Raw genomic sequence first — 72,089 nt, 5'->3', positions numbered from 1 at the left:
TAAGCATGCTAGTCTCTGCTACCTTCAGTATCTTCCATTTTACAAACTATTCCTACACCTCCTACGAATATGCTAAAAGTCTCTAATATTCCAGAATCCTGTCACTGCCACAAAATATAGTATTGACTTATCTTTCTACCTTTTTATTGTTCATTTGTTCTCCTTCCTATTTTCTCAACCCATCATTATCATACTATCAATATTTCAAATGTGTTCTGACAAACGGAAACATTGTAGTTCCTTTTTGTAGAAAAAAAAGCATGTAAATTCCACAGAAAGGAAAATAGAAAATATTCAAAGTGGAAGTTCTCTCCTCCCTTCAGAGAAAGGTACTGCCTTCTTTGATGGCCCGTTCTTCCACTTTGAATATGGCCTTGCCTAAATAAGATCGGAGTTGGTGAACTCAAGAGGCTTCCATAGCCTTGGCAGCTCATGACAAGAGCCTTGGGTGATTACTGATGTCATAAATAAGAGTGTCAATTGTTAAATCAACAACGGGAGCCACTGTGCACCTGCTCCCCATGTAGGACCTCTGTCCTTAATGTGTTGTACTCTGCAAATTAATGGTAAAACTACTACTCAAACAACTCTATACTTTGTATGTCTTTGTGGGTGCAGTCTGTTAAAATCTTTACTTAGTATATACTAAGTTGATCTTTTGTGTATAAAGATAATTAAAAATGAATCTTGATGAAGAATGGGATGGGAGAAGGAGTGGGAAATGGGATGGTTGTGGGCAGAAGAGAGGTTATGGGGGGGAAAAGCTGCTATAATTCAAAAGATGTGCTTTGGAAATTTATATTTATTAAATAAAAGTTAAAAAGAAAAAAAAGAAAAAATTTCTCACACAGTTTAGATCAAGTACTGTGTATTTGTCCATAATCTTTCTATAGCTGAATATTTTCTAAGTCATTTAAAAGGACTAATTTTTCCCAAAAGACTTAATATCTTTCCTACAAAATGGGATATATATGCCTCAAATTTTCTGAATTGTAAATAAAAAAAATTGAAAATTGCTTTAAAACGTAGATTTCACAGACACATTCATTCTATTATAATACCTTGAGCTCTGAAAGAGAATACAAACTACCAAGGATCCTACTTTGGTCCTTGGGGATTATATTTATGCCTGGAAAGCATAATTTTCCCATTAGTTTAAAATGTGGGTATTTGCACTTAGAGAACAATGTATGACAAGATCTAAAAATGACTCATTAATACAGGCACCTATTCACATCATCATCACTAGTATTGTTACTCAGGATCAACATCATTCAACTGTACTCTTTTTTTTTTTTTTCAGATTCGACATTTGGTGAAAACATATATCAGTCACATAAACCTGTCTCCTGGAAATCTGTTATCCTTGAATGGATTAAACAGAAAGCTAATTTCCTTTATGGTGTTGGAGCCATTTCACCAGATGCCCCAATTCAAAATTATACTCAGGTATGAAGGAAGAAGTTTAATATTTCATTAACTATTCATGACTTCTACGTTCTTAATTAGATCATCTTTGTATCCCTTTTCTAATAACACACAAACACACACACAATTTTACACACTGGAAAATATCACTCCAATGGTACATTTATTATCTTTGCAATTAAAAGACCTTTAGCCAACAACAGGCTTCCCTAATCAGCATGACTTCTTTTATTCAAATGAAGTTCATAACTTTTGAGAATATGATAGTTGTAGATACTGAAAACGTATACAATAGTTCCAGACACCAGGAAATAGTTTGTATTTGTATTATGTTTATAAATTCTTGAACACCTTCTTTGTCTTATTGGATCCTCTCCATCTTTACCCTCATGGCATTAATAAGTCAATTTTTTGGTAAGCACACATTCTTGAGACTGTATGTGCTAGGTACTGTGTAATTTAAATTATACTAAATTTAATAATTTCATTAATTCTATCTATGTTACTATTCTTTCCTTATAGATAAGGATACCCCCAAACTTTGTAGAATGTTTAAATTACCATGTAAGTGTACAGAAATTTTTGAAATCATGAATAGTGTCTTCATAACACACAGCTTTCGTGAACTTTTTGAGTACCACTCATACAGGCTAAACAATTTCTTCAGGGTCACAGAATATGCAGCAGAGGCATTGAATATAGCATGATTTTTTTTTTGTTTTTTAGATTTATTTATTTTACTTGAAAGTCACAGTTACACACAGAGAGAAGGAGAGGCAGAGATAGAGAGAGAGAGAGAGAGAGAGAGAGGTCTTCCATCCGCTGGTTCAATCTTCAATTGACCACAACAGCGGGAGCTATGCTGATCTGAAGCCAAGAGCCAGGAGCTTCTTCTGGGTCTCCCACGTGGTTGCAGGGACCGAAGGACTTGGGCCATCTTCTACTGCTTTCCTAGGCCATAGCAGAGAGCCGGATAGGAAGTGGAGCAGCCAGGACTCAAACCAGCGCCTATTATGGGATACTGGCACTGCAGAGACCGGCTTTACCTGCTACACCACAGCGCCAGCCTCAGCATTATTCTTTTTTCACAATTGCTTCTTTTGCTGAGAGCATTCCACAATCAGCATCTCACTCTCCTGGGTAGTTCCCTACTATAGTTCATCACTATTCAACTTTTTGCCTGCTGGAAATCACAATTTTTTTTTACTTCTTGCTAACACTATAACTCTATTTTTGAAGGTGAGTGTAAAAGACTGTGTAGTTAGATCCATGAAATAATTATATTCAAATTACTAGTAAACAGCAATTTTAGATGATGTTTATATTTTAAGGAAAGTTTTTTAAAGTTGTAAATAAGAGAATACAATATGTAAGTGTATAAATATCCAACATGTATAAAAATTGTAGAGAGGAGAAAGAATATATTTTTACTGACATTTCACAAATGCCTTTCTGTTGTGCCTGGTCAACAGTAATGGTATAATACGTCATTTATAAGCAACTGCACAAAGGGAGAGAAGTTCATTAATATTGTCAAGCAATGAATATGGCCTTTTTCTTACCTCATAGGTGGGGCTATATGTAAAGATCAAGGCATAAAATATCAAATAACTTCAAGAAGTTATGTGTCTCTAAGAAACCCCCTCCATTTCATTTTTGATGGCATGTTATCTTGAATTGTCCAGAAGAAATGATACAGCAAATACAAATGTGGCCTATTGCCTCACAAGTTAAAAGCATAAAAGAAAAAAACCTTTAATAATTCCATACTGAAAGAAATAAGGAAAGAAAATGTTGTAGAGAGAAAGTGATGGGAAGGAACATAAACCATTAGCCTTTTTAGAAGCTGAGAGAACATTCAGAAGACTATAAAGAAAGCAAAATGAAGAATTTGTGATGCCTTAACCTTTTAATTTTGTATTTGAGATTTTAGCAGGGCCAGGATAAATGAGGACTTCAGATGATATGGCTAATATGTATAATTTAATGCATTTGTCTTTAGGTGATTTGGCATAACACTTTTGAGATTGGATGTGGTGTTACTCACTGCCAAAGTTGTGAATTCTTTTATGTCTGCCATTATTACCCATCGTACGTATGATTTATTCATGTCAATTCTTCATAACTCCTTAAGGCTTAATAATTCCTCACTGGTGTATGTTTTACTATTGGATGTAATGAGTGCTATTATTTGATGATAGAAAGAAAAAGTTAAAAACAGAAAAGAAAGGCATTTGAATAAAAAGTAGGGGCTCTATGTAAAGCAAAATTAATTTTGAGAATTATAGAATTCAAAGTTCCAAAGCTTAAGATATATTATTTAAATGTAATAATTTTTTAAAGATTTATTTATATATTTGTTTGTTTGAAACACTAAGTTACAGAGAGGGAGAGAAAGACAGGAGAGATCTTCCATCCACTGGTTCACTCCCCAAATGAGCACAACAACTGGGGATGGGCCAAAGCCAAGAGCTTCTTCTGTATATCCTTTTTAGGTGCAGGGGCCCAAGCAGTTGGGCCATCCTCTGCGCTTTCCCAGGTACATTAGCAGGAGGCCGGCTTGGAAGTGAAGCAGCCAGGTATTGAACTGGCATCTATACGAGACGCCAACATCACAGATGGTGGCTTTACCTGGTATTCCACAATGCCGGCACCCTGAATATAATAATTTCAAGTTACATCTATAAAATAACTCTTATCCTGAGAATATATGTCAACATATTCTAGAAAGTGAAGAACTTTTAGATTCTTCAAATTCCTTATCAAGGATATATTCCTCACATATTCTGCAACATGAGATCACCTGTAGAACACCCAGTAGTTTCTGAGACTATCTGTAGCCTGTTAAGGTTTTTGCTATTACCAGTTTCAGCAAAAGATCAAATCACAAAACCTAGAATAAACAGTCCCCTGGTTTTATAATACCCTTCCAAAGACTGGTTTAATTCAGTATTCATGACAGTATCAACAGCCCTAGCCTTAGAGAAATCCCCATAAACTTAAATGGACATATATGAAATAGCTCACACCTACAGAAAGAGAAACCCCATGAAATCACAGAGGCCATTCTGAAAATTTTTACCTGCTCTGAGGTTTAAAGTAGACTAAAGGAATTTCTTGCCTTATGACCAACATAATGTTGACTAAAGCATAAACAAAAGACTTTAAATCAAAGGGTGAGAAAAGACTAGGGATTGGATATAGGAGTGATGAAATATGTAGTCTGGGAAATTATTTGGCCATGGAGCTATAGTGCATATAAAAGTTTATTGCTCAGCACTATATGTTTAGAACTATAATGTTAGTCAAGAAAGAATAAAACTTTTAGGTAGCAGAAAGATTCTGGGAATATGAAACCTGTAAAAGACAAAGGCAATTACCAGACAGTATAAGAGAATGCTGATCTTATGCAATAATTTTATATTAATTGCCATTCCATAATATAATATTAGCATTTTAGAGGATGTTGTCAAAGCAGTATTCATGTTAGGCAGAACAAGAAATTGGAAGACCTCAAAAAGCTACAGTAGTTAAGTATTATTCAGCTCAATCATTTTAATGTGCATTTCAATTTTTTTCAATTATTTACATCAAATAAAACCATAATATTTGCTACCTTTATATACAACTTATAATGTTGTTTGGTCAATATATTTGTTTCTAAAATTCTATATTATCATTATAGATGGAAAAGCAGAATACTAAATAGAGGATTGACATAAAATAGTAAAAAAATTAAAATCCAATAAAATAACATGATATTACTTAATTCTAGATAGAGGTCATTTGTTCATTATTAAAAAACAGAATAACCAATGGTAAAAGGTGTAAAAAATGAACTAGTTACTGTGTAAGACTCTATCCTTGAAATAATCATAAAGGCTGAAAAATAAATAAAAACACAATAAGACATGGTTACTAAGACCATGTAAAGACATACTCATCATTGAATAAAAGGTTTCTAAACCATGTGCCACTAAAAACCATCTCCACTGCCACTAATATTACACACACCGATCTTTGTAAATCTGTGACCTAAAGTTTTTCTAGACCTCAAATTTCTCTCCCTCTCATTTATTCTTTCAACACCGCAGGCATAGAAAGAAAAAAAAAATGGATTCAAGAAATGGAGCTTGAATAAAATTAGAACAAATTGCCTTCTTTTGCAAAACAGAGATATGTAAGAAGGAAGAAATAAGAATTAGGGTCCTTTGAACTAGATGTTTTCTCATTTCATCTATAATTTGGAATAATTTGGGGATATTTTTCTTCTTCCTCTGAATATGTAAGGACATATGGTAAGCTTAAACATTTTTTCTGGTGTCATGTACTTCCTTTCTTGCTGTAACTGTTCAGATCTTATTTCCTGCAAGAAAAAAAAAAATTGAAGTCAAGGAGCAGAGCTGTCTTATAGAAGGCTAAGCTAACTATATGGGTGCTGGTTCGAGTTCCGGCATCTCCACTTTTGATCCAACTGCCTTCTAATGTGCCTGAGAAAACAGTGAAAGATGGCCCAAATGCTTGGGCCTTTTACCAACATGGGAGACCCAGAAGAAGCTCCTGGCTCCTTGCTTCAGTCTGGCCCAGCCGAGGCTGTTGTGGCTATTTGGGGAGTGAACCAGCTAGATTGAAGGTTTCTCTCCTCCTCTCACTGTATCTCTGCTTATCAGATAAATAAATAAACCTTTAAAAAAAAGGAAAAAGGAAAATTTAAGTCAAGTTTCAATATAGGATGCTTGAATTTTCATGTAACAATTCATTCTATATGGTACTTTTGTGCTATGATACCAGTTAACATCTATATGAAAATCATGATTTTAATTTTTTGCTCTATTACTATGCAGGGGAAATGATCCAGATTCAATGTTTGCACCCTATGAAGAAGGTCCTACATGTAGTCGTTGCAAAATGGATTGCAGCGAGGGTTTATGTGGTAAGTTTGAAACCAGGTCATTTTTTCTTTACTTGTATTTTATCATATATCTAAAACAATATTTGAAGAGAATGATGAAATATAGGCAAGGATGAGATAAGGAAGCAATTATAAAGCTAGAGATATGTTTATATTAATAAGAATGAAAGTATGTTGTAATTTAGATGTGTATGTGAGTAAACACTTCAACAGAGAATGAAGACATGCATGCATTGAAAATAAATATTTAAATATTGCCAATGCAACATACATGGTAAAGATATTTTTGGTGAATTGTGCTTGTTCACACCACCTAATTATTTTCGCTTTGCTTTATTGTTGCTTGTGGTTTCTTTGTTTGTTTTACCTTGCTCTGAGGTGCTATCATCACAGAGATGGACAACTATCCCTTAGCATATTGTTAAGGTTAAAAATATCTTCACTGCCTTCCATTAGTCACCATTAGTCTCTGTATAAGTAGCTTTTTTCTACCTATTGGCACCTACTTCCCAAGATCACAAATCTATAAATCTGTATATAGGTTTCTCCATACTCCTGACTTTTTCATCATGATTTTATCCAGCCTTCCCTCAACCCATAGGCTTATGCTTATTTTTAAAACAACGGAATTAGGTAAACTAATTCTTGCTAGCTTCTTCCTAAAAACACTATTAAATCTTCAGTAAGTATTAGTTATTTCTGAGTATAATGCCATAGTTAATTCCAAAGAGACTTTGTTAGATGACCTAAAAGAAATGGCACTGATTTCACTATAAACTTCACCTATTAAGAGGATTGATCACATCTGATTAGCCTTTGCACTTGTGTTCATGATTGCAAAATTTCTTAATGAGGCTCCTCCATTCTGAATCTCTTGAAATGAATATATCTCCGTTAGTCTGATTATGTAAAAGGAATTAGGTGAAGATGACAGCATATTCCCACTCATGCTTCTATAGCATCATCATTGTATTGTATACTTGCATATTCTTTATAATGGACAAGGCACTTTTAAATGCATTGTCTGACATCAGTTTAATCTATTATGAGATGACTGCTATCATTCGCATACTATACAACATAAAATAGGAAGTAGGAAAGACTTTCATGCCATTCACCCTCTTCTTATCCTCCTTTAAAATGTACACTTGGACTCATTCCTAATTCTGTGAGTGCTTAGTATATGCCATAGTCCCCAAACTTGCCCTAGGTATATGATACACTGTTTGAGAGTTTACGAGAAGTTCATGTCCATTGTTATTGTTCTGATTTTTCAAATAATAGAAATAATTCTTTCCAGAAGTATCACCATCAGAGGCACAAATCATTTCAAAATAATTTTAACAAGGATATTGACAAAGAAACATCTCCTACTACAGTCTTATACATGGCATAGGGAAAGTGTAGATAAAAGATGGCATCATCTATATTATTGTACCTAGCAAAGACAATATGTGTAGTTGAAAGAAGACAAGAAAGGATGATAATATTATAAACATAAGTTTACTATGTAAAACGCACCGTTCAGATGGTATGCATATTGAATATGATATACAAGTATGGTTATATTAAGAATTTATATATACTATGGTGTATACATATGATATAAGTGGCCTCTATATTGGGTTCCAAAAAGTATAATTAACTTCACAGTATAATAAAGAATTATAAATACTTAACATCAACAAAATCAGTTTCTACATTTTACAGATAAAAGAATGAAGACATATTAGGATGAAATGGAGGCTCAATGCCTCATGGCTTATTAATAGTCCACACAGATGTAGAACTCAGGTCTCTCATTTTCTCAAGAAAGGGAATTTTCTTTTTTCCAGATTAGAAACACCATGTGGTAATAGGGAAGAAATCATACAGTGTTGTTATTTTTATTTCTCTAGCACCACTAAGTAACATTATGGTTAGTCAAATACTCTGTATGTCATAAGTCAGACATAGATTTTTCACTTTTCAAAGAATTAAAATTTCATAAAAGACTATCACTAATGCAAACTAAATGACACAACTCCATTTTATAAAGAATATAAAGGTTTTTTATGATTCTTGTCAATAAAGCATGAAAGAATCATTAAGAAAATATTCTAATACGTGATAGACACCATGAGTGCTCTGGTGTCTCAGTCATGAAAACCACTTGGTTTGGGTCCTGATCCCATTTCTATCTGGCTGTGTAATCTTAGGTTCCTAATTCACCTGTCCTGTACCATGAATTCCTCATGTGTATAGTGGGGATCATAATAGTCAACTACACAAAGGTACTCAACAAAGGAATGTTGGGATGATTATTGTAGTTTATGCATATTAAGTATTTAGTGTACTGCCTGGAATATAATAAAAATGTGATAAATATTGTTTATAATTTTTACTAAGATCAAGTTTAGATGTAGAAGTTGTAACTGTTTAATATTATTTAAAAGACACTTGAGGAAAGGTTTGAAATATTACTATTACTTATAAGAGAAACATGTTTATATGTTATCCTTCCTCATTAAAATTATACAATTATCCAAAATATCATAGACCACATATGCTACTTGAATGTTAGATAACTGAGTGAAACATTTATTGTATGTATATCAAGATACATGTATATATAATATAAATATATACACACATACACGTCTAGTGTGCATTTTAGATTGTTACCACTTGCTGCCTCTACTTGAATTGTCACTAAAACAATAATAATGTATTTGTTACTAATGGAAAATAATTTGCATTTTACTTTGTTTCAGCTTACCAGTATATATGACAAAAGAAGTGACAACTGCAATGCTTTGCAAGATCATTGTAGTGATGGAGAAGTTCAAACCACTTGTAAGGCCACATGCCAGTGTAATAACAATGAAATAATATAAATCTGGTTCTTAACATTTGCTTGCTTGTGAAGTAATCATCTTTAAGGCAGGATGCTAATTATAAAATATAGCTTTCCAAGTTTTTCTGGAATTATATTTAAATGTAGGTACAATTAAAGTAAAAACTTGCCTTTTGGGCAGTGATGTTTTAAGATTTTAACCAAGATCTATAATATCTAACAGTAGTTATTTTAGGCATATGCTATAAAATTTAATTTATTTCATCATTTATAATTTTATAAATGCTTTCATAGATTTTTCAAGAGATTAAAAACCTGAAATTACTTTCTAATACCCACTTTTTTAATGTTCAATTAAACCTTGGTTATTTTGTGTAGTTTTTTCACCAATAAGTATAATCAACCAACGGCTAGCTAATCCTACATCCTTTGTCCTAAATGCCTAGTTTTCTGAGGCCTGGATAGAATCAGCTTCTCATATCTGTAACAAGTGTCTAAGATAAGCTATTTACAAAGGCAAGAGATTTATTTTAGTTTAGGGAAGTCCATAGCCCAAGATCAGACAGGCCCTTTGGTTTGGCCACCTGGTGAGATGAAGGATGGCAGTGGTAGAGCATATGTGGAGGTAAGATCACATTCTGAGCTGGAAAGTTGGCTGGGCCCAACTCAGCTTTCATAATCAGCCACCTTGGGAGAGCTGTCTTCCCAGGGCACACCCTTCAGTGAGCTAAGGGTGTATCACTGAAGTCACCTCCTAAACACAATTGGACCAAGCTTCCACCCACCTAGAACCACCAACCCATGATTTTGGGATTTATGTGTCTCCTTGATTTGGGAAACCAAATACTGTTCAAGCTCTAATGTTCTGCCCTTGATTCCCAGAAACCAATGTCCTTCTCACCATTATCATATAATCATTCCACGCCAGAAGTCCCAGAATGTTGGTGTTCTAGCAGTCTAAGTGCAAGGCAAAATCTTCCAGCTGTAAGCTTCTGTAAAGTTAAAAAAAAAAAAGTTATATTCTTTCAAGATACAACAGTAAAACAGGCACAAGGTAAACATTTCCAATCCAAAAAGAAGGAACAGGGACATAGTAAAAAGGAATCAAGCCAAAGCAAAACTGAAACCCAACAGGGCAGACATTGCAATCTTATGGTTTCTTCCCCAGATTCTTTGCACACTGGGGTGGGCAGGCCTCCAAGGACTTTATTGGTCACAGTGCATTACTTCTCACAGATTGGAGTCTCATCTCCACAGCTTCACTAGACATTACCGCTCTGGGAATTCCCTGCAGCAACTGTGTTCTCACATTTACACTGCATTGTCCTAGTAAGGGATCTCTGAGTGGCTGCACTGCTGTAACAGGTCTCTGACTGTCCCCCAGGTTGCCCAAAATGCCCTTGGAAATCTAGGTGGAGGCCTCTATGACTCCATATCTTTGTGGTCTCTGCCCCGTTGGCCATCCTCTGAGGCGGCATGCTAATATCTGTTGCTTTCCAATGCTCACTTGTTGTACTGCTTGCAGCTTTTCTCAATGAGTGTCTCACATTGCCAATAACTGTCTTTCTGGGATCTTCATTGCAGCCTCAGTTCCACAGCTTCATTAGGCATTGTCCCATCAGGGATTCACACAGGGCTCCAATCCTGGCTACACACAACCAACAAGAAAAAATGAATACAAAAAATGTGAAATACTTTTTAAAATCTCAAAAGAATATGACTTATTCCAAGGCACTTATAGTATAATAAGGGGAAAAAGACTACTTTTCAAAAATAAGTTAAGTCCTACTCAAGTAGAAAAACTATAGAGACAGAAAACAAGAGGAACACTTGCTATAGGTCAAGTGTTGGTAGGTTTTGGTGGGGGTAAGGGGAGAAATGCTTTTGACTACATGGGGTTGGGACAAGGACTAGGCATTTATACAAATCATGGAGAGTGCTCCAGGTTCTTACGTAGAGGAGTTAGAAATTCTAGCCAAGTTTGCCTAACATATAAGGGGCTGAAAAGAACCAAATTATTTTACATCATATCTATAAATTGAAATACGGATATATTTTTTGCAACTTTCCCCCTATGTCTCCTTCTCCTTGTTGGAATATTAACTTGTAATTGCCAATTACAAAGTAAATACACAAATTTGTTGATTGAATTGTTTCTTTTTTTTTTTTTTTAGAATTTTGATAAATTAAAGCCAAGACCTTTATAAGTCACTTTTTGAGTTGATAGTTAAAGGAAATATTTGGGAAAATATATAGAATTCTCAGACCCCATAATGTCAGACTTAACTGTGGGACCCAGCTGATGAGATATATAATATGTAAAACACTGAAGTTGCTGTACATTTTTATTTTTATAAATTGTGCTGTTAATTACAATTCTATTCTCTTTTACTTTTAAAGAGTTTATTTATTTTAAGCTACTTAAAATAGTGACAGGGAGAGAAGAGAGCAAGTTCTGGCTACTGGTTCACTTCTCAAATGCCCACAGTAGTCAGGACTGGGCCAGGCAGAAGCCAGGAACCCAGAGCTTCATCCAGGTCCCATGGGAATGGCAAGGATACAAATACTTGAGCCACCATCATCTATTGTCTCTCAGGATATATCACAAGAAGCCTGATGGGAAGCATATTAGCCATGACTCAAAATAGTCCTCCAATACGGAATGCAATGTGGAATACAGCTTGTTGTACAAGCTGTACAACAAACTTTGCCTCCTCTTAAATTTTAATGTGATAGCTTTGAATGAGAAGTTCTCTGCATGTGAGACACAGTCTCCCTTTCTCCCCTCTGTATTGTGAGGGCTTATGCCTATGGACAATGTCATCGAGAAGAAAGAGATTAGGGATTCCTCTTCTCTGGTCCCTGCTTTGGTGGTGCAGTTAAGTTAGAGGCTACATACATCTGTCTGTGTTACATCTTGTGAGTGGTCCTTCTGATATGGACCCGTTTCCCCAGGCTTCAAGAGCTGTTTTCTCCACTGGCCCTTCAGACCTCAAGGTAATTCCTGAGTACATTAAGATCTTGTCTAAGAGGTCCAGCATTGTGGCACAGTGGGTTAAGCCACCACATGAGACACAGTATCTCATATCAGAGTTCTGGTTCAAGTCCCAACTGCTTCACTTCCAATCTAGCTTTCTGCTAATAAACCTAGAACAATATCACAAGTTGTAGCTTTTCTGTCAATACAAGAGAAGTTCAGTAAGTGTTTTTAGGTGTGAATATTGACGTTAAGAGGAGGCATGCTTTGTGGCTGACAAGCCATCTGCTTAAGGATTTGTAATTGATTTATTATTAAATTTCATAGTGGACATAAGATTACAGTTTTGTCAATTTATTTTCTTTTCACTTATACTTGAGAATGAGATTTTTATTGAAATAAATTGTTCCAATTGCAACTAAACAAATGCAAGAATCAACATTGCAAATAAAACTCTTTTCTTTAAACCTGTACATTAAATCTGGGGTTAAGATCATGTTAAGATGTAAGTGTTAAGGGGATGGCGCTGTTGCAGATTAAGCCTCCACCAGCAGCGCCACATCCCATATGGACACTGATTCATATTCTGGCTGCTCCTCTTTTGATCCAACTCCTTGCTTATGGCTTGGGAAAGCAGAAGAGGATAGTTCAAGTGCTTGGGCCCCTGCAATCATGTGAGAGACCTAGAAGAAGCTCCTGGTTCCTGGCTTCAGAGCAACTTGACTCTAGCCATTGCAGCCATTTGGGGAGTGAACCAGAAGATGGAAGACCTCTCTCTCTGTCTCTCCCTCTCTCTGTCTGTAACTCTGCCTCTCTCATTAAAAAGCAAACAAACAAAAAAGATGTAAATCTTAAAGGCTAGCATCATGGTACAGTGAGCTAAGCTGCCATTTGCATTGCCATCATCTCATATCTAAGCATCAGTTCAAGTCCTGGCTGCTCTGCTTCCAATGCAGCTTCCTGCTAATGTGGCTGGGAAAACAACAGAAGATGACCCAGTGCTTGGGTCCCTGCCACCCACGTGGGAGACCCAGATGGAGTTCTTGACTCCTAGTTTTGTTCTGGCCCTATCCCAGTCATCGTGGACATTTGAGGAGTGACCCAGTGGATGGAAGATTCTCTCTCTCTCTCTCTTTCTCTCTACCTGCTGCCATTGTCTCCTCCACTGTTTTTTCAAATAAATAAAATAATTCTGACAAAAAGGATACAGAATACGGAATTATCGATTTTCTGTTATGAACTACAGAAATCAAATCTTTCTACTCTAATAAGAAAATGAGATTTGTTGGACAGGTTTTGGGAAGCTGGCAAAATCAACTGAAATCTAGAGGCACAAAGGTCAGGAAACAAGTTTACCGAAGTAGGGCTAGTATCAATGGCAGAGAACACTACAGTAACATTCTAGTTAAAATATCACTATTATTGCTGCCACAAACGTCCCCTGGGTTTCCAGTTACTTTATATTTTGCATAAATGTCCCTCAAATTGTCTAAATTACAAATATAATACAGCATCTGATAATGTCAAGGACATAGGCTTTAACTGCCAAAGTGAGAATGGAGAAAGGGATTAGAAATATCTGCTCCAGCCGGCGCCGCAGCTCAATAGGCTAATCCTCTGCCTGCGGTGCCGGCACACTGGGTTCTAGTCCCGGTCAGGGCACCGGATTCTGTCCTGGTTGCCCCTCTTCTAGGCCAGCTCTCTGCTATGGCCCGGGAAGGCAGTGGAGGATGGCCCAAGTGCTTGGGCCGTGTACCAGGAGAAGCACCTGGCTCCTGGCTTTGGATCAGCGCGATGCACCGGCCCCAGCGTACAGGCCGCAGCAGCCATTGGAGGGTGAACCAACAGCAAAAGGAAGACCTTTCTGTCTCTCTCTCTCTCTCTGTCCACTCTGCCTGTCAAAAAAATATATATATATATATACACCTGCTCCAATGTGAGTTCTCACATGTTTGAAAATTCCATCAAAATAGTTTCTGGCATGTGAGTGCTAAGGATGTCAGAAAATAAGATTACTAGTTATGTTTATCGTGTTCCTACTATACCCCAGGCTTTGTTCTGAGGTTTTGATATGCAGTAACATTATGATCCTTAGTATGACTTCATTAGAAGCCCAATAAATAATTGTTACCCAGGTTTTTCAGAGAACAAAACATATTGCAGTATATGTGATTTACCTAAGTTCATTTCAAAAGTCAACACTGCAGCTGGGAGGGGGAGCTGGGAAATCTGGCTCAAGGTCTAAGATCCTAAGCACTGATCTATACTGCATGCTCTAGGATGAAATGGTCATTTTTCCACTCAGCTATTGTGTATAGTCCCACTAACTAGGGTCTTTTTGCTTTTTACTTGTTCAACTTCTTATTAGGTGAAGCATTAAACCTTTTTACTGCATTGTAAATTTAAGATATCTCAAAAACTGAAAAGAGAAAGACAGGGAGTTGGAGGGAGGGAAGAAGAAGGGTGAAGGAAGAGAGGGAGGAAGGAAATATTATATTCTTAGAACTGCATCTATAACTGTATTGACTCTTAAAAGCTAATTAAAATGTAAAAAATAAAATCTAAAAAATACATTTTAATGGTAGTTATAATAATAATATTATTATTATTATAAACATACTGTGTGCTCCAAAGCACTGCCAAATATTTTTTCTTCAAAGCCTGTTATAATGCTTGAGGTTTCAAAGTGCAGTTTTAATCCTTTGAACTGCAATTCTGTAATAAAAATCTATAATGACTCTCTATATAATGACTCTCTATTAAAATATCAATACATACTGACGGAACAAAGACATAAGTCTCAGCCATTCTCTCTCATTGCCCAAAACATAATCACTGGAATTTATTCCTTGACCTTGAATCTCAATTAGGTCTCATACCCTATTGCCTTCATACCCCACCCCCAGAGGCCACCTTAAAGACTAGTTTCTGGAACACCTGAAAGACCGGTTCCAGGAATTCACCTCCACTTGCTGCCCACTCCCTCCACCCCCATCCCTAGCTCTCTTAAAATATAAAGAGGTCCAGCCCTGGGGGTTGGGACCTTCTGCCACGTGTTCCATCAATGTACACTTGGGCAGTTGGTCACCCACTTCTACGGATTTATTTTCTTTGAATAAATTCAGTCTGGCTGTAAATTTGTACACCACCTCCTCTCTATTCTGAGACTCTTTTCCTAAAAATTACTCCATTTTAGGGGACTTTTATTACATTTAAAAATAGAGGTAAAACTGCAATTTCAAGATTCATGGCTTTTTAACTAAAACAATAATATAGTAATGTTGATAATAAGATATATGCAAGTGAGAGCATATTCCTGTATAAATGTATAGAAGGGGATAAGAAAGATAAATACCAAGCTATTTTTATAATCATAGGACTGAATAGCTGGACATTCATATTTACTTTGTGCAATTCTGTATGGTGTAAATCATTTTAAAACACCAAAACTGTTTATAGCTTTTATTTAAAAAACTGTAAATATACACACATACACATGTGTATGTATACAATTATTTATATTTCTATGTAAAGAAAAAGCGTTTTATATGAGTAACCCAGAACACTTAGTAAAAGAGCATTGAAATCAATTAGCCAAAGGAAAACAATCACATAGTTTTAGAGTCAGACTTGCATTTTAACTTGGATACTGGAATTTTCTAAATGACATTAGATTTTGACATCTGTTTAGTTTCTTGGTTTTCCTATTTGCAAATGACAGTTTTAGAAAAAAAGCACAACTACTTGCTAGACTGTTCTAAGGATTATAGTTAGCATTGGTAAACAGCCTCGCAGGTATCAGGTGTCAGTGGATGTTAAAATGCCACCAACTGCTTGGTCTGAACACATATTAGTGCCTCTGGCTCAGCAAGCTGAAGCATATTGATAAAATGTGATGGGGAATGAGACCAAGTTCTAGGAGGGAAAAAATAATAAAGACCTGTCATATTTTCTGGGAGGCCCTTCATTTCCCACCTTATCTTTGAAAAGCAGCTTGCTTAAGGTCGCGCCTGGCTTATGAAACTTCCTTTCTTTTAAGCTGCTACTCCCACGGCCCAACTGCCAGGCCACCAGGCCACTGATTAGGCGGGATGCAAGTCTCTGGCCCTTGCCCTCCTCCTCCACCATCTCCTTAGCTAGCTCTGCCTTCTCTTTTGTGTTTTGTTTTAACTTTGGGTAATGGCTACCACAGTCACATTATTAATAGTAAATTTAGGAATACATAATTGATACATAACACTCTCTGGGCTATGGTGAAAGGACATTTTAAAATTAAAATTCTTTTTTGTCTTCACCATGTGATAAGAGTTAATGTCATAGAGGTCATGCATATCAGTATTATTTACCCCTCATATGATGTAAGGAAGAGCACTGCACTCCTGTTGTGCTTGAACTAAAAGTCCACAACTTCAGTCTAAATTCGAGAAAATATCAAATTCCACATCAGGGACATTCTGCAAAATATTTGGCTAGTACTGTTCAGAAGAGTCAGTGTTACGAAAGATAAACAAAGACTGAGGAACTGCCGCCACAAAACACACCAAACACCGGAGTAAGGGAAAGGTTTATTAGTGGGGGGAAACCTGACGGACTGGAGGGAAGGGGCAAAGAAGGAAAGAGAGAGAGAAGGGGGGGGGGTGAGTATAAGAGAGAGATCAAGAAAGAGAGAGAGACAGATATGTTCAGGAAAAGGTCCTTTTCAAACTTTGCCTGAGGGTGGGCAGGGATAGCAGGGAATAGGAGCAGCGAATCCCATTAGGCTGGGAGTGAGGCTGACACCTGTGGTTGGGCCATGTGGTCACCTGGCTTCCAGCAATGGTGGCAGGGGCTAGAGCTTAGGATGGTGTCTGGGGCATAGATAGCGCCACAGATAAGACTGTGCCATTTTACTAACATTATAGAAAACTAATTTAGATGATGAAACAGCAATAGGGTGTAGGTGAAGTTGATGTAGGGAGGAAGATAGGACAAAATGATTAGATTTGTGAGCTGGAAGACCACACTTTCACCACCTCCCTGTGTGATCTCATGCCCATACCTGACCACACCTGTATGCCCACCTGCCAATCAGGCTACATAACCACTCCCCTTTGGTAGTGAATAAAAGGCCTGGAACACAGTGGGCCCAGCCCTTTTTTTTTCCCTTTTTTCCCCTTATTTTCCCTTGCTGCCCTGGATCCCCATGTTGCCCCACACCTTTGGGGCGCGTGGCCTTCAGGCTGCCTGCTCTCTGCCTTTGCTTTGCTGCCCGTGATGACTTGCTGGTAGCTGCTCATAACCAAATGCTTGCTGCACGCGGCTCTCGGCCTGCTCTCTGCTTGGTATGGCCCCAACTTAATTTTCAGAGTTCCCTTTCTCTTTTAGATAGAGCCCTCACTCTCCTATGCATTTCTCTCACTGAATAAAAAGCTTAAAAACTTACATGTCATCGGTCTATTTGTGATACCTTAGATTCCTCACGCCTTTCTTGGGTTCACATCTACTCCTCAGGTATTCTGTGCAGTTGTTTTAGGAGGATAAAGCAATGTCTGAAGTAGTTGTTCTCCAGCCTTCGCACCTGGGGAGATGCAGATGGAGTTCCCAGGTCCTAGCTTCATCCTCCTACCTCTGACTGTTGTGGGTGAACCAACAGAAGGAATGTTTCTCTCTCTCTCTCTAATAACTAATGTGTTCAAAGAAAAAATAATGAGAGGTATAGCAACAAAGGCTGCTTACAAGATTCACCTTATAATATATGAGTCAGTGACAAAGACTTAAAGATAACTTGCAGTATTAGTTTTTAGAAACCAGACAAGGAATGTGTATAGACCATTCTACACATATATACAAAAGGGAAAAGTACACGAATAGATGTCTGGCAAAATTAGTCATTAGGGAACTGAAAATCAAGAGGACTAGGATATACCACTTCACATTCACTAGGCTGGCTAGAATTAAAACTCAGACATCAACAGGTACTGGCTGCAATGTGAAGAAATCAGAACTCTCCGGCACCTTTGTGGGACTTTGAACTGGCAACATCATTTTAGAAAATAGTCTGACAGCTCCTTAAGTGATTAAGTACAAATTTACCAGATGATAGCAATTCTACTTCTTAATACATATGAGGGTACATCAAAAAGTTTATGGAAAATGAAATGAAAAGAAATTTATTATGGTGCAAAATTTTTGAAATTAGTGATATTTCCAAAATATGTATTTTCCATTAACATTTTTTAAAGATTTATTTATTTATTTATTTGAAAGTCAGAGTTACACAGAGAGAGAAGGAGCAGCAGAGAGAGAGAAAGAGAGAGAGGTTTTCCATCCACTGGGTCGCTCCCCAGTTAGCCTCAACAGCTAGAGCTGTGCCAATCTGAAGCCAGGAGCCAAGAGCTTCTTCTTGGTCTCCCATGTGGGTGTAGGGGCCCAAGGACTTGGGCCATCTTCTACTGCTTTCCTAGGCCATAGCAGAGAGCTGGATAGGAACTGGAGCAGCCAGGACTCAAACCAGCACGTATTATGGGATACTGGCACTGCAAGAGGCGGATTTACCTGCCACAACACAGCGCTGGCCCCTCTATGGACTTCTGAAAGACTCCCTCTTCTATTCTCAAGAACAATGAAAACATACTTATGTCTACAACAAAAAATTATACACAAGTGTTCACAGCCACATAATTCATAATAGCCAAATATTTTAAATTTTTACAATGTCTATCATGGATCAATGGAAGAGTAGATAAAGAAGTATGGTTGAGGGATTAGAATTTAGGTGCAGTGGGTAAAGCTGCTGCCTGCATTGCCAGCATCCCAGTTCTTATCCCATTTGCTCCAATTCTGATCCAGCTCCCCCAGTATGGGCCTAGAAAAAGCAGAGGAAGGCCGGCGCCGTGGCTCAACAGGCTAATCCTCCGCCTTGCGGCGCCGGCACACTGGGTTCTAGTCCCGGTCGGGGCACCGATCCTGTCCTGGTTGCCCCTCTTCCAGGCCAGCTCTCTGCTGTGGCCAGGGAGTGCAGTGGAGGATAGCCCAAGTGTTTGGGCTCTGCACCCCATGGGAGACCAGGAGAAGCACCTGGCTCCTGCCATCGGAACAGCGCGGTGCGCCGGCCGCAGCGCGCTACCGCGGCGGCCATTGGAGGGTGAACCAACGGCAAAAGGAAGACCTTTCTCTCTGTCTCTCTCTCTCACTGTCCACTCTGCCTGTCAAAAATAAAAAATAAAAAAGAAAAAAGAAAAAAAGAAAAAGCAGAGGAAGATGATCCCAGCATTTGGGCCCCTGCATTCTACATGAGAGATCCTGATGAAGCTCCTGGCTTCAGCCTGGACCAGCTCTGGCCTTTGAAGCCATCTGGGGAATGAACCAATGGATAGAAGATCTCTCTCTCTCTATCTGTAACTCCAAGTTTCAAAGAAAATAATCTTTAACAAAAAGAAATATGATAGACTGAGTCTATGGAATATTATTTGACCATGAAAAGTCACAAGAGACTTAATACTGGATAATTCCATTAATATGATAATCCACAATAGGGAAATTAATAGAGACAGAGAGGAGGTAGTCGCAGCTTAGAGCCAGGAGGGGGTATGGAAAAAAAAGGTAGTTGCTAAAGGACATGGGTTTCTTTTTGAGATGATGAAAATGTTCTAAAATTGACTATGGTAATGGTTGCAGATACCTGTGAATATGCTGAAAATCACTTCATTGTACACCTTAAATGGATAGCTTATATGATATCTAAAAATAAAACTCAATAAAACTGTTCTTAAAATTTTAAAATGGGGTCAGCACTGTGGCATAGCGGTTAAAGCCGTCGCCTGCAATGCTGGCATCCCATATGGACACCGATTCGATACCCAGCTGCTCCACTTCCAATCCAGCTCTTTGCTGTGGCCTAGGAAAGCAGTAGAAGATAGCCCAAGCCCTGGGGACCCTGCACCCACGTGGGAGACTTGGAAGAAGCTCCTGGCTCCTGGCTTCAGATTGGCACAGCTCTAGCTGTTGAGGCTAACTTGGGGAGCGACCCAGTGGATGGAAAACCTCTCTCTCTCTTTCTCTCTCTCTGCTGCTCCTTCTCTCTCTGTGTAACTCTTTCAAATAAATAAATAAATCTTAAATAAAACTAAATAAAAATTGTCTCTCACCATTGATGAAACTGGAAATTTAAATAAATAAATAAATAAAAAAGCTGCCTTCCCTTAGGATGCTCCAATATAGTACAGGAGGTAAGCAGTAATAACAAATGTAAGCAATTAAGTTAAAGCTCTTGTCTAGACATCCTAATCCTTTTTTATTTATTTATTTATTTTATTTGAGTGACAGAGATTAAAAGATTTTACACCTACTGGTTCAGTACCCCAATGTCTAGAATAGCCAGGAATGCTCCAGGCTGCATCCAGGAAATCAGAATTGAATCTGAATGTGCCATTTGGATGCCAGGAACTCAACTACTTGAGCCATCATCATCTGCTGCCTCCAAGACTGCTCACTGGTAGGAAGTTGGATTTGGAAGTAGAGCTGGGACTGTGACATAAGATTGGCACATTAACTGCCATGCCAAATGCTGCCTCATAGGTATCCTAATTCTTAAACCAGGATTTTTTTTTTTACCATTTACTATAAACCAGCCAGCTGAATGGTTCTGGAAATTAGCCTCATTTGCAAGTCAGTAAATCAAAACGTGTGCTACATGTAAGATTCATTTCTTCATTCCAGCAATACTAGACTGAGATGATAAGAGAGAAGGAAATATTAATCATTTACTTAAAAACCATCACCTTCAGCAGCAATCCTGGCACTTCCAAGGCTCCGTGCCTCCCGTGTTGCAGGTAATTTAAAATGCGATTTGTTAGGGTAAGGCTGGCTCTATGGCCTTCCTCACACCATTTGGACTTCCTTTGGAGATTTTTCTCCTTTAAAGTCTCTTTAATTCAATTCACTCAAATGATATTTATCAATTGTACACTGTGGAAGTCATTGTATTGACTCTTGATAATAAATGATGTGTAAAAGAGACACAGCCCTTGTTCCCATGGAACTAACTGGTCACAGATGGAAATAAACATTTTAAAAAATGAGTTGTAAATACAATCACTACATAAATATACCATACACAAAAACTGTACTAAGACAAGATAGAATAGTGATTAATAGAAGCTGGGGAGGGGGACGCTGTGCCTAGTGGGTAAAGTTGCCACCTGCAGTGCCAGCATCCCATATGGGCACCAGTTTGAGTCCCAGCTGCTCCACTTCCCATCCAGCTCTCTGCTATGGCCTGGGAAAGCAGTAGAAGATGGCCCAAGCCCTTGGACCCCTGCACTGCATGGGAGACCCGGAAAAAGCTCTTGGCTCCTGGCTTTGGATCAGCGCAGCTCTGGCTGTTGCGGCCAACTGGGGAGTGAACCAGCAGATGGAAGACCTCTCTCTCTCTCTCTCTCTCTCTCTCTCTCTCTTTCTCTGCCTCTCCTCTCTGTGTAACTTTGACTTTCAAATAAATAAATAAATCTTAAAAAAAAAATAGAAGCTGGGAGGACTTGGGGTGTGGGGGCAGATAGATAGAGTTTGAATAATAGGTACCAAATCAAAGATAGATCAAAGGATTAATTTCCTGTTATACAGAATGGTGGAGGCATCCACCATTCTGTTCACAACAATCCAGAATATATTTATGAACAAATGGAAGAAAGGAGCTCCAAATATCCAATCACAAAATAATGTCGAGGAAGGGGAAATGTTGATTACCCTTATTTGATCAGAACACATTGCATACATGTGCTGAAATGTCATACCACAGCCCCAAAACATGTACAATTATTGTAATAAATTTTTTTTTTACAAGACAGAGTTACAGAGAGAGGTAGAGACAGAGAGAGAGGTCTCCCATTCACTGGTTCACTCCTCAGATGGCTGCAACGGCTGGAACTGCGCCGATCCGAAGCCAGGAGCCAGGAGCTTCTTCCAGGTTTCCCACGCAGGTGCAGGGGCCCAAGAACTTGGGCCATCTTCCACTGCTTTCCCAGGCCATACCAGAGAGCTGGATTGGAAGAGGGCATCCAGGACTAGAACCCAGCGCCCATATGGGATGCCGGTGCCTCAGGCCAGGGCTTTAACCCACTGCGCCACAGCGCTGGCCCCGTAATAAAAATTTTTTAGAAGAGAAAACAACAAGTTCAATAAGAGATAATTTGAGTTGAGAACCTGCTTTAACATGAGAGGTCAAAGATGTCTTTGCTGGCCGGCGCCGCGGCTCACTAGGCTAATCCTCTGCCTTGCGGCGCTGGCACACCGGGTTCTAGTCCCGGTCGGGGCACCGGATTCTGTCCCGGTTGCCCCTCTTCCAGGCCAGCTCTCTGCTGTGGCCAGGGAGTGCAGTGGAGGATGGCCCAAGTGCTTGGGCCCTGCACCCCATGGGAGACCAGGATAAGTACCTGGCTCCTGCCATCGGATCAGTGCGGTGTGCTGGCCGCAGCGCACCAACCGTGGCGGCCATTGGAGGGTGAACCAACGGCAAAGGAAGACCTTTCTCTCTGTCTCTCTCTCACTGTCCACTCTGCCTGTCAAAAAAAAAAAAAAAAGATGTCTTTGCTAAGTTTGTGGCATTTTACCTAAAAAGCTAAAGATTGTGTGTATAGGATTGAGGGAGAGAGTGTGTGAGAACAGTGTTGTAACTAGAGAAAAAAAAAAAAACTTATGTGAGGAGCTGAACAAGAAAAATAATTCTTTTCCCAAGTTGTACATGATGCAGTTTATCTAATTTAAAAAGGCTTTCATTTAGAAAAAGAGCAGCAAATCTGAAATTCTGGAAGTGAACAGACTGATGTCAAATCCTGCAACAACCCCCATTATTTTGGATGGATGTAAACTTCTCATTATGTTGAGGGATTTCTGTGCTTATAGCAAGTGTCACAGAGAAAAAGATACAATAGGTCTGGGGTTATTTCATACATTTTATCACTTTGTTAAATGGCTTAAAACCACATTTATTTATGTTAAAGTTTAGTTGTTCTTGCCGGGCATAATTTCTTTCTTAGTTTTCAAAAGATTGTGTATAGTTTATTAACATAAATGTCTTGCATTTAAAATTTGATGACAATCTCATGAATACTCTTTAGGTTACTGCAAAAGTGTGGGGTGTACACATGCATTCCTATAGTCAGGTATATGAATTCCCTCCTATTGTGCCATGCCATAAGGAATGCTAGGAGTAGACATTTTCAAATTCTTTGAATTGTACATTTATAAGTTCTGATTTCATGTTCTCTGAGTAAAAGCATACAAAAAAAAGATAAAAAAAAAAACCTTGCTGCTTTTCTTTAATCATTTGTTATGATATAGACTTTAGCCAAGCCTTTACTTGCACCTCTCTCGTCCATATTTTGCATAGAATATGTTGGAAATGCCACTTAATGAAAGGAATTTTTTAATTCAAAAGCAGACCTGTTCCACCTTGAGACTAATTCCAGCTGAGGATGGCACAAGTATCTGTGTCACTGCAATCCACATGGAATTCTGGGTTCATCATTCATTTTTCAATACTCTTCCAATAGATGAATAATTCCTGGAGATCTACTGGTCAACATACTGACTACAATGAACAATATTGCACTGTGCACTTGTAATTTACTAAATAGCTAAATCTTAAATCTTCTCATGATACACATATATACACACACATACACACAATGGCTTAGCTGTGTAGAACTAATGGACATGTTAATTAGTTTCATTGCGGTCTTAATGTCACAAAATTTATGTATATGGCCAGTTAAATAGCATCCTAGACATTTGTGCAACCAACTGATCATTTGACTTTTCCCACTCTATATTGTATGTTCTTCAAACCAGCTTTTGGGAACAGCAGTTAGTTTACAGGGCATAATGTTTTCCAAAGGGTGGGGAGCTTTACGCAGTTTTGCCCATTTTTTTTTCTTGTGATGTCATTGGGGTGCCTTACACATGCAGCCTGATTGCACACACAGAGCCATCCCCTGTCCTTATCAACATCTCACAGCCTGTGAACCTCTCAGTGTGCCTCTGCCCTTGGCCACAAACATGAGGTTCAAATTCCCTCTCATGGCCATAGGCCTGGAGGTGGCCATGATTGTTTTATTTGCATTATTTGTTCAGTATGAAACAGATCACAATACTATCTCACAGATCAACAACACCATGGCAGCAGACATGGATGGATTCCTGAAATTATATCCTTGTGAGTAGGCGATTTACTTTTTATTGGGCAATTGTGGTTCTTTGTTTTCTCATAATGTGAAATCTTTGAATATTGTAAGCTCTTGAACTCTTTGTAGAAGTATGCTACGCATCTTTATTTCTGCTCTGCTTTTGTTCTGCTAATCTACATGATTAAGGTGTTTTGATGGAAGCTACATCTATTAAAATATCAGAAAAAGAAGGTGAAAATTTAAAAATTGGCTGTTTGCATGTTTCCTCTCTGCAACTAAATGATTTTTTTCTCTTGATCCCTAGTTCTGCACAGAATACAAATTTCACACCTTCCCCTAATGCAAAGAAAGTGGCTAAGGGGAACTTAAAAGTAAGAGAGGTGATCTGGATTTTATGTGGGGACCATAAAATATATAAAAAGGTGTATTTAGAATAGTGTAGAACTTAATGAAGTTTCAACTGAAAAGCGTGTACTCAGGATTTTATAACACTCCGAAAAGAAAGCAATTTATTCCTTTGAGATGGAAAAAACTTGTGAGCATCTACCTAACATATTTGAAAAGCAGCGTCCTTCCCTCAGAATAGTGACCAGGGAAAAGGAGGAGTTTAGTTTCAAATTTAGGAAGATAGACTATGAAATAGGTAACACGATAATGCTAACTAACACTTTCTTATTATGAACCAGACGTATTCATTACCTCATTAACCCAGGAGGAATATGGTAGTAATCCCTGTTAGACAAGTTGCTTAACTCTTTAATGAAGATAATCTTATTTTTTTAATTTCATAATTTGACACCTATTTTTTCATTCCTATATTTTTTTAGGGGATTAATGCAATGAGAAGTATTTTTATGGTGAAATTATGACCTAGAGCTGCTACCTGACTTAGCAAAAATAAAAAGGTGGAGACTAAGGGCAAAGTTATGATCATAAATCTAATTTTGTATTCCAATCTACTTTTCTTTATACTGCATAGATATCTAAGAGGGTTCTTCATTAAATATGTTTTATACTTTGAATATTAAAGAAAAATACAACAGAACAGAATTCCATTCAACTCTGTATGCTTGTGTACATTTTATTGATTCATCCATTTGTTCCAATAAAATATTTTATTAAGTACCAAGCATGTGCTAAAGCAAATGTATTTAAAGATAAAAAATACAGTTATTTTATTAAAAGATTCCATTGTCTGATTCACATATATACAAAGAGATGCAATAAATTTAAGAAATAAAATGCCACTGTGAATGGGATTTCTTTCTTGATTTCTCTTTTGGTGAATTCATCATTTGCATATAAAAAGCTATTGGTTTTTGTATGTTGATTTTGTAACTTGCAACTTTCCTGAATTGTATTATCAGGTCTAACAAATTTTTGGTGGCATGTTCAAGTTTTCCATGAACATCATAACTTGCAAACATGGCTTTTTTGATGTCCTCCTTCCCAATGTTGATGCCCTTTATTTCTTTCTCTTCCCTGATTGTTCTTGTTAATACTTTCTGGTGAATGAGACTGGTGAAAGTCGACACCATTGTCTTGTTCCAGATCTGAGGGAAAATGCTTTCAGTTTTTCCCCATTCAGTATAATATTGGCTGATGGCTTGTCATATCTAGGCTTTATAATTTTGAGTTATGTTCCTTATATGCCTAATTTGTGGAGTTTTAATCAAGATGTGATATTGAATTTTATGAAGTGCTTTCTCTGCATCTATTGAGATGACCATGTGGTTTTTGTTCTTCATTTTGTTGATATAATTTATGATATTTATTGATTTGCCAATGTGGAGCCACCCTTGTATCTCTGAGATAAACCTCACTTATAGTGATGTATGACATTTTTGATGTAGAAAACCGTGATCTAAGATTAATTTTTAATTTTAATAAAATAATATTAAGATGTTAAGAGCTTGATAATGTTCATAATTTGTGCTGAACTTTCTTATTTCCAGTGTCAAAAGCTCAGGTATAGCCTCAATGCAGAATGTGGAATAAAAACTAAGTTGCAAGGGAGTTACTAAACATGTTCATTTCTTAATAGTCTACCAATAGACGAATTTACTAAAAGGATAAATATTAAATCTCCAAACCATTCATATGCACACACACACACACACAAATGGGGTGGTTATATAGAAGTAATGAACACAATTAGCTTAATTGTGGTGATAAATTCACAATATATGTATATGAAAATATCAAATCATAGACTTTATATATACATAATTATGTATTAATGGTATTTAAATAAAGCTATTTGAAAATAGACTAACAAGGAAATCATTCTTGTCATTTATTTATTTTTTATTTATTAAGAAAATATTTATTAAGCTCGTAATTCTAGTCCAGCAATCTTCAAGGCTTTACGCTTTAGACAGAGAATAAGACAGACAAAATGAGCAGAGTCCATGTCGTTATGAAGTTTGTATCATATTTGGGGAAGACATACTATATACAGAAGATATACTATATACAAAGAGGTATGTGTGTGTATGCACATTCAGACAATAATAAAATGTCATGGTTACCCATGAGGTAAGATTGGGTGAGCATATGCATCTAGACAAGCATCACTGTCCTTTTAGTCAAAGCTATTTGAGAGAACTCATCAGTTATTTAAGGCATACATTGAATGTCATTAATTAACTTTTCTTGTATGTTTCTAAAACAGTACTTAAACAAGCAAAGTTGGGGGGTACATATTAATATAAGATGGTAACAGCAGACCACAATGTGAAATTTTACATGAAAAGTCATCTTCATTCATTCAAAATGCTATTCATAATCCAGTGTGTATACAAACAAAAAAAACTTCTCTTTTAAACATTTTATTGGAAGACATTCTACATACCAAGAAATGCACATAAGTTTATAGATAAATGAGTTTTGATCCTCTGATCACACTCATAACTAAAATCCAAATTAAGAAGAACACATTACTAGCTCCTAGAGAGTGCTCACTATTCTTCCCACCCCCCATTCCTTTTTATTAACATGGGAAAAAAGAGTATGTTATCATTAACATAGGATGACTCACTGAAGCAGTATTTATAACTATATGATGAATAAGATAACATTCATGAAATTATTATATTCTCTTTATTTACATTAACTACAATAAGTAAGAGCAAATGTGTGATATTTGTCTCTCTGTGTCTGGCTTACTTCATTCAGCATATTGGTTTCCAGTTGCATCTTTTTTGTTGCAAACATCAGGATTTCATTCTTTCGATGGGTGCCATCTAGGTTGGTTTCATATCTTAGCTATTGTGAATTCAGCTGCTATAAACATGAGGGTGCAGGTAACTCTTTCATGTGCTGATTTCTTTCCTAAGGATGTGTTCTCAGGAGTGGGATAGCTGGCTCTTGTGATAGATCTAGTTTTAGTTTTCTGAAGCATTTTCATAATGGTTGTATCAATTTACATTCCCACCAGCAGTGTATTGGAGTTCCTTTTTCTCCACATCCTCACCAGCATTTATTATTTTTTTGATTTTTGGATCACATTGAATCTGTAAATTGCTTTGTGTAGTATGAACATTTTGGTGATATTAATTCTTCCAATCCATGAACATGGAAGATTTTTTTTCTATTTTTTGTGTGTCCCTCTATTTCTTCCATTAATGTTTTATAATTTTCAGTGTAGAGATTTTTTGCATATTTGGTTAAATATATTAAATTTAAAGGTATGTATATAATAAATATAAATTTAAAGGTACTTAAATTTTTGTAGCTATTGTGAATTGGACTGGTCTTATAAGTTCTTTCTCAGCCAGAGCATTGCTGCTACTTAAGAATGTTATTGATTTTTGTGTTAATTTTGTATTCTGAAACTTTGCTGAACTCTCTTATGAATACTAATAGTCTCTTAGAGGCATGGTTTGTTCCCCTGTATAAATAATTGTGTCGTCTGCAAGCAGGGATAATTTTATTTCCTTCTTTCCAGTTTGCATCCATTTTACTTATTTTTCTTGCCTATTGACTAGGGCTAAAAGTTCCAAAATTATATTGAGTAATTGTGGTCAGAGTGGAAATCCTTGTCTGGTTCCAGATCTTAGTGGAAATGCTTCCTGCTTTTCCCTGTTCAATATGATGCTGGCAGTCAATTTGTCATATATTGCCTTGATTGTGTTGAGGTATGTTCCCTATATATAAAATTTTTTAGATTTTTTTATCATGAATGAATGCTATATTTTATCAAATGCTTTCTCTGCATCTGTTAAGATAAACTTTTTTAAAAATTTTTATTTGAAAGACAAAGTTACAGAGAGAGAAGGAGAGAGAGGTCTTCCATCTACTCTTTCATTCTTTAAGTGGTTGTAAAGGCCAGGTCTGGGCCAGAGAGCTGGATTGGAAGTGAAGCAGCTGGAACTTGAATCAGCTCCCATATGAGATGCTGGCACTGCAGGCAGAAGCTTTACCTGCTATGCCACAGTGCCAGCCCCTCAGTCAGTCCTTTAATTTAAGAATTTAACCCATATACGTTCAATGTTATTATTGATAAATAATGACTTAGTCTTGTCCTTTTCCCATAAAAATTCCTATTTTTTTTTTGCAGTCTACTTTGTTTTTTTACTAGGGGATTTTTTTACCTTCACATTCTTTCTTGATGCTGATTGTCTTTCTCTATTACTGTGTGTCATGCATCCTAAATTATCATTTGTAAGGTTGACTAGGCTATGACAAATTCTTTCAATTTTTGCTTGTCTCTTTCAATCCCTACTGGCATATCAGATTTCTGTTGAGAAATATACTGGGGAGTTCCTTTAAAGGCAATCTGGCTTTTCTCTATTTTGCATATTTTAGGATATTCTCTTTAAATTTTACTTTTGAAAGTTTGACTATAATGTGTTGTGGTGAGGGTCTTTTCTGAACATGCCTATTTGAGGTTCAGTGCGATTCCTGTATGTGACTTACTGAATACTTTATTTCTAATATTTCTCTCTGGTTTTCCCTCAGTATCTCTCTCTTTGAAAATTTCTCATACATTTCATGCACTGATTTGCTGATTTCACCCTACTGTTTCTCTGTGTTTTTGAATAACCTTAATCATTCTTTTTAGTTCTTTTTCAGACATTTTGTCAATCTCCCGTTTTTCACAGTCCAATATTACTGCATTATTGTGTTCCTTTTGGGGGTTATATTGTCTTCCTTGCTCATGTTTCTTGTGTTCTCACATTAATCTTTGTGCATCTGGGAGACCTATTGTTTCTATATATTCTGGAATATGTTTTATTGATTTATTAAAAGCTTCATTTTGGATATCCGCTCTTGTTTTTATGCAGTGTCTAAGGCTTACACTTGAGTTCCAGGGATGTGTGCTTGGTTGGATCAGGGATTTCTGGCCACAGTTTGTATGTGAGGCAAGAGTTCAGAGTGACACCCAAGAGGGACAAGGTGGTACACCTACGGCTACATTCAGTGAGTGAAGAGGATGTTGGAGCTGACTATTGTGTTCAGCATCTCAGTCCTTCTATATGTTCTATATGCCAGAGTGAACCAATTGATTCAGATCCCAGAGCTAACTCACAGCACCAGTGGACCTCCTCCACCTAGGTATGGACACCATCCTAAGCATCAACCCACCCTGCAGTATATTCCTCAACCCCTCTGCAAGATCTGTCCCCAGTATAGGGAGTACTGCGTCTCTGCAGTCAGACTGGGCAAGTGCATGGGAAACAGACGCAGTGTCAACCCTCCCAGCTCTGTGGTCTTTGTCACAGGCCACAGTCACAGGGTATAGGTGTCCACTCTCCATCCTGCAAGCTGCCTTGTCCCCAGCAGCCTCTAGCAGTGGCAGAACTGTCCACTGTTCTCCAACTCAGGACAAAGTTCAGCTGTGTCGCCACCATACTAAATTGAGTCTGGTGCTTTAGTGGGTGGGTGGCGGAAGCAACAAGTCCTCCCTTCATGGAGCAGAGTAGTCACCCAGACCCACACCAGCTCCCCAGGCTGGATTAGTACCATGGAATTCCCCCCCAGCCAAACCGCATGGTGATGGAGGCTGCAGTATCAACCTCTCAGCTTAGCTTAGAGTGATGGCACTTCCCAAGACTTTTACATTTTGTTAGCGATTCTACAAATGGTTAGTCTTTAACACCTAATGGACATTTTAAAATATGCTGAAATATTTTAGCGTTGTGTTACATTGAAGACCTTTAGTCTGTCTTGTACTTTGAACGAATCATTCAGCCATGCTTGATTTTAGAATAGTGTGTATTGCTTGTTTGAAAAATATTAACCCATTGAGTTATATCAATTTTACAAATGTTGACACAGTTCAGTATACAATTTCCAAAAAGAGAATATGTGTTAATATCACCAACTATCTCACCAAGAAAACCTTGAGGAATATCAGGAAATTGATAAGCATGTAGTGGCAAACACAACTTCTCTGAAATTCTAATGTTTTTAAAGCTAAAATTATATAATGACAGCAAATGCTGCTAGTCCTTTTAACTATGATGACAATTCAGCTTCAGTTTTTAAAAAAATGTGAGCCAAATACTCAGGTCTGAAAAACTACTTATCTGTCTCTCAAGTAACAATGGAATTCGATAAAAATTTGCTTGTTGAGTTCATCCCTCAGTCACAAAAGTGTTTGTTTTCCAAGATACCACCACATTTCAGTAGTGCTTTCTGTGTATTTGCATTTTATCATGCTAATTCATAGAAAGTATTAAAACACATGTGTGAAAATCTCAATAGTTAACAAAATTAATAATTTTTACCACTTCATCTAAAAAATCTTAAATTAATCTTTTTTCCTACTGTATTGAAGACTATCTTGACTACTATGACAGTTTGATGCTCCTGTTCTCATTCATGCTACAGCAACAGTGGTTTCATACAGCATTGTTTTCCACCATTTGTGTAAATATCAGTACAATGAAGAAAGAAAAATTACATCTTAGGATTATCATGCAAATAGTTTTCACATCTCAGACTTCCTGAAAGTGAGTCCTAAACACCCATATGCCTTTGAACCACACTGGACTTCACCAAAGATACAGAGAATCTAAGAATCTACACAGCACTAGAAACTGCTTTAAGAATTTTTATGGTTCAATGATTTATTTTTAAAATTTACATTTAAGAATTTGCTCCTGTATTTATTCAGATAACATTCAATTCATTTTTTTGCTACAACATTCAGCAAATCTTGATTATGATAGGTAAAGAATAACTGGTTTGTACAATGTGAACAATTTCTAGGAAACCATTTGCCACTATTGTTACTTGGAATTGCTGTGATGCCTGAATTAACATACTGTCTATAATATATAACCTAACAGTAAGATACTGGGATCCAGAAGATTTCATGTGCTGCTTTGAGTTGAGTAGTTCTACCTTCTTAAAAGGCCTGGAAGCAATGGGCACAGCTAGGATCTGAATCTCAGTTTCTAAATAACATTCCTTAATTCTGGGCACCTTGGAGAAACTATAGATTCCAAAATGAGGGCAAAGAAAGGAAAAGGTAAGCCAAATACTTAAGTACTAATAGAGTATTGACAAAAATAACATACATCCTGCTTGAAAAGACACCAACTAGCCAAATCAGGAATAAAATATGAAAAATAGTAACAATTTGGTGTTATTAGAAATTGAAACAAAGAAAAAGGATTCAATGAACTCAGAAATATTTCATAAAATTGAGAAAATGGCAGAGGGGAAATTTACTTTAGAGAAAAATGCCAACATATTAATATAAAATAAGTAATAGATATAGAAAACTATATGTTGAAATGATCAATGTAATAATTTATTTTGGCAAGGTTCATCAATGAATGATAAATCCACTGGATGTAAGTTATTGGAGAACATAGTATTCACATGATCTAGAAGAATTAGCGCTAAGATTTCTTCTTACTTAGAGAGTAAAAGATGCATTTGTAATGGAGTGATCTGACAGCACCATCTAATCCAGGTGATCAAACTCACTGTTAACAGTGTTAGGAAAAACAAACCAGGTGCCTCTATGTGTGATCCAGTGGGAGGCCCACCATGCTACTTACATATTATTCTTGCCAAAAGCATGTAATATGATTTTAATCATGGTAAAAACAAATAAATTCAAATTATAAGGCATTTTACATAAAACGTGGAGCAACACATGAATAAAAGGCATGTGGAAAAATTGCCCTACATTAAAGGAGTCTGAAGACACATTACAAAGGAAACATTTGAAGCTTGGCAGTTTGAGGCAGTTGGAGCATTTAGAACATAATTACATATTAAGTAAACATTTACTATTGTTCCATTTCTTGGCTTTGATGATGAAATTGTGGTTGTTCAGAATATCCTTTTTTTTAAAGATTTTATTTATTTATTTATTTATTTATTTATTTGAAAAACAGAGCTACAGAGAGGCAGAGGCAGAGAGAGAGAGAGAGAGAGAGAGGTCTTCCATCCGCTGGTTCACTCCCCAGGTGTCTGCAATGGTTGGAGCTGCACCAATCTAAAGCCAGGAGTCAGGAGCTTCTTCCGGGTCTCCCACACGGGTGCAAGAGCCCAAGGACTTGGTCCATCTTCTATTGCTTTCCCAGGCCATAACAGAGAGCTGGATCAGAAGTTGAGCAGCTGGGAACCAAACCAGCGCCCATATGGGATGCCAGCACTGCAGGAGGTAGCTTTACCTGCTATGCAACAGCACCGACCCCTAGAATATCCTTTACATAGGCAACTCATGCTAAAGTGTTTTAAGCCACTATCACCTCATTTTCAAGTGGTTTAGAAGAATATGCATTATACATATCAATATACATAAATACATTAATCATACAGGAGAAAGTCAATATGAAAAATATTAATAGCTGATAAATCTAGATAAATAGTATATACATGTTTATTGATGAAACTTTTCTGAATATTTGAAATACCTGAAAATAAAATATTTGGATAGAGGAGAGATGACATTAACTTATAGATATTTTTCTTTTAAAAAAATGAATTCAGGGGCCAGTGCTGTGGTGCAGTGGATAAAGCTGCTGCCTGCAGTGCTAGCATCCCATATGGGCGCTGGTTCGAGTACCTGCTGCTCCACTTCCTATCCAGCTCTCTGCTATGGCTTGGGAAAGCAGTAAAAGATGGCCCAAGTCCTTGAGCCCCTGCATTCAAGTGGGAGACTGCGAAGAAGCTCCTGGCTTTGGATCGGCGCAGCTCCAGCCATTGCGGCCAATTGGAGAGTGAACCAGCGGATGGAAGATTTCTCTCTCTCTCAGCCTCTACTCTCTCTGTGTAACTCTGATTTTAAAATAAATAATTAAATCTTTTTAAAAAGAGTTCATAATACAACCCTGCAGTTTCAAAATCTACAACGTTGGCAAATTTACTTCACCAGCACTGAACCATTATAAAACAGCATCTCTAATCAGAAACTAAACTTTGTCATATTCACTAGTTGGTCTAGAAACACAATTATTTTCAGAAAAGCCCTGTAGTTATAATTGCAATAATTCTCTGTAGCCCTCACCTGTGACCCATTTATTCGTAAATAACTGAGGCATTCCCTAAACAGCTGCAGGTGCCGGATTTTCTCCAGGGGTCTAACAGGAACAAGTCTGCAGACTTGCATTCACTTTCTCCTGATAGTGTCTAACTGGTAGTGCTCCATCCCCAGGCTACTTGAATAAATAATAAATGAGCACACAGAGAAAACAGATGAAAGCAAAAATGAAATCAAATAAAAAGGTTATATACAATGTGAGAGCTATGTTCACAGGGTTGATTCTTGAACGCTATCTAGAAGTTTTCCAGGTAAAAAGAGTTGTTGGCTGTAGAATGAAGAGGACATTCTGGGTTGATGTCATACATAGAAAACAGAGGATAAGAAGACTTTTGGTTCATTTTGTTTGTTTTGGGTGGTAAAGTGTTAGAATAAAATGGCTACATTTTAAACATGTTGACTTATCAGGGCTTACAAAATATTCTGTTGAAAGATAAATGTGGAAACAAAATATAGCAAAAATAACAAAATAAAGCAAACCTCTTTGTACTAAGGAATAGATGATGAGAGTGAGGATGATGATAGTGGTGGTGACTGGTGATGGTGGGGATAGTGATGATGATCATTGTCACATTGCACTTTCCAAAATAGTACAAACTTCATATGATGACAAAAGTTATGATTATAATGCTACTTAATTTGTCCCAAGCCTGTGCTAACTAACTGCACTCTTTTTCTAATCCTCAAAACTATCTGTATTACGCAAGTGAAGAAAAACATCTATGATAAAGTCAGGGTTGAGAAACAGTAAGTACTTTGCCTAAAGTCAATTGTTTAATATAGGAAAGAGCCTATTCAGATTCCTACCCTGGTTGCCTGCATCCAAAACCCATTTGTTTACTACATTGTAGAGGAACACTGCTCATCAGGTAGGAATTCAGACATCTACCTACCGGACCAGTGGTCTCTAACACGTTGTCAAAATATTTTTTGATTTCCACTAGTATCAGTCAACATCTGAAATGCAAGAACATATTCTTTGTGGGATCGTTTACTCAGTGAAAGCAATAAAGGGAATAAACTTATATACCTGTATTACGAAACTTGAGCAATTGCTGCCACAACCAAAAATGTCTCGAGACATTGTCAAATGCATTCTGGGAGCTAAAATAGTGTCCTGTTGAGAAACACTGATCCAGACAAATCTTGATGATCCTTAAAATATGTTGAAAGACTTCCCTAAAGTGCAAACCCCTGAAGAAATCCCATTTTCCTATAAAATGTAGATATTTTGTTGCTTTAATGGCAGAGTCTTGCACTAAAAACTGAAATTCATGGTCTTCTTCGTGATCTCCACCCAGACCCAAATCAGGATGAAATAAAGCTCATACTTCTAACTGTGTGTAAATCTATTAATCCATACCTTTCACAAAGAATGTGAACTCCCTTTAGCAACTTAAATAATAGATGAAGTTCTTAGGCCCCCTTGTGGCAAAAATCAGTAATAAAAATTAGAGCAGAAGGAAAACAAACAAACAAAAAAAAATGGAGCAGTTAATAGAATATTTCTCTCTCTTATAAAATGTCTTGTATTCCATCAAAATGAAGAAGGGATGGATTCCATGAAATAATTGCTACTGGTGTTTGACATTACAGGACTAGATCAAGGAATTTTTAAAAGTAGTTGGTTAGGGCATACTTTAAAATTGGTAGATTGCAGGAGGAACAAGAGTAGTCTAAGAAAAAAAGAGATTGTTTAGTAAAATAGTTTTACATAATGAAATAAAAAAGTGAATTTCATAAAACTAGGTTGATTTTTAAATAGAGCTTTGTAACTAGGAACAACTCACCTAATTTATATTAACTTTAGATTCTGAAGCTAGAAGCAAGATCAAAATAAAATGAATAAACCATTTTGTAGAGCAGAAAATCATTCAACATAATACAAATATTCCTGAAAAGAGGAAAAAATTGAGTTTCATGGAAGTTTAGTAAAATTATAGTTAATAATAAGCATCCATCCATATTCCCTAAATTCTCCTTCAACTTGGTCTATTGCAAAAATCAAATATTTACGTGTAAATATTAAATGATAGCAAAATAATTTGTAAGGAAAAATAAGTATATATATGGTCACCTATATTTCAAAAGTCAAAGAGGAAACAAGTTGATGTTTGCTGGTGGTTGCCATCAGCAGATCTGACACCAGTTCTGGGATATTTAGGTATGAAGTGAAGATGCACATCCATTTGCACTACTTTACCACAATGAAGACTGTGCAGCATACTCCCTGAGATGTCTCTTAGAGCTGCTAACAAGGGACACTCAGATACTCCTTTCCATTGTTGCCTTCATCATACTGCCTTTCCTGGGAGTGGCTCAAGTGAAAAATAAAATGTCAAAAAGTCTCAGCACATAGAAAGGGTCAAAAGAATGAATGATACTACAACATGTGATTGAATCATGTAGAACTTGTTTGATTTTCTCATGTTCTTTACTCTTATATTTCCTGCACTAGGACAAGAACAAGACCAGTTTCTAGTCCACCAAAGGACCTTCTGAGTCACACTATTTTGCCAACTTTTTCTATTTCAGGATTAATCAGAAATACTTTAGGGTAACTCCCTGTACCTCTAAGGGGCCCTTTCCAAATGCAGAATGCCTTTGGAAGGTAGCATCGTAATTCACCTCTGGATGCAGTTACTACCACATATTAGCACATCAGATTTAATTAACAGTTTGAAAAAAAATGTAGTATGTAAGTTATATCAGGGGAAGTCAGGAAAGTTCTGAGTAGCATATTCTGATGCACAGGCAGAAGGTGGTACAGGTTAGGTTCCCCAGGAAACAGACTCTGAGATAATCATGTTTCTTTAGTGCTTCATGGTTTATAAAATGCTACCAAAGTCATTATCCCATTGGACTAAAATAATGATCTGGTAAGATTTGTAGGACTGGAGCTATTGTACACATTTGACAATATGATATGAGGACTCTAGTGTTAAGTATTTTCATTCATATATCAAACATTCCTTGCTCTTCTAGGTGTAGTCCATAATGCCAAGATCAGGGGAGCCAAGGGTGAATATGTCCTAAATCCTTCAATCAAGAAACTCACAACCTAATGTAGGAGATGAACATTTCATTGGTTATTTAACTATTACAGGGTAATGCACCCTAAATAAATGCTAATATAATGTGACAAATGATAAAGTCAAAGTATGTATACAGAGAGCTGTATAAATGACAAGAGAAAATATTAATTTTCCTTGAGAGCTTTGGGAAAATCTGCAAAAGGATGTTACACTTGCATTATTCTCCACAAAGCTTTCTTTGGGTGGAAAATAATGAAAAATTCTTCAGGAAGAGGGTAAAAGTTACACTGACATTATAGTGCACATTTTCCTAAGGCTCCAATATTGAATAGGTCTCATGGATGGTAAGTAGCCAAGCTTGTGATAGAATCAGCCTTTTGCCTACAAGTTAATGTTTCCCTGTGAAATGTTTTGTACAAAAGAGATAGCATTAAATAAATGGGATAGCCTATGATGTAACACTTTCTTCATGTTCCCTTAATACAGATACCCTTTTCCTCTCCTCTTTTCCAGTATTCCAAGATGTACATATTATGATATTTGTTGGTATTGGCTTTCTCATGACCTTCCTGAAGAAATACGGCTTCAGCAGTGTGGGTATCAACCTATTAATTGCTGCTCTGGGCCTCCAATGGGGCACTATCGCACAGGGGATGCTGCACAGCCATGGACAGAAATTTCAGATTGGAATCAAAAAGTGAGCATCCTTGCTGTCATCTGAATATTTTTATCCCCAGCTCCCCCTAAAATTCATATGGTGAAATCTTAACCACCAAGGTGAGACCTCTGGGTGGTGATTAAATCCTTCAGGAATGGGGGATTTAATGCTCTGCTATACCAGATCACATTCATGCTGTAATTGTTCTCATTCAACTGTAACGATATGAGATCTTCTTTCAAACAGTTACTATTTCTCCCATCTGAGCTACAAGGTGCGAAAGAATCTAAGAGATATTTTTAAGATGATTTTTAAAAATGGAAATGTATTCTTGTTATGCAGCAGGAAACAATCACTCTAGAGGGCTTATCAATTGACAAAACTAAAGTGAAGGAAAGATAAATTAAATTTTTTAAAAATGGTAAAGCACTTTAAGGACCTTTATAGGGACCAGCAGTGTGTCATAGTGGGTAAAGCTGCTGCCTTATAGTGCCGGTATCCCATATGGATGCCAGTTTGAGTCCTGGCTGCTCGACTTCCAATACAGCTCTCTGCTATGGCCTGAGAAAGCAGTAGAAGACGGCCCAAGTGATTATTCCCCTGTACCTGTGTGGGAGACCTGGAGGAAGCTCCTGGCCCCTGGCTTCGGATTGCTGCAACTCCTACCATTGTGGCCATCTGGGGAGTGAATCAGCGGAGGGAAGACATCTCTCTCTCTCTCTCTCTCTCTCTCTCTCTCTCTCTCTCCTCCCCCCCCCTCCTCTGCCTTTCAAATAAATAAATAAATCATTAAAAAATAACCTTTATAACAGAGGCCTTAGAGGAGTTGTCTCCCCTTATACCATGTGAGAGTGCAGCCAAAAAGGCACCATTTGTGAACCAGGAGCTGGGCCCTCACCAGACACAAAATCTGTTAACATCTTTTTTTTTATGCAGGAAACCCCAGCCTCCTAAACTGTGAGGAAAAAATTTTTGCTGTTTCTAAGCTACTCACTTAATGGCATTGTAATATCAGCCCAAAAACAGTAATGTCTGTCCACTGTGTTTTCAGATAAGTCATATCTCTGCTTAGTGCTTTGTCATTTGGACTCTGAACTAGCTGGCAATTTTTCACCCAAGGATCCCAATCAGTTCTTTCCCCTGCTGCACTGGATTCCACATTAATGTTGTAATCTCTCTGGTTTGACTTTAAGGATATGAGAAATCCTCCTTCATAAAATTAATATTCCTTCCATCTCAGCTATAAGGAACAAAAATGAATATCATTTTTAAAATGCAAAAGTGTTGGGGTCTGCATTGGACCATAGCAGGTTAAGCCTCCCACTGAGATTCCGGCATCCCATATGGGCACCGTTTTGAGTACTGGTTGCTCCACTTCTGATCCAGCTCCCTACTAATGCACCTGGAGAAGCAGCAGAGTATGTCTCAAGTCCTTGGGCCTTTGCACACAAATGGGAGACCAAGATGAAGCTCCAGGCTCCTGGTTTCAGTCTGGCCCAGTCCCAGCTGTTGTGACCATTTGGGGAGTGACCCCGCAGATGGAAGATTGATCTCCCAATATCTCTCTCTCTCTCTCACTCCTTCTCTCTCTCTTGCTTTTGCTTTCACTCGCACTCTCTCTTCTTCTTCTTCCTCCTCCTCTCTTTAATTCTGCTTTTCAAATAAATAAAAAATAAATCTTAAAAAAATAAACAATCACTATAGGAAATTTATCAATTAACAAAACTGAAGAGAAGGATGGGTAAGTTAAAATTTCTACAAATGTTAAAGCAACTTAAGAATGTATAATCCAAAGGAGAAAGAAGGAGTAATGAAGTGAGAGAGGATGAGTAAGTCTGGGAGAAGAACCTGATGGGGCCTGGTTGGAGAAGGGCTTACACTCTGGATAAAATGATGCTGTCATTCATCACATTACAATTCAGTTTTATTTTTGTTGTGATTACTCTTCTGTTTATTCTTTTTTTCCTCTCAGCATGATAAATGCAGACTTTAGTACAGCCACAGTTCTGATTTCTTTTGGAGCCGTTCTGGGAAAAACAAGTCCAATCCAAATGCTGATCATGACAATTATAGAAATTTCTTTCTTTGCCGGCAATGAATATCTGGTTGGTGAGATATTCAAGGTAAGAATTAGAGGATTCATTCTTGCCTAGCTTTGTGTATCCATTCTGGTCACAATACATAATATGTGCCTACTTGAAACACAGGCAAATCTTGGTAAGAGTGGTAACACAACCAATAGTAATCATAGCTACATGGTAATCATAGTTTAATTGTTCATAGAATGCCTATTTTATTTTTTCTTTAAAGATTTATTTATTTACTTGAAAGTCAGAGTTACACAGAGAGAGGAGAGACAGAAAGAGAGGGGGGGGGGTCTTCCAACCACTGGGTCGCTCCCCAATTGGCCACAAGAGCTAGAACTGTGCCGATCCTAAGACAGGATCCAGGAGCTTCTTCCAGATCTCCCATGTGGGTGCAGGGGCCCAAGGACTTGGGCCATTTTATACTGTTTTCCCAGGCCATAGCAGAGAGCTGGATGGAAAGTGGAGCAACTGTGTTTCGAACCAGTGCCCGTATGGGATGCCAGCACCGCAGGTGTTGGCTTTACCCACTAGGCTACAGCATCAGCCCCAGAATGCTTATTTTAAACAAGGGGTTTTACAAACATTATTTCATTTCAGCTTTGCAGAAACACTGTAAGGTAGTTATTGCTGTTACCATTTATACACAATGACACTGATGATCATAGATGCCAAATGACTTGCCGGAATCTGGATTTAAACCCAGATTTCTCTAACTCCACAACACTTTTTAATATAATATATTGTCTATTAATGATAATTTCAATTTATATCCCAACCACTAAGTACATAGCCATGTATAGTCTTAGATAGTTTTTGTTAAGGTCAAGGTAAAATTTCTTACCTTTTATGAATATTGCATTGATTCTCTCATGGATAATAAACAATATTTCTGGGAACTCTCATGTTTTGTTATTTTGTTTGTAATTCTATTGAATAATTTAACAGCAAATATTTTTAACAACTTTCTAGATGTGGGTGTCTCAGTGTCTAGCAAAATAGTCCTTACCTTTATAGAGCTTACAAACCTGTGGTAGAGAAAGAAATTAGACAAATAATTGTATAAACAATCTTGTACCTAAAAACACAAAAATATACTCACATAAATATTTTTAGAAAACTGCAATGTGTGCAATGAAAAATAAGTGTATGGAGTGCCTATGTGAAAACATACCTAATTTATATTTTAAAATCATGAAGGGGGTCTCTGAGGATATCATAGATAAGTTGGCCCTGAAGGGCATGTGGGATTTCTCAAGTAACCAAAGGGGAGAGAGTACGTTAAGTCAATGTAACATCAAATTCATTGATAATGAGGAACTAAAGGAAAACCTTGAGCTGAAGCAAGATGAAAGAAGTTTACCAATACAATATGAAGCCACCAAGGGAAACAGTCCTGACCAAGAAACCCTATAGACTATATGTGTCAGCTGCATAAAGACTTATGATGGCTCCGGAGTGAGAAACAGGGAAAGGGTTTTACATAAAAATATGTTATCATTTAAAGAGAGACTTCGACTCAGTATTTGTAAAGTCCAAACCTGATCAATTGCCACCTCCCACTCTCTTGAAACCATGTAGGGAAGCCAGGCAAGGTTTCATAGTTGTAAAGGGCCTAGGTGCTGCTGAGAGGCTAATTGCTGCTGGAGAGTCAGATATGCTGGAAGGATAACCAAGTGTGGGCCTTCAAGGGGACTGGGTCTGTGGATGACTACTCAAAGACAGAAAAGCAAAAGGAAAGTCCTTTTTTAGTTTAATTGGTGACAATTTGACCATTTTGAATAAAGTATTATTTTTCTATCTTAATAAGTACAGAGAAATGCTCAGGGTTGGGCACACTAAACATTTCCTCAGAGCCAGAAACAGAAAACAGGATCAAATTTACCATGTCCTAAAGAGGAATCTAAAACATATTTTCTCCAATGAATCTTGGACCTCAGCTACATGTTATCATGTAGAAGAGTGAAAAAATAGGGGGCAAATGCTAGCCTTTTAAAGCTTCAAGTATTTGAGGAGCAATATAGTGAGCTTAAGGTACAATGTCCAGGGGCCAGTGCTGTGGCATAACAGGTAAAGCTACCACCTGCAGTGCCAGCATCCCATATGGGTGCCAGTTCGAGTCAGTCCTGGTTGCTCTACTTTTGATCCAGCTGTCTGTTATGGCCTTGGAAAGCAGTGGAAGATGGCCCAAGTCCTTGGGCCCCTGCACCCACGTGGGAGACCCAGAAGAAGCTCCTAGCTCCTGGCTCCTGGCTTCGGATCAGTGCAGCTCCAGCCATTGCGACCATTTGGGGAGTAAACCAGCCGATGGAAGACTTCTCTTTCTCTCTGCCTCTCCTTCCCTCTCTGTGTAACTCTTTCAAGTAAATAAATCCTTTTTTAAAAAGTACAATGTCCAGCAAACATAAATCATCTTTGTTTTGCATCAAGTGCAACACACAATATTTCACTGAGACTCTATTTCCTGGAGAAATAACAGACTATATTAGGTGCCCACTAATGATCTAGTTCTTTGGAATCTAAGTGTCACCATAACTCTATTAGATTGTAATAGTTCCTGATTTTACAGAACCCTGAGATTAAGTGTTTGGTAATTTTTCTAAAGTTGCATTGTAAGTAAGTGCCTGAGCAACTATTGAAAGTCATTTCTGCGCCGGCGCCGGGCTCACTAGGCTAATCCTCTACCTGCAGCGCCGGCATCCCAGGTTCTAGTCCTGGTCGGGGTGCCGGATTCTGTCCTGGTTGCTCCTCTTCCAGGCCAGCTCTCTGCTGTGGCCTGAGAGTGCAATGGAGGATGGCCCAAGTGCCTGGGCCCTGCACCTACATGGGAGACCAGGAGGAAGCACCTGGCTCCTGGTTTCAGGCGGCCATTTGGGGGGTGAACCAACGGAAAGAAGACCTTTCTCTCTGTCTCTCTCTCTCACTGTCTAACTCTGCCTGTCAAAAAAAAAAAAAAGTCATTTCTGTGTAGCCCCCAAATCTGTATTTTTTTCAAAGATGATTTTATTATTTAAAAGGCAGAGTTACAGAGAGAGAAGGAGAGACAGACAGAGAGAGAGAGATCTTCCATCTGCTAATTCATCCTACAAATGATCATAACAGCAGGAGCTAGGCGAGACCGAAGCCAGGGGCCTGGGATTCCATCTGTGTCTTTGTGTGGATGGCAGGGAGTAAAGCATGGAGGCAATCTTTTGCTCGTTAACAGGGATCTGGATCAGAAATGGAGCCACTGTGAGCAGAACCAGCACCCATATTGGATGCTTATCTTGCTGGCGATGGCTTAACCCACTATTGCCACAGTGGCAGCCCCATTTTTTTTCTATTTAACTGCTGTTTTAATCCCCACTTCTTCTCTCATTTTTTTAATTGTCTAACCAATGAAGCAGTTCTTTCACTGACTTTCCTCCTGTAATGAGTAAATTCACTTTCACTTCTATTTATATGAATGACCCTTTGTCCCCTCAGGCCTCTGATATTGGAGCATCAATGACAATCCACACCTTTGGAGCCTACTTTGGCCTGGCTGTAGCAGGCGTCTTGTATCGATCTGGCCTGAGAAGGGGGCACGACAATGAAGAGTCTGTGTATCACTCGGACTTGTTTGCAATGATTGGTGAGTGCAGATGGACTTGCCTGATCCTGCCTCTTTGGGCAAGCATAGGAGAAAGTCAACATCAATGCAGACATGAAAATGCTCAACATGAAACAACATTTGGATGTTGCTTTCTTCATACTGGCTCATTGCTCCTCTTTTCTCTTAACTCTTAAGTAATTAAGCCTAAATGTAGAAACACATTCATTGCCCATAGGAAACTCTGTTCCCTGGACTGTCAATTACTATTCAAAACTAATATCCCTTCTTGTGGTTTGCTGCAGGGACTCTTTTTCTGTGGATGTGTTGGCCCAGCTTTAATTCAGCCATTGCTGAGACTGGAGACAAACAGTACATGGCTATTGTAAACACATACTTCTCTCTTGCTGCCTGTGTGGTTACAACTTATGCGTTCTCCAGCCTTGTCCAGTACCGAGGCAAACTCGACATGGTAAGTGTCATATTAATTCCCATGTAAATTTCACTTAATGATACTGACAGTTGCTTGGATAAATAGATAATTTCTGCATCATTGCTGAACAACCTGGAACAAGTTACAAACGATAAACTTTGGAAATATTTCAAAAGCAATAACAATTCATTCATCAAATGTGTACTTTGGGAGGGAAAAAGTGTTCTAAAAGAATTTAGTCTAGTAGCATATATAGTTGTGGAAAAATCAAAGCCATGAAATATATTTCATGATATAGCTAACTGTTCCCAAGTTTCCCTACTTACTTGTCAGCAAGTAGAAAAAGAATATGATGGTACACATTGATGCTGTTTTTCCAACTGCAGCTTTTCCTTTCAAATAAAGAACTAAATATCATGTGGGATCCAGTGTAGGATTCTGGAAAAGAAAAAGCACACCATTAGGAACACTGGTGAAATCCCAATGAGGATTTTTATAGTGATATATAACTCCCTCATTCTATAGTTATACAAAGTGTTAACATTGGGGGAACCTGAGTATGGAAACCATGTATTTTTGCAAACCTTATATATCTAAAATTAATCTAAAATATTTTAAATCCAAGTTGATCTCTTGAGTTTCTTGTTTTTGAACTAAAGAAATGGCAAATAAGTCACTCTACTTTTTTAACTTGAGAGAGGGAAATTATTATAATTTAATTTTAAAGCATGACTAGAAGAATATATTTCAATTCTCTGAATGTTTAGCATGTGATTCATGATAGCCACGCACATATTTCAAGAACTGCAACAATGAGGCTGGTGTTACGCTGAAGTTGGTAAAGCTGCCACTTCCTATGTGGGCACCACTTTGTGTCGCGGCTGCCCCACTTCCAATCCAGCAATCTGCTAATAGGTTTAGAAAGCAGTGAAAGATGGCCCAAGTGCTTGGGACCTTGCCCCCTATGTGGGAACCCAGATGAAGCTCCTGGCTCCTGGCTTTGGTCTGGCCCAGCCCTAGCTATTGTGGCCATTTGGAGAGTGAACCAGTGGATGGAAGATAGCTTTATGTCTCTCCCTCTCTCTCTGTAACTCTTTCAGATGAGTAAATAAATATTAGGGGAAAAAAAGAATTCCATCAAGAAGCAAAACACAGGACTGACGCTTTGGCACAGCCAGTTAAGCCTGGCCTATGGTGCCAGCATCCCATGCGGACACTAGTTCAAGTTCCAACTCCTCCAGTTCAGTCCAGCTCCCTGCTAGTATGCCTGGGAAAGCAGTGGAAAATGGTTCAAGTTCTTGGGCCCCTGCCTGCATGAGTGAGACCTAGAGGAAGCTCCTGTCTCCTGGAATTGCAGCCTTCTGGGGAGTGAACCAGTAGATGGAATATTCTCTCTCTCTCTCTCTCTCTCTCTGTGTGTGTGTGTGTTTGTGTGTGTGTCTCCTTCTCTTTCACTCTGAAACTTTACCTTTCAAATAAATAAGCAAATCATTTTTAAAAAGAAGCAGAACACTGGTAGAATACTTACTCTATAAACTCCCTCCTTGCCTCTACAACTTCTTTTGATTTTCTCTCATTACTGAATAAGATGCTATGAGTCTACTGAAGTCTAGAATCCTGCAGTATTCTGAACTCTGCCTTATTTACTCACCTCATTCATGTTGCTACCTTCCACACAGGTGCACATTCAGAATGCAACCCTTGCAGGAGGAGTCGCTGTGGGTACCTGTGCAGACATGACGATTCACCCATATGGTTCTATGGTCATTGGAAGCATTGCGGGAATTGTTTCTGTGTTCGGATACAAGTTCCTGACTGTGAGTATAACAGATGTTCTAAGTCATACTCTAATCTGCACCACTATCTTCTCACATTCCTCCAGCAGAAAAAAAGCTATAAAGTTTTCCTCCAAAAATACCTTTCCTATTTGGAGGTCATTTGCTTTCCCTTCAGAAATACTACGCACATTTCAAGGTCCAGTGTTCTATTCTTTCTAGACTTCTATGTGACGGAAGAGAAGCTGATATAAGCTATTTATAATTTAGCATGAATAGGAAGTTAAGTACTTCTGCATTACTCTCTCTTTGGGACAATTACACTGATGTTTTTGTCATTGTTGATTTTTGCTCATTTTGTAAAGTTAAAGACTCTGTGGTCTTTTAAGGATTTAGAATGTCATCAGAAGATAAGAAAGAGTGGGACTTGAAGTCATTCACTTTCAAACTTCTCCACTAAGAACCAAAATAGGTAGTTCTGCCCAGCAGTGCAGTCAAATTATTTGACTAAAGCCAAATATCAGATGTGGAAGGAGAACTTGGCTGCAGACAGAATTTCTTCTTCTAGGAGGGAGAGAAAACAGGGAGATGTAAACTCAGAAGACACAAATAGAAGATATAATAGATATGAGTAGGTCTAGAGATGTACTGCATAACATGAAGGCTACAAATTTTTAAAAATGTAGTGTATATAAGATCCACATTCAATGAGTAGATGTTAGCTTTTTTTAAAGGCATAATTACTCATACCTTTAAAAACTGAATAATTATGTGAGATGATGGAGATGTTCATTTGCATCAATATAGTATCTTTTACTATCTATATCTATCCTATAACATCATGCTGTACATCTTAAATGCACATAATATTTACTTTAAAATGTATTCCCTGTGGTTATTTACTTTTGTTTTAGAGCTGTGTATATCTAACAAAATAATAAATCTTCATCCTTTTACAATTTCAGCCATTTATTGCTACTAAACTGAGGATCCACGATACTTGTGGAATCCATAACCTTCACGGCTTACCTGGTGTGATGGGAGGCCTTGCAGGCATTGTAGCGGTCGCCATGGGAGCATCTAACACGTGAGTAAAGGGATGTGCCTTCCTATCTCTGTTGCATTTTTGCTTGCTTTTTGAGATATCCAGTGATAGGGAGCACTTTGTTTTGTTTTAGCACGCAAAGCCACAGTCTGTCAATATCGTCTTTATTGGAGACAAAGAAACACAACCAGGGCCAATATTGTGGTATAGCAGGTAAAGCCTCTGGTTCTTGTGCCAGTTTTTCTCCCCTTCTGATCCAGCTTCTGACTAATGGCCTGGAAAACGCAGCAGAAGACAGCCCAAGTGCTTGGGTGCCTGCCAACCACGTGAGAGACCTGGAGAAAGCTTCTGACTATTGGCTTTGGTCTGGCCCAGCCCTGGCCATTGCGGCTATCTGGGGAGTGAACCAGCAGTTGGAAACCCTCTCTCTCCCTCTCTCTCTCTCTGTGTAACACTGCCTTTCAAACAAATAAATAAATCTTAAAAGAAAGAAGGAAAGAAAGAAAAGAAATAAACCAACACAATAGAGTTGTACTGGAATAGGTCGTAATATTATTCATGTTTTTAAAATTAGCATTGTAATTTAAATCTCCCTACCAAAGACAACTCTCCTATCATATAAAGCAATTCAGTGATCACAATCAGACTGCAGTAGGCTTACTCATTTCCTTGGTCCTACCCAAACAAAGGAGGGGATGTATGTGATTAATTTAACAGTCATTTCCATGCAGTTCACATGAAGAAGAAATAGCACAACGTGGCAAGCATTGGAGCTAGGGTGTCAAGGAGACGGGCACATGACTCAATTATGCTCCTAACTACTTACATGACCTTTGATGTGTCACTCAACCTCTCTGGATCCCAGTTTCCTCGTCCATAAAATAAGAATATTGGTCTATTTATTTTCTAAAATCACTTCAGCCTCTAACAGAACTAGATTCTGCCACCTGGGGGAGATGGACATAAAAATTTAAAAGGTCCGGGGCCGGTGCCGTGGCGCAGTAGGTTAATCCTCTGCCCGCGGCGCCAGCATCCCATATGGGTGCCAGTTCTAGTCCAGGCTGCTCCTCTTCCCATCCAGCTCTCTGCTATGGCCTGGGAAAGCAGTAGAAGATGACCCAAGTCTTTGGGCCCCTGCATCCACATGGGAGATCGGGAAGAAGCTCCTGGCTCCTGGGTTCAGATCTGCACAGCTCCGGCAGTTGGGGCCAACTGGGGAGTGAACCAGTGGATGGAAGACCTCTCTCTCTGTCTCTCCCTCTCACTGTCTGTAACTCTGCCTCTCAAATAAATAAATAAAATCTTTAAAAAAAAATTTAAAAGGTCCAAGGAAAAACAACTATCTATCAAATCTAGGAGCATGAACGAGATGTTAGCAGCTGTCACTTTTAGGCAATAACACTGGAGCAATTTGATACAAATACCATCTTTGCAAAATAGCTAGAAAGCTCATATAGTTCAGATCATTCAGAGAGTAAGCAAAGAAGAATCAGAATACTTGCTTTTCAATCCAATTGAAATAGGAATAAAAGTAGAAAGTATGTCTGGAAATATCTCAGGGTGACCACTGGCTAGAATTGCATGACTTGAAAAGAAAAATCTTCTTTCAATTTTAGAAGATTGAAATAACCATGCTAAAACTATAATAAATATTTGAAAAATCCACTAAATCATATTTTTTACTGAATAGAAAAATTTGCTTCTTCCTTCATGTGTACAGTTGACCCATTTCATTTTTATATTTTCCTTTTTTTTTGCCCCATTTTGCAAATTTGAAGGCCAATCTCCAAAATGTCACTTTTTTAAAAATTCCCTTCAGAGCCTAATAGGCTACTGAAACCAAACACTACAATTATTTTTATATGAATCAAGTACACTGAAAGTACATGTCAATGAGCTTCAGTCCTAAACACATTGTGCAGACACACAAGATGCCTCATGATTTGAGGTTCTTGAGTTCCATGCCAATAAGTTACACACATGCAGTAAAACAAGTCTATCTGACTCTGGAAGGGTGGGTCTCACTGGCTGGTGAGGCCTTGGGTAAGGCTCAAGATTGAGGGTCTAATCCTTGGGTACTCAATTTATTTGGGGGGAAAAGATGAGTAGTGGTAGGGGAGAGAGGCAAGCCAAGAAGTCTCATTCACCTGGATATAATTCATAAATTTTTCACAGCAAATAAAATACCTTATCTGAGAGCCAAGACAACTCACATGTGTCTATTTAGAACATTAAATGCAGATCAGATATTTAGTATGCATACAACACTAGGAAGTTAATGTTCTTAAGGGACATTTTTGCAATGGCAGCCTAACTTTTAACACTTTGTGAAAGATTTTAGCAAATTCAACTAATCCTAATTCTGAATTGTGGTATAAGTAGAAATATAGGGATGTAAACTGTACAATTCCTATTTGGAAAACTGTTAGAAGTATACATAATCATTTACTGATAGTCTCATTTTTGTATAGGTTTTTTTTTAGGAGAATAATTGGTCAAGTTCACAAGAATGCTAAGAGGAGAATGTGTTTTTAAAAATATGGAACAATGGGCCAGCGCCGCGGCTCAATAGGCTAATCCTCCACTTTGCGGTGCCGGCACACCAGGTTCTAGTCCTGGTCGGGGCGCCGGATTCTGTCCCGGTTGCCCCTCTTCCAGGCTAGCTCTCTGCTGTGGCCCGGGAGTGCAGTGGAGGATGGCCCAAGTGCTTGGGCCCTGCACCCCATGGGAGACCAGGATAAGCACCTGGCTCCTGCCTTCAGCAGCGCAGAATGCCAGCCGTGGCGGCCATTGGAGGGTGAACCAACGGCAAAGGAAGACCTTTCTCTCTGTCTCTCTCTCTCTCACTGTCCACTCTGTCTGTCAAAAAAAAAAAAAAAAATATATATATATATATATATAAAACAATGAGGCAAACTAAATGTCATGCTGTAGAATTAGAATTACAGAACATTGGCACAATGATATGCTCAGTACCAATTCAAATTAGGATCTAGATTTTCATTTACTGACATGAAAGGATATGTAAGACATATTTGAAAAAAATGGAAGACTGTGTTGTGGCACAGTGGGTTAAGCTGCCATTGGCATCCCATATCAGAGTGCTGATTTGAGTTCCAGCTTCCTGCTAATGTGCCTGGGAAGGCAGCAGTGGATGACCCACTGGGGGAGTTAAACAGCAGATGAAAGTCTACTCTCCCCCGTCTCTTTCTCTCTCTTTGTCACTCTACCTTTTAAGTAAATAAATGGATAAATCTTTTCAAAAAAATAGTGGCAGTAAGGCACTGCAACCTACATAATTCTTATAAAATAGGAAAATATGAATTATAACATTATTACATTTTAATAAATTTTTAGCTTAGATTTTCACTCTGATAGGATTTGAAGTATAACAACATTTTTCCTTCTTTTTTATTTGGTTCTATATTTTTATAATGCTGTATGCTTTTATGCAAATTTTTATGTAGTAGAAAAATTTACTCTTCAAATAGAAAAAAAAAATCAGAGTTTAATGTATTCTTTCCCTTGAATGACAAGCCTGTCTCATGAATACACTCTTATTTTCCAAGTGTTTACTTTGCTGGAGTCACTAATTCAATGTTTCAACAACTCTGGATTAGTTGCCTACAATGACCAAGGCACTGTGTTGAGGAGATTCACCACATTCCTAGTTCATTTGTCACTCATGTAATACCCATTGATTTTACTAGATTTTTATCATAATCCTCCATTCCACAAATGATAAGCTTGTCTTTTTATTATTGTCATTTTATGGTAGCTACTGCTATGATGACATAGATTTAAATATCTTCAACAAATTGTCTCTTCAATATTTTCTGAAGTTAGTTTCTCTATCCTTATTGATAGATTTCCCGATTTGGCTATAACTGCTTTTTTAGCATAAGGGGAGAAGAGAAGGTAGCCCATGCTGTTTTACAGATTATCCTCAGTTTTGGAAAGACGCTGACACAGAGCTGGTACACAGTAAGCATTTACTGGAGAATCCAATCGGGGCACGCTATTTTGAGAGCGCTGAAGCCTTCCTAAGGAAGATCTTCCTATTATTCTGAAAGTACAACAAAAGTTGGTTCTTGTTTAAGTGTTTCTAGGAATTTTCTAACACTGCTCAAGAGATTTAAAGAAAATGAAAACTTAAAAACTGTAACAAATGTTGGTAACTTGCTGGTGTGATGCTGCACTTTGACCTGAAGATGGCAGACATTCAAACCTTCTGTGAGATTTGTTTGCTAGTGTCAAGGAAAAACAAGGTTCTCTTTGGCTTCTCAGGTCTACCATGGCAATGCAGGCAGCTGCCCTGGGTTCTTCCATAGGAACAGCAGTTGTTGGAGGTCTGACTACAGGTCAGTATAAAAAGTAAACACTTTCCTGTACTTCATACTCTTCGTGTAACAGACCATTGCCAATCCACTCAGTTGGTAAATTAGAAAATGTGTTAAGCTTCTAGCAGTAAAGTTAACTATGGGGCTCAAGCCATGATTATATAGCAGCAAGCTAGTTACTAGAGTTTCCTCTTCAGCATCATAACGTGTCTTATTTTTCCTCTACCTTCATAGGTTTAATTCTAAGGTTACCCATCTGGGGACAGCCACTGGACGAGTACTGCTATGATGATTCTGTTTACTGGGAGGTACTGTACACCGTTCTAAACAAGAGAGTAACTGATAGTTCCACTTGTGAAAGTTTTGCTCACCTTAAGCCTAGATACCTCTTTGGCATATATATGTTGAAAGCAGATGTACTTCCTATTTATAGAGAAAAACAGAGGAAATGTGTCCAACCAGATAAAATCAGAAGTTAAGGTACTTTCCAAAGCTAAAACTAGACACAGAGTTTAGTTCAAAAATGTTCTTTCACTCCTCTGAGAGCAATGAAAGAGCTATTCATAAAAATAATAGGAAATCTATGCAATAGTGTGAGAACAATATGTAAAAATAGGCGAAAGCCAGTAGGATCTGTAAAATTGAATTTTAATGACTACGTATCAAGACACTCAATGAATAACAAAACAGTCTCTCTCATGTCCTCCAGTTTCTACCTTTTTACTCCATTGACATTTTCTCCCAAAGTATTTGTTACAAAACTTGACAAGGACAGATGCTCAGGTGTTTTCAGCAGAATTTTCAGGAAGACTGGGTTTGGAAAAAAAGAAATACAGCCAGGGTGGGTGAGATAAATATTTTTGTTCTTCTACTTTTCCCCAGGTCAACAATTTTTATTTCCAGTTCTTTCTAAGCTTGGATAATTAGTATAGACATAAACCTTTGTCTCAATGCTAACTTCTGACAGGCCCAGTGAAAGACACTGTTAAGTGTTCCAATCTTGCCTTCTCTGCAGGTCCCTCGGTGGAGAGAACACGACCACCACTTCCATGATCCTGGTGACCACAGTGAGCTGGAACCTGAAGTCTAAATATGATCCCTGGGCCACAGAATCTTCTCTGAGTATCTGGAATTAATTTTAGATAAACAAGGGAAAGTGTGATATCAGAGTAGATATATCATAGACCCCAAGTGCCCAGTGTAAAAGGTCCACTGGTGCTATCTATTGATAGTCAATGATTATTTATTTAAAGGGATGTGGCTCATAAAATAGGCATTAAAATGGAGTCTTTACAAAACTCTCAAGAATGCTTTCACTAGTGTATACATGCACAGAGAGCATTTGATGTATATACCTGTGTTCTTACCAATAGAAATAAATTTACTTAGAAATCAACATTCTAATCATGTCAGTTTCTTCAAAATTAAAAATATGTATATATTGAAAGTAGCAACATGATTGTTTCAGGCAGTGCTTTTCTGATTTTAAAATTGTTCTGTTAAGGACCAGTGTTGTAGAGCAGGCAATTAAACAATGGCTTGCAATGCTGGTATTCTATATCAGACTGCTGGTTGAAGACCCAGCTGCTCCACTTCCAATCCAACTCCCTGCCAATATGCCTGGGAAAGCAGTGATTGATGGCCCAAGTTTTTGGGCCCTTGCCATCCAAGTGAAAGATCTGGATGCAGTTCCCATCTCCTGATTCCACATGGCTCAGCCCTGGCTATTAAGGTCAATTGGGGAGTGAATCAGTGGGTGAAAATCTCTTTATCTCTCCCTCTCTGTTGCTCAGCCTTTCAAATAAACAAATATTTTTAAATGTGCAAGTACATAATGCTATATCTTTGTTCAAAATTTCTTAATTCCTTTAACATATTTACTATTTGCAACAACAGAGCTGAAATACTATATAAACAAAGTCTATTCTGTATAAAATTTTAAAGAATTAAATGTCATTATAAAAGAAAACATTAGTATTTGACTTTATTTTCTTTGGTGGTTGGAATTCAGTTTATTTTTTCAGCATGCAAAACCCTTCTCTCCCTCTCACTGTTTTTTTAATTCAACTTAGTAAGGACTACAAATACTCACACCCCATACACACACTCCTATACTCAAATCAAATATATTACTTATGTGTTTACAATGAAAAATTAAAACAATTAAGAAATTAAGAGCAAGCTACAAAGAAATAAGTTTTAGAACAGATAACTGATATAGTCATATAAAAACATTTCTAGGTGCCAGCGCTGTGGTATAGTAAACTAAGCCTCTTCCTGCAATGCCCACATCCTGTATGGGCGATTGTTCGTGTCCTGGCTGCTGCTCTTCTGATCCAGCTCTCTGCTTAAAGCAGTGTAAGGTGGCCCAACTGTTTGGGCCCCTGCACCCATGTGGCATATCCAGAAGTGGCTCTAAGCTCCTGGCTTCAGACCTGCTCAGCTTCTGCCATTGGCCATTTGGGGAGTGAACCAGCAGATGGAAGACCTTTCTCCCTGTCTCTTAGTCTCTCTGTCTGTAGCTCTGCCTCTCAAATGAATAAATAAAATATTTTTTAAAAAAATTTCTAGAAAAATCAAGTAACTTTCAATATTTTTTCCTCTGCTCGAGGAGTTCTGGCATGTTGCTATGATGTACAAGGATATCAGGAAGGAAACCAGTCTCAACAGAATTAACAGAACTTCAGTCTGAATTCTAGAACTTCCGGTGGAAGAATAGAAAGCAGTGACCTATCATCCTGGAATAACTTTATATTTTAGATTTGCTTTATGGAATTAGTTCCATTCTACTTTGCAAAAGTATTTTAATTTCATAGATGAAGTGAAGAACTATATCTATATTGAGCCTGGACAAATTACTAGCTACTTGTTTCCCAAAATTTTAGTGTAATACGGAGGGTCTTCAAGAAGTGCATGGAGTGGGTGTATTATGAAAAAATCATTCATGGGTTCAAAAAAGTTGTTTCATCAGAATGAACTTGTAATGATTTGTTAAGTCTGAACAGTATATAGTTTGAGGCACTACAAAGGATAAGAAATCAATTCAAAAAGAATACCTATCAAAGCAAGATAAATTCTATTAAAATTAAAGCAAGGACAAATATCAAATTTAAAGTGAAGTTTGGGTAGAACAATGGTGAAATCATTGATGCTTTATTAAAAAGTTATGAAGAGTTGGGTGTTTGGTGTTGCAGTTAAATTGCCAGTTGAATGCCTGCATCCCATATCAGAGTGCCTATTAGAGTCATGGCAACTCTACTTTCAGTCCAACTTCTTGCTAGTGTGCACTCTGTGAGGCAGTAAACTTAGGTACTTGGGCCCCTGTCACCCACATGGAAGAACTGGATGGGTTTTCAGGCTCCTTGATTCAACCTGGCTTAGCTCTGGCAGCTGTGGGCATGAGGGGAGTGAAATCAGTGGGTAGATGTCCATCTGTCTCTGTTTTTCTCTGAATGTCTTTCAAATAAAATGCAAATAAATAGATAATATTTTAAACATCCATGAGAACAATGTTTCAAAGTAATCAGTAGTTTACAAGTGGATAAATCATTTAAAGAAAGGATGAGACAATGATGAAGTGACAGACCATCACCTCAACGTGTGAGGAAAAATTAATCTTGTTTGTGCCCTAATTGAAGAAGACCCATGATTGACAGCAGAAATAATAGCCAACATGGTTGATATCTCACTTGGCTCAGCTTATGCAATTCTGATTGAAAAATTAAAGCAGAGCAAACTTTGTACTCAATGGATACCAAAATCTGTTGTGCAGATAATATGCAAAAGGAATAGAGTTTTTAATATAAACTTTAAATAAGTAAGATCAGGATCCCAAAACATTTCTTCTAAGAATTTTAGCAGAAGGTGAAATGTGCTTTTACCAGTATGATCCTGAAGGCAAAGCGTAATCAAAACAATGGTTGATGAGAAGTGGAAATGGTTCAGTCAAGATCAGAGCTCCTGGCAACAGTTTTTTGTCAGGCTCCAGGCATTTTTGGCTGTTGATTTTTCTGTACAGGCAAAGAATGATAGCATCTGCTTATTATGAAGAATTTTAAGAAAGAGAGTCAGGGCTGGCACTGCGCTGTAATGGGTAAGTTCACCGCCTGCAGTACCGGCATCCCATAGGGGCACCAGTTCAAGTCCCAGCAGCTCCACTTCTGATCCAGCTCTCTGCTATGGTCTGGGAAAGAAATAGAAGATGGTCCAAGTTCTTGGGCCTCCTGGCTCCTGGCTTCGGACACAGCTCCAGCCCTTGCAGCCATCTGGGGAGTGAACCAGTGAGTGGAAATGCTCTCTCTCTGCCTCTGCCTCTCTGTAACTCTGCCTTTCAAATAAATAAATAAATCTTTTTTTAATAAAAAAAGAAAGGTAGCCAAAACTTTAGCAGAAAAGTATCTGGAAAAGTTTTACCAGAGAGTCCTTCACCATGATAATCATATTCCTGCTCATTCCTTTCATTAAACAAGGGAAATTTTGTTACAGTTTTGATGGGCAATCATTGGACATCCATCCTACAGTCCTGATTTGGCTCCCCAGGCATCTTTTTTCCCTTTAATTTTTAAAATATTTAAAGGAACCCATTTGGGGCTGGCACTATGACATAATAGCCTAAGCCTTCACCTGTGGCACAGGCAGCTCATATGGGTACTGCTTTGTGTCCTGGCTGTTCCTCTTCCAATCCAGCTCTCTGCAGTGGAAGATGGTCCAAGTACTTGGGCACTTGCACCATGTGAACGACCAGAAAGAATATACTGGCTCTTGGCATTGGGTCAGCCCAGCTCCAGCCATTGCAGCCATCTGGGGAGTGAACCAGCAGATGGAAGACCTTTCTCTCTGTCTCTAGCTCTATCTATAGCTCTACCTCTCAAATAAACAAATAAAAATCTTTTTTTGGAAAAAAAGGGCACCCATTTTTCTTCAGTTAATAATAAAAATGAGTCTGAAGGGCCAAAAGCAGGCAAAATATCTTCTCAATATACTCAACCAACACACAGTAGAAGTTTTCTTTACTTAAATCCAATTTATTCAATTTATCGAGTTAAGCAAAACTGTCTGGTGCTTTTGTAAAACATGCCAAGATGCCCAGATCAAACTGAAAACTCCCACAATACATATCCTAATTTGATAGACCATTGCTTTACTCCCATGTTCACTATTACCTCTTTATACCAATTATACTTGTGATGGTAATAATATAATTCAAACACATACATGAGAATATTTCAAAATTTTTTTGGAAAATGGAATTAAAAGATATATTTATTTTGGTACCAGATATTTTGAAGGGACCAGTGTCGTGTTGTAGAAGATTAAACCTCCACCTACAGTGTCATCATTTCATATGAGTGCTGCTTGGAGTCCCAGCTGCTCCACTTCCAATCCAGCTCCCTGCTAATGAGCCTGGGAAAGCAGTGAAACATGGCCCAGGTACTTGGGCCCCTACACCAGGTGGGAGACCTGAAAGAAGCTCCTGGTTCCTGGCTCCTGACTTCAGATTGGCCCGGCTCTGGTCGTTGCAGCAACTTGGGGAGTGAACAAGTGGTTGAAGATCTCTCTTTCTCTCTCTGTCTCTCTGTCTCTCTCCCTTCTCCATCAACCCTTCTTCTTTCTCTCTCACTCCTTGTCTCTCTGTATCTCTGCCTTTCAAATAAATCTCAAAAAAAGAAAGTTTAAAATCCAAGTACTTTTGCATAATAAATATTTTGCATAAGCTTTTTGAAGTGCCCTCATGTATTACCAATATATTTAGTATTTGGCTGATGTGATTTAACAACTTGAATTTCTAAAACATTTAATGCTCACTTACATTGTATAAGTGTATTTAATTAGATTGGTATTGTCTATGTTGAATGTGAGTATATTGGAAAGTGCAAAGTTGAGGAGTCTTCTACATCACCACACTGCTGTTTGGTGCCGCAGGTAACACACCCACTTGGATGCCTATATCTCATACTGGGAATACTTGGGTTCATGTCCTGATTCCACTTTAGAATCCAGCTTCTTGCTAACACACACCTTGGGAGGGAGTTGATGATAGTCCAAGCACTTGGGTCTCTGCCACCAAAGGATCTAGATGGAGTTCCCGGATCCTAGCTTTGGCCTGGCCCGGTTCAACTCTTGTAGGGACTTGAGAAGTGAATCATTAGATGGATAATCTCTCTTAGTCTATGTCTCTTTCTCTATCTCTTTCTGTCTTTCAAATAAATACAGTAACAAAGATGTGTGGCCATACACATAGAGTATTGCCAGCTAGAGAAAACACCTGAGTTTTATGTCCAAAAATTTTATTGGGACTTGGTTATGTATGTAGTGACCACCTCCATAGCTAATCTTCATCTCTAGTTCCTCCAGAGGTCAAGCTAATACCTAATGGCACAAGGCCTATGCCCTAAATCACATTGTTAACCAGCTCCATCATTATCCAAGGCCTCAGGGTAAAAAAATACCCTGTTATCAGGTAGGACATTCCAGGAGCTTAGAGATTACCTCTAAGAAACTGAGAGTAAAGGGTAGACCTCAAACAATTATACGTTATCAGGTTATTTTAATGCTTGTTTGAATGGTGTAATTTAAGCAATTTTTCTATCTGGAGCCTTTCTTAAAATCCTCTCAAAATTCAAGTTATATAAATGTACTTTGTGATAGTGGTAATTTTGTATGTTAAATAAATTAGACTGTAAAGGCAAGCTATTTTTAAAACAATGAAAAAGAAAAAATAGCAAACAAATTGCTTTTGCATTAGATGTAAGCAGGACCACAATAGAAGACTGGAAAGTAAACACAAGACCTAGAAAGAATCCTCCTTCAGATTGTTAACCAGGTTTCCTTACAGTTGTTAAAGAACCTGAGAATAGAGATCTTAGCCAATATCAAGCCTTTATGCAGCCTTTGCCAGGAAGAACACCTTTTGTCACAACACACGGTTGGTGAATCCACGCGTACTTGCAGACTTTTATTCTTTAGTTCCTTTTTTATCATTTTTAAACAAAAATTTTCAATTGATATGCCAACCATTAGATAGCAGAGATTTGACAATGTTGAATCCCATGCTCTTGGAAAACGTTGTATGTTAAAAAGAGATCCTTGACTTGCTTTGCGTACGGTAAAATGACCTACTGACCAAAACAGAACAAAACCCTTCCACTTATGACTTGAATAAGACCTACAGATGTCTCCTTTATTATCTATGATAAGGCCAAGGACAGACATTCTGTATTCCCATTCTTTATTCATAAATCATTAACTAAATGTCTTGTCTCCACTGATTAACAAAAACAAAATATGGGGTATCCCAGCTGGTTAAGCTGTTCTTTCCTTCTGCCACACTGCTGAACTTTGATCAACCCTCAGCCTGAGTCAGAAAACTGTCCCTCCTGAGAACACACTGGCCGGGTGGTAAAATTCTCTGATCTAGTATCCAAGCGTGCCAGCTTTTCATCCTACTCTGTTTCTAGCCTAGTTTGCTCCTCTCTGTATTCTCAAGATGCTTGCAGATTGTGGTCACAGCATTCCCATACTTTCAATAGTCTCTCCTCCCCAAGTAATTTAGGTCTTTCCTTCCCTTGTCGTAATTCTTTGGAATAAAAGGCTCTCCAAACTAAGTTGGATTCATTTTCTATTGACCGTTTCTACTGAATGTGGAGACTGTAGGATTATGGAGTACATTTATGTAGATGAAATTAAGTTAAAATTCACACTTAAGAACATTGCAAGAAAAACAAGGTAAAGTTTAAGGATAAATGTGGCAGACGGAGACTCCCAATCATTTGTTTTAAAGTCTCTGAGGGGATTTTACATCGAAAAAAAGTTTATGTGTGTGTATTTAACAAATGAGCTTATGAAAATATTCATGCAAATGGAATTAAAGTATGAGTTTTCTTAAAAAATACATCGTGTGTAATTTTTTTCATAATACACATTTCCATGAACTTTTTTGAAGCCTGTATGTATGTATGTGTGTGTACATATTCAAAAACTTAAAAATAGTGTATATATATATATATATATATATATTGCATGGCTACCCATGCATCTAACATATTTTCCTTTCTTTCCTTTTGTCTCTTCTCATTTTTTTTTTATTTTACACTAACTAACAAGACATGTTTTTCTCTCCTCTATAGTGTTTTTTATTCAGTCTCTTCCCAGCTACCAGCAAAGTGAGCCCATTCCTCACCCCACCACAAACACACACACACACACACCCATCTTACCTGTCTGTATCCTTCCGGTCTCAGGTTTGAGCATAGCCCAGCTTGCTGAGGGAAAGCTCCAGGGCCTGGCCTAACTATGAGGCATTGACAGAACATTTTTTGTATTTTTGTGCTTTATGTATTTCAAAATCATTAAAATAAGTACATAGTACTATTTAGGTTGATGAAGGGGAGAGACAGTGGAAGGGATAAAGGGAATATCATACTCTTAGAGTTGAACTATATTGAATCTATTAAAAACTAAAAACAAAATTTAAAAAAATTCTCAACCTCCATTCAGATAATCTCTTTACATGTTTCTGTTATTTCTATCTACATTTAAATGTGACATTAATTAATAATTATTGATTGTAATTTTGGATAGTCGGAAGAAAACTCAGATATTTCAGGCCTAATCAATATTAGTTTCTGACAAAAGTCTCTGAGCTATGTACTGTGCAACTGAAGAGACCTCTACCTAGGCAGGAGAAGGTGTGAGACACTACTTTACTCAGCTAGGATTTTATGAGCTAAACACTTACAGGAATCCAATTTAAAGCCATAATTATTACCTCTGTGAATAAGAGAATTTAGTTTTTGTCTTTTCAGACTCCTGGATAACCTAAATTCCAATTATATTTGACCTCTGAGGAACAGATTAGAGAACGTTTACTTTCATTGCGTCCTACAGATGGTCCACAGAAGTGAGTCCTTAAGTGAAATAATAAGATGATTGTAGTTTATAGTCTAGGATGTAGTGAAAGAGAGAGATTAATACTGACAGTCATTTTATACAAAAACAACTATTTCTATCCACAGCCCATTAATTTGGGACATATTTAGGAGGTAAAATTGCCTACCTTAAGTTAAAATCTTGGTAATCTAATGTCTAAGTGTAGAAAATATGCTTAATCATTAATGAAAGTAGACAGCTGGTCAATAAATCAGATTCTTTTTATATTTATTTCTGTGTTTGATAAACCTACTAGGTGAATTATATTACTGTGGTATGGAAAGTGTAATGAGTTTCTGCAAACAACACAATACAAGATAGAACTTGAATTCAAATTGAGATCTGGGTACCAAAGGCCAATACTCCTTTACTCATTAATTTGTTTTAAAATCTCCTTAGGTTCAAAAATTAGTTATTATGTTGTACTTGAGAACTAAGGAAAAGAAATTTCAGTTAGGTTTTAAGGATCCAGACAGTAGGTTATATTTGTAACATTTAAGTTTGCAAAAGTAATTGTGTTGGAGATATAACTGTGGTCATATATTGCATATATTGATATATAATAAGTTTAACATAAATCATGTTATGCCATAATTTTAAAATATAAAAAGAAGCGCGAATAAAGCTCTTATTAACAGATTTATTTTTTATTTCTTTGAAAGGCAGAGTTACAGAGATTGAAAGAGAGAGAGAAATCACTCACCCATTGGTTCATCTCTCAAATTGTTGCAATGGTTAGGGCTGGGCCAGAACAAAACCGGGAACCCAGAGCTTCTTCTGGGTCTCCCTTGTGAGTGCAGGGGGCCCAAGTACTTGGACCATCTTCCTCTGCTTTCTCAGTTGTATTAGCAGGGAATTGGATCGGAAGTGGAGCATCCAGCATACAAACCAGTGCTTATATGGGATGCCCGCATTGCAGGAGGCGACTTTACCCATTCGCCACAATGCTGGCCCCACAAATAGAGCTGTAACACTTTTCACACTGCTATTCCATAAAGAAAATGAAAACACTGAAAGAGTCAATTAGAACAACTTCAGTTGACTCATAAATTTCAATCCAGAAAATTCTAATTTAAAGTTTGTGTCCAGTCAGTTCTATGGCTTCCATCACTTCCTATCTGCCTGTGCCTTAATTATTGCAACCATTCTATTATGAGTTGGATTATTTCCCCTAAAATCGAACTGTTAAAGTGATAACCCTCAGTATCTCTGAATGTGACAAACCCTGTATTTAGAGATAAGTTCTTTTTAAAAGGAAATTAAGGGGCCAGCATTCTGGGATAGCAGGTAAAGCTACCACCCGCAATGCCAGTATCCCATATGGACTCCTGTTAGTAGCCCGGCTGCACTACTTCTGATCTAACTCTCTACTAATGGCCTGGGGAACGCAGCAGAGTCTGGGCCAAGTTCTTGGGCCACTGCCAACCATGGAGGAGATGTGAATGAAGTTCCTGGCTCCTAGTTTCATCCTTGCTCAGCCACAGCTGAGTCATTTGAGGGGTGAGCCAGCAAATGGAAAATCTGTCTCGCCCTCTCTCTGTAACTCTGACTTTAAAATAAATAAAATAAATCTTAAAAAAATAAATAAAAAGGTAATTAACTTTTGCTTTTGATGCCTGTGCTTTGGGGATCTTATCCAAAAAATCATACTGAATGTGGAGTACATGGGGACACATTGTACAACTTCACAATTCACAATGTTTGTTTTGTAAATTTAAAACTATCTTTAAAGTAAACTTGATTTTTTAAAAGCATCATTAAAGTCAAATTTGATCATTTGGGATCATCCCTAGCCTAACATGACTGGTATCATAAGAAGAGATTATGACAAGACACAAACCAAAAAAAAAGACCATATGGAAAAGAAAGCCAAGGAGATAGACCTTCAAAGGAAGTCAGCACTGTGGGCCCCTTGATCTTGAACTTCCCGCCTACAGAATTCTGAGAGAATAAATGTCTGTTGTCATCCTCCCAATCCCTGGTGGTTTTTTAGCAGCCCTTGAAAGCTAATAGACACCCTCTCGGACTGAGGGACTTGCTCCAGGCTCACTTACCTGCTTCTTGCTTTCCAGTTTGCATCTTAACTGGTTTACTAGATTTTCATTCTGTTACTTTTCACTGAATTTCTTCTTTTTGCTTTGCACCTCATATAACAATGACTTGGTCATAAGGCTAGGAAGTAGACTCAGAATTCATTCGTGTCTGCAGACACATCCACATGGATTGACTCTCAGACACTAAAGCTCATGGTCAAATACAACTTACTGCTAGTTTTACTTAATGGCAATGTTCTCAGATATAGTCTTAGCATTAGACCTGTGTGATTATTACCTAAAGATGAAATGAATGCCAGGAAGGATTTTTAAAACAATTGTGAGAGAAGCAGTATGCTGTGATTAAAGTGTGGATTCTAGGGCCAGACTGCCTTGGTTTGTATTCCAGCTCTGTCTCTTACTTGTGTAATTAACCTTCGATAATTTACAGAATTTATTTCTATCTTTGTTTTCTTATCAAGAATGATGATAACAATACCTGTTCTCATAAGCTTTATTATGTTTAATCTGAATATATACATAAATTTTTTAATGTTGGTAAATTCAGTAAATATATTATTTTACATAATGATAAATAATCATGTTTGACATTATCAAAATTATCTGCCTTGAAGGAAACCATCCACATACCATCAATTTGCAAGCATGGGAGAATACACACTTTTTCTCCAGGATTAATATCTTAGCTCCTACCTGCCACATCACCCACATATAAAGACATACAAGTTAAATCCTAATTTACTGCAAATTAGAAATAAGACACAAATGAGTTTTTTCTTCTCAGATTCCTTTAAAATGCCTTACTTTGTCTAAAGTTATTAAGATAACACATGCAAATATATAATAAAAATTTCACAAATTATTTTATAAATGACAAGGAATAGTTTCTCCTTCCTTAATAATGTACCTTGGTGTCCTATTTTCATCAACATCAACAGATGTTATTACTGTTAACGATTTAATTAGACTCATTGGCTGGCGCCGTGGCTCAATAGGCTAATTCTCTGCCTTGCAGCGCCGGCACATCGGGTTCTAGTCCCGGTCGGGGTGCCAGATTCTGTCCCGGTTGCACCTCTTCCAGTCCAGCTCTCTGCTGTGGCCCGGGAGTGCAGAGGAGGATAGCCCAAGTGCTTGGGCCCTGCACCCCATGGGAGACCAGGATAAGCACCTGGCTCCTGCCTTCGGATCAGGGCAGAATGCCAGCCACGGCGGCCATTGGAGGGTGAACCAACAGCAAAAGGAAGACCTTTCTCTCTGTCTCTCTCTCTCACTGTCCACTCTGCCTGTCAAAAAATTAAAAAATTAAAAATTAAAAAAAAATTAAAAAATAGACTCATTAAAAAGCCTGGGTTCTAGTCCCGGTTGCTCCTCTTCCAGTCCAGCTCTCTTCTGCGGCCCCGGAAAGCAGTGGAGGATGGCCCAAGTGCTTGGGCTCCTGCACCCGCATGGGAGACCAGGAGGAAGCACCTGGCTCCTGGCTTCAGATCAGCATAGCTCTGGCCGTTGCGGCCATTTGGGGAGTGAACCAACGGAAGGAAGACTTTTCTGTGTCTTTCTCTCTCACTGTCTATAACTCTACCTATCAAATAAATAAATAAAAATCTAAATAAATAAATAACCTAAACAAATCACAGCAGGGAAGACCAGGAAGGGAGAAACGGAAGTATATAACCATGAAGTTTTTCTACTTATATAAGTCCTATAGTATCACTAGAAACTAGATTATGATAAAGATGCATGTTAAAACCCTAAAACAGAAGCCTGCTCTGTGGCGCAGCAGGTTAAGCTGGATCCTACAATGCTTGCATCCCATATGGGCACTGGTTCAAGTCCCAGCTGCTCCACTTCCCACCCAGCTCCCAGCTAATGTGCCTGGGAAAGCAGCAGAAGATGGCCCAAGTCCTTGTTCCCCTGCCACCCAGGATGGAGACCTAGAAGAAGCTACTGGTTCCTGGCTTTAGCCTGACCCAGCTCAGTCATTGCCACCATTTGCAGAATGAATCAGTGGATGGGAGATCTCTCTCTCTCTCTCTCTCTCTCTCTCTCTCCTTCTCTCTCCCTCTCTCTCTTTGTAACTCTGCCCTCCCATTAAATATTTTTTTTAAAAAAAACAGAAGGTAATAAATAAAATTGTCCAATCCAATCTGTTGATCCAGTTTCTTATAGTCCTAACACAAAAAGGAAAGAGACACATTTATTTCTTGAGCAAATTAATTGGAATAAGCTACTTTCCAGACAGGTGGAGAAAAAGGGCATAGAAAGGTGGAAAATTTTGTTACAGAGAAGAAAAGAAGTTTCTCCTTATAGAAAATAATACAGACATACACAGATGAGAAAGTTTGTCAGTGAATGAAGGAAAAATGAGGAGTGCCAGGATCTGAATTCTAAATATACAACAGGGGCTACCTATCTGTTAATACTTCATTGGTCATAACAATTCAACAATTTGTGTCTCATTATTGTTTTCATCAGTTTAAATTGAAGAAATTAAACCTCATAGAAGCTGAGTCACTTGCTGAAGGTGTATGCTGGGATCTGGGCCCAGTGCTCACCAAGTTTAAAATCAGTGTCTTTTCCATAGCCCTGAGACACCCTTCTGAGACCACCTTAAAAGGTGGAACACATTATTGTATAAGAAACTATGAGTTCCTTGTATGATTCTGTTATTTAACCAACCACCCACAGCGCACCCCAACAAACATTACCATTAATTGTGTTATAAAAGTGTAGATTTCATATTAAGGATCAAATATGTTGTATTATTTCTCTGAAATTTTAAGACTAATCCCTATTTTACATGAAAAACAATCCTTCCAGTCTTTATTGTATAAAAAGGAAACTGGGAAGTGAAAAGAGAGAAAAAGAAGAGCTCCAAAAAGACAAACATACAGTGCAGGGTTTAATTAATTTTTATTACAAAAGAGGTGGGACTATAGAGTAAAGGAAACTTTACTAGCACCATCTTCATATCTTTGATTAGCATTGGAAGCTTCTGGCTTTGCAATTACAGATATCTCTATTTTAATAGCTATTTCAGCTTAAAGATAATGAGTGAGCTTCATTCTTCTCTCATCCTTCCAATTATGGGTCTAATTCTTATTATGATTTTAAACATTAAAATCTTCATGGCAAAATCTTCCAAGCTACATTCTCCTCCAGGACCCAGACCTTTGCCAATGATTGGAAATCTGCTTCTCCTCAATCTGCAGAGGCCCTATCAAACCATGCTGGAGGTAACAAATGATGATTCGTGAAATATATATTTATAATTTACAAGATAATTATTGCCCACAGAGATTGATTAATGTACCTGTACTAACAACTGGCTCATAGATGTATTACAAAGTAATTAGATAGTATTCAAAATTAATAGTCTTTATAATTTGAATATTTAATTGATTTTAAATTTGCGTATTAGAAAATAGAATTATATTATTTAAAGTGGTACTTTTATCCTGAAATATTTGTAACCTATAGCCTTTCTCTTAAACATTTTGATCTATATTTTTCTTATATACATTACTACAAAGGAACTGAATAGTGATAAATGTCTAGCTGTAGAGACTTGAAGTGAACTACTAAAACCACCATGGAAAAGCTACAATCCAGATCACAGCCTCCAAAGCTGAGATCCTGAACTTAGTTCTAATTTGCGATTATTTGCTGTGTGAATTTTGCCTCTGTCTTTCTTTCCTCCTCTGTAAATTTAATGAAATGGATCAAGTATCAGACCAAATCTTTCTAATCTTTCACCTCAAAGATTCTGAAGTATTGATTGTAGAGTAAGGTACAAAAATAGATATATTAACATTAATTGAGTTAGCATCAACAAGGTTAATTTTTGAGTTCTAAAGGGCAGATAACTGATGTTGAGTTCCTCTATATTCTGTACCTTTTTAGTTTGAAAATCCTAAGGGGAGATGCACTGCAATCATCACTGAGACTGATGTGGAGCAGCAGGTGCAGCTGCTGCCTGTGACACTGGCATTCCGTGTCAAGGGTGCTGCTTCATGCCCTGACTGCTCTGCATCTGATCCAGCTCCCTGCTGGTTTGCCTGGGAAAGAAGTGGAAGATGGCCTAAGTCCTTGGGCCCCTGTGCCTACATGGAGCTGAGGATGGAGTTCTAGGCTCCTATCTTCAGACTGGCCCTGCCCCAGCAATGATGACCATTGGGGACGTGAACAGGCAGAGGGAGGAGATCTCTCTCCCTCTCCCTCTGTCTACATCTTCCCTTATCGCTCATAAAAAAAAAAAAAAAAGATTAAAATCTCTATTTTATCTCAGTAGGTAACATAATAATAATACTTTATGTTTGTACATTATCCCCTGTTGTACAAAGTACACAGGAATTTAACTTATTCCTCACAACCACCCAATTTACAGATAAGTAAAGTTCAAAGAGATTGACTTTTTAAAACCACAGTATCAGGCCAGCGCTGTGGCACAGAAAGTTAAGCCTCTGCCTGCAATGCTGGTATCCCATATGGGTGCCGATTTTAGTCCCAGATGCTCAACTCCCAATCCAGCTGCCTGCTAATTCTACTGGGAAAGCAGAAGGTGGGATACCCAGGAAAAGCTCCTGACTGCTGGCTTCAGCATAGCCCAGCCCTGGCTGTTGCAGCCATTTGCTGAACCAGTGGATGAAAGATCTCTCTCTCTCTCTCTCTCTCTCTCTCTCTCTCTCTCTCTCTCTTTTTCTCTCCCTCTCTCTGTATCTCTGCCTTTCAAATAAATAAATAAAATATTGGAAAAAATGACACATTATCTTCTTATTCTATTTTATAGCTCCTTCTCCTACATGCAGAACAAGATTCTTTCAATAAGTCCTTCATCGATTTCCATGTGCTCCAAATTTATCTGCTTATTTACACAATATTTCTGTGCTTTGTTCATATACTAACCAATCTAATATCTTTATGATATAGTCTTTCATTTTGGTCACATTTCCATTTGCATGCCATTGTCTCCACATAAAATGTTCTGTCTTTTCCTTCATCCTCCGCCTACCATTTTTTCTTTAAATTTACCTCTGATTTGTTTTCTTTGCCTGATATATGCCATATCCATGGTATATAGTGGTTGTCAGCTGAGAGACTCAGCCTTGAAGCCTCAAATTCCCATACAAGTTTCACTGACCTCTACTATTACCGACCTCTTACTTATTATCTTCTTAAATCATTGAGTTCTTTTGTAATTTCTTATGCAATTCTAATGTTGTTTTCTAAGGTCATGCTTCTTAGAGAAAGAAGTACTGGAAGTCATCATTTGATTCTCTACCTAACCTCAGTGGGGTTAACACCAGCAAGCCATTAAACTAAAGAAATGGATTCCTGAGTGTCACCACCTAGTAGCTGTCTGACTTTTTGAAGCCATAGAACCTTGCCTATACAGTGGAGAGGATAACATCACCAATGTAATGTGCAATAAGGGATATAAAAGTGCTGGGAATGTTGTCAGAAAGTAAAGAATATTGGCTTTTGTTATTTGTCAATTTTCAAAGAAAGTGGCTTGCCTTTTGCAGTAAGAAATGTTACAGAGTAACAGAACTAACGTGGGCCTACCACAGTCCTTAGCATCCCAAAAGGAGTAGGGAATGAGGAGGGTGGTCTGGTAGTCAATATGGTAGTCAGGAAATGTTTTGTTTTTCAGAACACTGAAAAGATATGCTGGAGTCCTGGCTAGGTGTTTCCAGAGACCAAGCAAAAATGCAACAAGAAGGAGCTATGGGTCAATTCTATAATGTCAGAGTACTGTTACTGTAACATTTGAAACTAAATGGAGCAAAAGGGTAATGAAAGGATGACCATAATAATGGCTCCAACAAGTAACAACCACAGGAGTGTTCTTCCTAAACCAGCCCAAAATTCTCAGCTCATAGGATTATAAAGCTGGCTACTGTTTTAAAATTAAATTACTTTGATGAAGGTCTAGTTCACTTTTTATTACAACATGGCATTTTAACTGTTTCTCTTCTTATACACTGAAGCTCTCCCAGAAATACGGTTCCATTTACAGCATCCAAATGGGGCCTAAGAAGGTGGTGGTGCTCTCCGGCTATGAGACACTAAAAGATGCCCTTGTTAATTATGGTGAACAATTTGGGGAACGACCTCGAGTGCCTATATTTGAAAGGCTCTTTGAAGGAAAAGGTAATTAACTCTGAACTCTGCAGATGAAATTACCAAATCAGTTGCACTATATTCTCTTGCATAATTTTTTCATGGTTAAACATTTTCTTTAATATACATTAGATAATTAGTTTTTACTGAGGAAAAAATTTATACTTTGTAGCTTTGTTCTTAATTTACATAATAATTACTTCTATAAACAAATGACTATTAAAAACCTGCTGTTTCAGAAGTGCAGTGTTAGATGATAGGAAAGACAAAGGGTTGGAGGCCACCACCTTAAGGAGGTCATGGTCTTATGACTGACATAGATCCTTACACTAAACTATATTTCCTCCTGGATAAAGTTGTTACATTTTGCTAAATGAGCAGTAAAATCTAGATACTCTACTTTTATGGCATTCCAATAAGTAACAATTCTGGAGATGATTTCACTTCACGTTATTTTTAAGTAAACTCATATTGGCTCCTAGCATTACCATTAGGCCATTTTATTGTGTAAACATTTTCAAAAAGCATTTCCCAAGCTATTATTTTCAAAAAATAATTCCAAAAATATTAGTAGACATTCTATGAGAAAAAGCAGTAACAGTGAAGTGACTTAAGGAAACCCTGGGCATCATGTTGTAGGCACAGGCCTCTCTTGGGTCTCAGGTTTCATTAGCATATTAAAACCTCAGAAAAGCCAGAAGTTTCTTAGCTTTATTCAACACAGTTTTCCAGAAGTAATAGTCCTTGGAGCATTGCTTTTTCCTAGACTCCCCACTGACATTTTGTGAAATCTACTTTGAAGAAGTGCTATTCATTTAAGATCCCTGGTCTGTACTTTCCAAGAATCATCTCCCCTCCCCTTTCCAAAAATTTGAAACCATTTCTTAACTCTTGTTTCTGCTCTTTTCCAAAATATCTCAAATATTATTTACTAATTTTATGGTTATACATAAAATTGTTCTAATTTTTATCCATATCAAATATATTACTACTTTTTTCCTCAAGCAATCATTCCTTTTGGGAATCAACCAGTTTTTATTTTTGTAGGTGTCAGCTGGTTTTTTCAACCGGTCAAATTGTTCAAATGAAAATGATTGCATTTCCTTCCCTATGTCTAGTAACTCAAAACCATTCAAACAACTATAAGCATATTTACACCAATATTGCATAAACAAAAGACAAACTGAATAATTCTGTTGCTCATTACACTATTTCGGGGTATTTGTTAGATCACCTTAATTAACTACTTTGATGCATAGCTTAAATATATTTAAGGCCTTGGTGCCAATTTTTAAGAGAAGCTATGTCCTTCATGGTGTTAAACTAACATTCTCCACATGTACATGAGCACTATATTTGTTGAAACATACCATCATTTTCATGGGCCATTAATATTCTATTTCTGCTGTAAATTATAAATTAAATATAAATGAGATAGTTTGAAGGGTCACATATTTATCAGAGATACATGTTATGTAATACAGGGTCCTTGGACAGAACAACATCAGATGAGTGTTAATATAAGAATCTATGGGAGTGGAAGCTTACTCTTCTCTGGAAATCTTTCAAAGGAATGCCTAAGCTGACATTAGATGGCAACTGCCTCTCTGGAGATACTTAGTGCTTTCTTTTGGATTTTTGTTGAGACTAGTAAGGCTGGTACTGCTCCATTTCTAATATCTAGGTTGCCTTGGTCTTTCCCAGTTTCCTATTTCTGTTTATCAAAAAAACTTAGAAATTTCTCTCATGTCTCCCATACTTTTTTTTTTTTAATTTATTTGACAGGTAGAGTTATAGACAGTGAGAGAGAGAGAGAGAGAGACAGAGAGAAAGATTTTCCTTCCGTTTGTTCACTCTCCAAATGACCCCCACAAACAGTGCTGAGCCGATCCGAAGCCAGGAGCCAGGTGCTTCTTCCTGGTCTCCCATGCAGGTGCAGGGCCCAAGGACTTGGGCCATCCTCCACTGCCCTCCCAGGCCACAGCAGAGAGCTGGACTGGAAGAGGGGCAACCAGGACTAGAACCCGGCGCCCATATGGGATGCCGGCGCCATAGGAGGAGGATTAACCAAGTGAGCCATGGCACCGGCCCCTCCCACACTTCTACAGAAAAATTAGGAAAAATGCAAATGGAGGTGGGGCTACAACTAGTAAATGAGACACAAATAAAAATGCCACTATCACCACAAACCCCATCATGGAAAGACGTAGACAACCTTAGCAACCCTCTCTTGCCTATTTTTCTATAAAGTGTTATCATTTGCTGCAGGTATTCTAAGAAACGTTCTTTGACCATTATTCCCTTTAGCTCTGCACAAATGCATGTATCTGTTCATTCAATAAATATATAGCTCATAAAATTAACTCTGATGTGCTATAACAATAAGTATAGAAATTAGTATGTGTAGGGGCCGGCACTGTGGCGTAGCTGGTAAAGCTGCAGCCTGCAGTGCCAGCATCCCACATGGGCTCCAGTCCGAGTCCTAGCTACTCTACTTCCGATCCAGCTCTCTGCTATGGCCTGGGAAAGCAATAGAAGATGGCTCAAGTCCATTGGCCCATGCACCCATGTGGGAGACCCAGAGGAAGCTCCTGGCTCCTGGCTTCAGATCGGCGCGGCTTCAGATCGGCGCAGCTCCAGCTGTTGCGGCCATTGTGGAGTGAACCAGCTGATGGAAAACCTTTCTCTCTCTCTCTGCCTTTCCTTCTTTCTCTGTGTAACTCTGACTTCCAAAGAAATAAATAAATCCTTAAAAAAATACAGGTTTAAAAAAAATAGTATTTGTAGCACTAATGTGGAAACTTAACTATAGCCCCAGAAATTATTTATTTCTAATTTTTCATTTGGATAGTCTTGGATTTACTAGACTGAATTGCAAAAGAAATTTCTTTACCACTGTTCATGAAATCCTTAATTGTATCTAGCATTATACAAATAAACAATAGATTATTAATAATTTCATATTGAATTTGTGAAGGAGACATAATTAAAATCTTTCAACTGACAAATCCTCTTGCCAAAGGTAATAGACAAAGAAAACACTTTGATTATCAAATAGGCATTAAAACAAATAACGTGCATCATAATGTGCTAAAAGATTACAAAAACAGAAAGAAATGTCACCTTTTTTAAATGGGTAAGCAGTGCAAACCATTACATGCATGTTCTCAAGAGGACTTGACAACATTTTAATTGCACAAAGTTTACCCTAGATTTACCTGGCAACTGGGGTGACCATCTGTGTTAACTGGCTTCATAAAAAGAAAAAAATAAATTTATCACGTTGGTGAGAAGAATTAGTCTTGCAATTTGGAGCATGAATCCATTGAAGTTAGACACCTAGCCTTACACAGAAACAGAGATAAAGACCTTACATCCCCTGATGTTTACATTTCAGAGATGGTTCCCAGGTCTCTGAGAAAGAAATTCCTAGGTCTTAAAGCTGACAAAAGGACTCTCTAGCTCTCAAATGGAGTTATGCTCATTTCTAAAAGAGCAGAAGCACTAAACAAAGTTTTTCTGAAGTATAACGCTGGACGAAAAGGGAGGAAAGAAAGAAGTTCCTTCCCTTAGCTTCAAGAGGGAGAATTAACTTTATTTTAAATTTGTATCTTTGAAAGTTAAATTTTAAAAGCTTGACGGTAATAATTTCAAGATGTTTTCCTCATTGTAAGGAATTGTCTTCTCTCATGGTGAAACCTGGAAAACTATGCGAAGATTCAGCTTGACCACTTTACGGAATTTTGGAATGGGCAAGCGCATAATAGAAGACACAATTATAGAGGAATGCCAGCATCTCATACAGAACTTTGAGTCTCACAGAGGTGCGTAGAATAAATAAAACCATGGCTTATTTTCATGAAAAAGGTACATTTTAATTGTCTATTTTGCTATAATTTCATATTTGTAGAAAAATTCCAAGGATATAAATATAAGTCTTAATACTCTTCTACTCTGTTCCATAATTATTCTCCATATCAACATTTTATATTTTCTTACTCTATCTCTTTCCATCTGTGGGTGTATAGCATACAATAAGCAAGACATCCCCTTACATAACTGCAATATGACTTTCAAAAATCATGAAATTAAGATTGACATGATATTAACATCTAATTTGCAGGCCTTATGCAGACTTTCCCAAAAATGCCATTGTCCTAAATTGTTATTACTATCAAAAGAAAATGTTGGATTGTGCATTGCATTCATGTGTCAGGTATCTTT

The 72,089-nt window shown here is 37.8% G+C and overlaps 2 protein-coding genes across 2 annotated transcripts in view; both read left to right on the top strand.

Annotated features, from left to right (window-relative positions):
* Window positions 1-24,186: 24,186 nt before the first annotated feature.
* On the top strand, window positions 24,187-51,853 carry RHAG (Rh associated glycoprotein). Its single transcript, XM_062187521.1, has 10 exons — window positions 24,187-24,343; window positions 37,371-37,554; window positions 39,488-39,638; window positions 43,065-43,212; window positions 43,476-43,642; window positions 45,283-45,420; window positions 46,344-46,465; window positions 50,711-50,784; window positions 50,998-51,071; window positions 51,779-51,853. Exons 1-10 carry the CDS (start codon window positions 24,187-24,189, stop codon window positions 51,851-51,853), a joined length of 1,290 nt encoding a protein of 429 aa, XP_062043505.1.
* Window positions 51,854-64,870: 13,017 nt separating this feature from the next.
* LOC133756539 (cytochrome P450 2K6-like) overlaps window positions 64,871-72,089 on the top strand; it is a 19,329-nt gene continuing 12,110 nt past the window's right edge. The window contains exons 1-3 of the mRNA XM_062187208.1: window positions 64,871-64,978; window positions 67,733-67,895; window positions 71,540-71,689. Coding sequence (XP_062043192.1) covers window positions 64,871-64,978; window positions 67,733-67,895; window positions 71,540-71,689 — 421 coding nt within the window. The remainder of the gene's footprint in view (window positions 64,979-67,732; window positions 67,896-71,539; window positions 71,690-72,089) is intronic.

This window comes from Lepus europaeus, chromosome 3 (genome assembly GCF_033115175.1).
Source record: "Lepus europaeus isolate LE1 chromosome 3, mLepTim1.pri, whole genome shotgun sequence".
NCBI lineage: Eukaryota > Metazoa > Chordata > Mammalia > Lagomorpha > Leporidae > Lepus > Lepus europaeus.
The sequence above is the reverse complement of the archived record's forward strand: the minus strand, read 5'-3'. Positions and strand labels throughout refer to the sequence as shown.

Coding starts and splice junctions, on each gene's coding strand:
- RHAG (XM_062187521.1), top strand. CDS start 24,187: ATGAGGTTCAAATTCCCTCTCATGGCCATAGGCCTGGAGGTGGCCATG. Junction 45,421..46,343: donor TCGGATACAAGTTCCTGACT/GTGAGTATAACA, acceptor TTACAATTTCAG/CCATTTATTGCTACTAAACT. Junction 50,785..50,997: donor TGTTGGAGGTCTGACTACAG/GTCAGTATAAAA, acceptor CTACCTTCATAG/GTTTAATTCTAAGGTTACCC.